Source organism: Xenopus tropicalis, chromosome 10 (genome assembly GCF_000004195.4).
Source record: "Xenopus tropicalis strain Nigerian chromosome 10, UCB_Xtro_10.0, whole genome shotgun sequence".
NCBI lineage: Eukaryota > Metazoa > Chordata > Amphibia > Anura > Pipidae > Xenopus > Xenopus tropicalis.
In genome coordinates, this window is record NC_030686.2 from 37,617,879 (window position 1) to 37,689,683 (window position 71,805).

General features: G+C 43.2%; 3 protein-coding genes and 1 gene segment (V, D, J or C); 2 read left to right on the forward strand and 2 right to left on the reverse strand.

Moving 5' to 3' along the window:
• Positions 1 to 14,784: 14,784 nt before the first annotated feature.
• slc2a10 (solute carrier family 2 (facilitated glucose transporter), member 10) lies at positions 14,785 to 37,913 on the reverse strand. 9 transcript variants are annotated; one of them, XM_031894183.1, is made up of 8 exons: positions 35,104 to 35,252; positions 33,366 to 33,521; positions 28,505 to 28,586; positions 27,358 to 27,418; positions 25,275 to 26,585; positions 24,152 to 24,274; positions 19,990 to 20,125; positions 15,535 to 15,861 (listed from the first exon to the last, which is right to left on the reverse strand). In XM_031894183.1, exons 4-8 carry the CDS (start codon positions 27,359 to 27,361, stop codon positions 15,768 to 15,770), a joined length of 1,668 nt encoding a protein of 555 aa, XP_031750043.1. In that variant the 5' UTR covers positions 27,362 to 27,418; positions 28,505 to 28,586; positions 33,366 to 33,521; positions 35,104 to 35,252; the 3' UTR covers positions 15,535 to 15,767. The 9 variants fall into 9 exon arrangements, with proteins under 9 accessions (XP_012808042.1, NP_001072926.1, XP_031750043.1 ...); XM_012952588.3 differs by lacking the exons at positions 33,366 to 33,521; positions 35,104 to 35,252 and adding an exon at positions 31,555 to 31,916 and having other exon boundaries at positions 14,785 to 15,861; NM_001079458.1 differs by lacking the exons at positions 33,366 to 33,521; positions 35,104 to 35,252 and adding an exon at positions 31,555 to 31,622 and having other exon boundaries at positions 15,024 to 15,861; positions 28,457 to 28,586.
• Positions 37,914 to 38,214: 301 nt separating this feature from the next.
• Positions 38,215 to 39,937, forward strand: tp53rk (TP53 regulating kinase). Its single transcript, XM_002933159.5, has 2 exons — positions 38,215 to 38,617; positions 39,368 to 39,937. Exons 1-2 carry the CDS (start codon positions 38,383 to 38,385, stop codon positions 39,844 to 39,846), a joined length of 714 nt encoding a protein of 237 aa, XP_002933205.2. The 5' UTR covers positions 38,215 to 38,382; the 3' UTR covers positions 39,847 to 39,937.
• A 2,645-nt stretch (positions 39,938 to 42,582) lies between these two features.
• LOC100491209 lies at positions 42,583 to 50,603 on the forward strand. The segment is given in 7 exon segments: positions 42,583 to 43,716; positions 44,227 to 44,568; positions 47,480 to 47,803; positions 47,901 to 48,020; positions 48,688 to 49,038; positions 49,126 to 49,434; positions 50,168 to 50,603. Coding segments are annotated over 7 exon segments (1,815 nt in total).
• Positions 50,604 to 65,776: 15,173 nt separating this feature from the next.
• LOC116407943 lies at positions 65,777 to 69,327 on the reverse strand. The gene is made up of 5 exons (XM_031894282.1): positions 69,140 to 69,327; positions 68,047 to 68,130; positions 66,919 to 67,068; positions 66,747 to 66,830; positions 65,777 to 65,956 (listed from the first exon to the last, which is right to left on the reverse strand). The coding sequence occupies exons 1-5, from the start codon at positions 69,272 to 69,274 to the stop codon at positions 65,840 to 65,842; spliced, it is 570 nt and encodes a 189-aa protein (XP_031750142.1). The 5' UTR covers positions 69,275 to 69,327; the 3' UTR covers positions 65,777 to 65,839.
• Positions 69,328 to 71,805: the final 2,478 nt, after the last annotated feature.

Here is a 71,805-nt window from a genome sequence, read left to right on the forward strand (position 1 = left end):
TGCCTGAGGTTGGTCAGACTGGAGAGTCAGGATGAAGGATGATGAAGAGGATGTTTATCATGTCACCAATTACAGTCTTTAAACTCCCAGACAAGACAAGCTGGAAGGGCGTTCCCGCATAAGATTTCACGTCTCAGACAATAGATCATTCATGTTAGATAACCCGTCCCTGCTCAAACCGGTTAAGTATAAGGGTCACTGTCATCACATTACAGGGAATAAATACCATTTAGACTTTATTTTCTGTGACATTTCCCTTAAATGGCCTGTCAAATATTAAGATCTTACTTGTAGCAGAGACAGGGGTTCATTTTGGAAGCGACCATATTGTTTGGTTCTTTTAGGGGTTTATGGGATTTTGGTGTTATAAAAGTAAACTAAATATAATGCCTGTTAATAAACAGTCATAACAGGAGAGGCCCATCCATTTATGTTGAATGTTCCCCTTTATAATGTTTCATGGGAAAAGAAGGACTAAAATCTGTAGATTCCTGTAGAGTGTAAGCTCTTTTGGGCAGGGCTCTCTTCACCTCTTGTATCGGTTATTGGTTGCTTTATATGTTACTCTGTATGTCCAATGTTGGCGCTTTATAAATAAATGTTAATAATAATAAATAATAATTAGCTTTTTATGCTTTTTTGAGGATGTTCCTGGCTGAGCTTGCAGTTTTAGTCTTGTAGAAAATTATCATTGTATACTGGTTGTCAGGCCATGACTTTTCTTTTCTATTCTCACTACCCTCCTATTGTGTTATAAGCAGCATATAGGGAAGTAGTTTTGGGTGTAGGCGAGTGTGATGTGCCAAAAACAATCTACAATTGGCCAATACATTAGCATGAACAACACCCTAGGCTTGCTCCCCTTTTTTTGCAGGGAGATACCACAAAAGTCAAAGTAGATATTTGATGTACTAAGCACATTCTGCAGGAAACACTACTAAAGTTGTGTATAGTCTGTACAGAGAGATAAAACATAAAACTACATAAAACTATGGCAGCATAGGGATTCCCCCGTACTAAGCACAATTCAGCAGGAACAGCCCCCTAAGTTTGCTCATAGCCTGTACAGAGAGATACCATAAAACTATGGCAGCATAGGTATCCCCCTGTACTAAGCACAATTCAGCAGGAACAGCCCCCTAAGTTTGCTCATAGCCTGTACAGAGAGATACCATAAAACTATGGGAGCATAGGGATTCCCCTGTACTAAGCACAATTCAGCAGGAACAGCACCCTAAGTTTGCTCATAGCCTGTACAGAGAGATACCATAAAACTATGGCAGCATAGGGATTCCCCTGTACTAAGCTCAATTCAGCAGGAACAGCCCCCTAAATTTGCTCATAGTCTGTACAGAGAGATACCATAAAACTATGGCAGCATAGGGAGCACAGTTCAGCAGGAACAGCCCCATAAGTGTGCATGTACACAGGGATACTATTTAACCAGATCAGCATAAGAATTATCTTATTCCATTATCCATTTTGGAAGTACATTCCAAAATGGATAATGGAATAAGTTTAAGGCTGATGCTAGTAGTTTCCAAATGATTTGTTCCTGCCAGACATCATATGTTTTGGAGAGGATTGTGGGTATACCAGTGATTCTAGATTCACCATTTTAGTAAAAAAGCTTTCCAAGCCATAGCCTAATTACAAGCACTGCTAACATGGGCAGCTAACACGTACGTATCAATACCAGACTATCTCCCAAACAGTAACTACAAACTGCATGAGAATATTCATCCCTACACACAGTAGTTTGAATGAAAAGATTCTAAAGTGCCTGTCAGTCATAACACAGCCAGGTGCTAATGTCTCCAAGCCCCGAGCAGAATGCCGTTACTATGACTGTGTGCAACACTCAAACGGATGCACCATTTATAACATTCATATTTTTCTCATATTTTTGGTGGGAATCTGTGCCTGGGAAAGGATATGAGCTTCCCTCAAGCACAACAGGAGATGAAGGGATTTCAAAATTGCCTGCAAAGGGTCTCAGACATTAGAGAATGCACAAAAGTCCAGGAGTCACGCAGGTTGGATGAGGAAGAGACAATGGTTCTCATTAGTATTATGAAACATTGTGAGGGGTTTGTCAGTCACAACCAACCTGATTTGACTGAAGGACTTGCAACCAATCACACACAAGCTTTCAAGGGACCAATTCAGTCCCCTGTCAGGATCACACAAGCTCCTTCTCAATTGCACCAAATCCAGTATTTGCTTTGGCCAATATTCAGAACTTATCGGAGAATTCAATTTTGGTCTAACTGTATCCAAAACATGACCGTTATGCTCCCCAAACATGTCAATTTTTATTGAATATTGATGTATTTTTTGCCCTCAACATCCTGTATTTTCTCACATTTGAATTCTGGATTAAGATTTAGTTCTAGAATCTTCCAGATCTTTCACCCAGAGTTTGGTGTTTGGCTAAATTCTAAAATGATGGACTTGGTGCTCCCCCAGTATAAATACTATACTTCTTTGTGTTATTATGGTTAGATATTATCATGATATATAGGTGCAGCCTTCCAGCTACTAAATTCAATGGTTGGAACTAGACCATCCCTCTCAGATGTGGGGTCTTGCATTGCTGCCCCCCCCCCCCCGCTACTGCCAGATTGAGATACCAATGGCCCCAAGAAAACCTTACCCTTAAGCCCACTCTCTAAACCAGGGGTCCCCGGGCGCAGTGAATGTGCGGTGTACATGAAGCATCGTGCTTATAAGCACACTAATAAATGCGCCGCTCGTATAACGGTACGGATAAATGTGCCGCGCGTTTGAAGGTGCGGATCAACCCGCCGCTCATATAAAGGCACAGATGAAAAATTTTCCTGCTTCAAACTGGAAAAAAGGTTGGGGACCACTGCTCTAAACTATTAAACTATTTGTACTCCTCATTCTTCACTCTCACTCCTCTTGATTCTTCTACTTTCCTTTCATTACTCCAGTGATCCCCAACCAGTGGCTCAGGGCAACATGTTGATCCCCAACCCCTTGGATGTTGCTCTCAGTGCCCCCAAACCAGGTAGTTATTTTTGAATGCCTGTCTTGGGGGCAAGTTTTGGTTGAATAAAAACAGGATTTCCTACCAAATAAAGCCCCTGTAAGCTGAGAGTGTGCATAGAGGCCCCTAATAGCCAATCACAGCCCTTATTTGGCTCCTCCATGAACTTTTTTGGTGCTTGTGTTGCTCTCCAAGTCTTTTTATATTTGACTGTGATTCACGAGTAAGAAAGGTTGGGGACCCCTGCACTACATACTATAATGTATCTTTTCATCTAGGCCAAATGGTTAGGAGCAGGAGGGCCTACTGTCAACTGGGCTCACTGGGAGTTTTCCTGTTATCCTGATCGGCCAGTCTAACACTGGGGCCCCCTTTTTATAGGGCAGGAAACCCACTCCTATTTGTTGCTATAACAAGAATGTCATAACAGGTATAATATGCCCAGGTCTAATACCCTGTATCAACTACTCAGCAGTTAGCATATACCCTTGCACATGGGTGGATGTTATGACTTCACCCCAAAAGTTTACTCTTTGAACATTAGACAAACCCTTGATCCATCCCTCTATATATTTCCAAGGCAATTGCTATAAGTAGTTAATTAGCGTTCCAGCCTGCAGCATTACTTTACTTCTAATTATGTACAAATGATTTTCCATATGTTAAATTCAATTAGAAAAGGGAATGCAAAGTCCCATTTGTGTTTATCCTCGTGTAACCACAATACGCAATAAGCATTTTTTGTATCATCTGTAAGAAACTGCCAGTTAAACTTAGTTAAATGGGTTTTGGCCGGACCTGCTTGATATTCCCAATTTGCTCCCAGAGGCGCATTATGACTCTGGGAAGAACGGAGAGGATGATATCAGCAAGCGTGCAATTCCGCTCGCGCAATTACATGAGTAACCAACGGCCAATCACTGACTTTCTTGGCAAATTCGATTATAAAACCTGGATCTTGTCTTGTCCTTCAAACTCTGAGCTGGGGGTTTTTTTTCTGGCAGTCGTTTCCTGTTGTGACCCCTTCTTCAGGGAGATATTTCCTAAAATCTTATCTTCCATACATGATGTAAGCTTTTTATACTATTATTTTCTTTAGAATACTGTTCGGACATCTTTGCAGATGAGTGATGAAATCCCAAGTATTCCCAGTAGGTGCAACACCGTGACATAACCAAACACTGGCGCTGATGGATATTAAAAAGGGAAATGTCAAGAACAGAATTTCATATTAAGGAACAGATTTTATTAACTGGAGGAGTAACAGGAAGATGGACTGCTTCCTATGAACACTGCTATTGGTGGGCACTGGTAACATCATCAACTTGAGCACAATAGGTCGGGCATCACTTATATCACCATTTGCATCTTGTCATACAGTCTCCATCGTTCCCATTGTCCTTCCAACTACATCCTGATCTGCTGTCACCATCTTGTACTACTTTTATCATTTTATCCTACTGTCACCATCTTGTCCTACTGTCATCATGTTGTCTCCATCTTATCCTATGGTATGCCCACCGTTTCATTTTTGCTTGTTGATTTGTGAGAACCCTGTAGCTCAGATTATCAACAGCAGTCCAGAGCACACTGAGCATGTGCAGTGTCAGTGACACTCCTAACAATATCCAAGATAGTGAGCTCCTGTGCACAACTTTGAAGTCCTGGATCATTACTATTATAGAGTTTAGTTCTCCTTAAGGTGCCATCAGATCAGCATCAGCTCCTTTCACCCATATTGATAGTGTTTCTCCAGAACATCCTGTCTTCTGTTTGGGTCATCAGGCTTACTACTCAATGGCATATTCATAATGGTTGTGATTGAATATATCCATCTTGTCATGTAAACTCAATAGAATTCTATAAAATAATCTGGAATTGGATTGGAAGATGAGTTATTCAGTTTTGTCCTATGGTTGCTATCTAGCCTACTGTCTCCATCTTGCCGTAATTCCGCCATCTTGCCCTGCTGTTACCATTTTACTCTACTGTGTCATCTTGCTCCGCTGTCCCCATCCTGCTCTGCTGTCACCAGTCTTGTTGCAGGCCATCTGCTTTATCATTTCCCTTCAACTTTTCCAGGTATAATTGTCCTAGTGTTTCCACCATCTTGCCCTAGTGTTGCCATTTAACCTTACTGATGCCATCTTATCCTACTGTCACCATTTGGCCCTAGTGTTGCCATTTTACCCTACTAATGCCATCTTATCCTACTGTCACCATCTTGCCCTAGTGTTGCCATTTAACCTTACTGATGCCATCTTATCCTACTGTCACCATTTGGCCCTAGTGTTGCCATTTTACCCTACTGATGCCATCTTGTCCTACTGTCACCATCTTGCCCTAGTGTTGCCATTTTGCCCTACTGATGCCATCTTGTCCTACTGTCACCATCTTGCCCTAGTGTTGCCATTTTGCCCTACTGATGCCATCTTATCCTACTGTCACCATTTGGCCCTAGTGTTGCCATTTTACCCTACTGATGCCATCTTATCCTACTGTCACCATTTGGCCCTAGTGTTGCCATTTTACCCTACTGATGCCATCTTGTCCTACTGTCACCATCTTGCCCTAGTGTTGCCATTTTGCCCTACTGATGCCATCTTGTCCTACTGTCACCATCTTGCCCTAGTGTTGCCATTTTGCCCTACTGATGCCATCTTGTCCTACTGTCACCATCTTGCCCTAGTGTTGCCATTTTGCCCTACTGATGCCATCTTATCCTACTGTCACCATTTGGCCCTAGTGTTGCCATTTTACCCTACTGATGCCATCTTATCCTACTGTCACCATTTGGCCCTAGTGTTGCCATTTTACCCTACTGATGCCATCTTGTCCTACTGTCACCATCTTGCCCTAGTGTTGCCATTTTGCCCTACTGATGCCATCTTATCCTACTGTCACCATCTTGCCCTAGTGTTGCCATTTTGCCCTACTGATGCCATCTTATCCTACTGTCACCATCTTGCCCTAGTGTTGCCATTTTGCCCTACTGATGCCATCTTATCCTACTGTCACCATCTTGCCCTAGTGTTGCCATTTTGCCCTACTGATGCCATCTTATCCTACTGTCACCATCTTGCCCTAGTGTTGCCATTTTGCCCTACTGATGCCATCTTATCCTACTGTCACCATCTTGCCCTAGTGTTGCCATTTTGCCCTACTGATGCCATCTTATCCTACTGTCACCATCTTGCCCTAGTGTTGCCATTTTACCCTACTGATGCCATCTTATCCTACTGTCACCATCTTGCCTATCATCAACCCTATCAACCATAAGGCTGTTTCCAAGCCCGGTAGGAGAGCTACAAGCTTCAAAGATCTCCAAATTTAAAAATCAGTGGCAAATAGTCTTAATTGTCTCCATATTATCAAACAAATCACTTTAGAGCAAACTTCGCCTTACAAATGATACATAAATTGAGCTAAACTTTATTCCTTCCGCTCGGAGAGATAGAAGAGCAGAAGCCATCACTGTTTCCTCTCCTGGAGAGTATGAGAGGGGTAGGAGTGAGTTGACAGTCGGAGTGATTAATTACACGGCACTTGTTATTAGGCTTTGTGGCTTCCCAATCTCAGCTTCTGGGCTCAGGAGTCATCTCCTCATATTAACAGCACAGACAGCCATTTCCGTTACAAGCTGGAAACGCTCTATGATTATCTTTCTGCTTCAGCGGCCGCTTCGCTCTCCTGCAATGGGATAACGCTATCTGTCATGGGCTGCAACTGCCGGCTGAACCAGAGAGCGGGCACTTTGCTGGCTTTCTTGCAGCCAACCGGCTCCCCACGTCACTTGTACCGATCTGATACGGTCAGGATTAATGATGGTGTCATGTCTGCAAGGCGTGCAAGCTTCACCTATCTTATTTTACCTAAAAATAAAAATTTGCCTTGTAATATTCTAACCAGCTTCCCAATATACATTCATTCCACATTCTTATTGGTTAGAGAGTCATTGCTACTCAGAGCAAGTCTGCAATTCTCTGCCTTCCCTGACTACTCATAGCCATTACCACATTGTAGCGGTACTCAGCTCTCCTCCAGCCAAGACTCCATTTCCCACAATGCCTTGAATGTTCTGTGATTCTCCTTCTTTTATACAGAACATGCAATGCATTGTGGGAACTGGAGTCTTGGCTGGAGGATCCCAATATGAGTAAGGGGAGCAAAAATGACAGCTTGACCCTTTACTATTATGTTAGTATGTATCCCAGTTCATAAACTTCTTCCTGTTCATTTAACTCTACAAAAAGTTTCTTTATTCAGGGGCTGAAGAATCGCAGGAGAAACCGATTAAATTTTGTGTGAATGGCGCCACCAAGTGGCTGCACTGTAAAATACACTTGAGAACCAATCTTTAAAAAGGAGAATAGAAGCATTTCCCCTTATAAGCAAGGGACACAGATCCTCAAAGATCAGCATTACCAAGAACAGTGCCATAATGGAAAGATCTTTGCTTGATTTTTAAATATCCCTCTAAAGACACATCAATGCCCCCATGCTGATCTCACACTCCCAGACTGATATCTGACTGAACCCTCAATTAGATATTTGTCGTCTTTTCAACTATAAACAATGGTCAGCAATCTCCCAACTTGGTCACGCTGTCAACCCCTAAATAGCCAGATTACGTTTGCTCATATAACTACTATGAAACCAGCATAGGTATTCCCTTGTACGATTTTGCAGGAACAGCCCCCTAAGTTTGCTCATAGCCTGTACAGAGAGATACCATAAAACTATGGCAGCATAGGGATTCCCCTGTACTAAGCACAATTCAGCAGGAACAGCCCCTAAGTTTGCTCATAGCCTGTACAGAGAGATACCATAAAACTATGGCAGCATAGGGATTCCCCTGTACTAAGCACAATTCAGCAGGAACAGCCCCCTAAGTTTGCTCATAGCCTGTACAGAGAGATACCATAAAACTATGGCAGCATAGGGATTCCCCTGTACTAAGCACAATTCAGCAGGAACAGCCCCCTAAGTTTGCTCATAGCCTGTACAGAGAGATACCATAAAGCTATGGCAGCATAGGGATTCCAATGTACTAAGCACAATTCAGCAGGAACAGCCCCCTAAGTTTGCTCATAGCCTGTACAGAGAGATACCATAAAACTATGGCAGCATAGGGATCCCCCTGTACTAAGCACAATTCAGCAGGAACAGCCCCCTACGTTTGCTCATAGCCTGTACAGAGAGATACCATAAAACTATGGCAGCATAGGGATTCCCCTGTACTAAGCACAATTCAGCAGGAACAGCCCCTAAGTTTGCTCATAGCCTGTACAGAGAGATACCATAAAACTATGGCAGCATAGGGATTCCCCTGTACTAAGCACAATTCAGCAGGAACAGCCCCTAAGTTTGCTCATACCCTATACAGAGAGATACCATAAAACTATGGCAGCATAGGGATTCCCCTGTACTAAGCACAATTCAGCAGGAACAGCCCCTAAGTTTGCTCATAGCCTGTACAGAGAGATACCATAAAACTATGGCAGCATAGGGATTCCCCTGTACTAAGCACAATTTAGTGGGTAGATATAAATGTTTTAAGTTATACAGTTATAACCCCTTTCCTTCAAATACAACCTGCGCCCACTTTTCTATGGATGCTCTATATGAATCTGAGTGTTATACAGACGGAATGTTCTTCAGTTCCAGTGTAAATGAGTCAGACTAGTTGAGAATATTTAGCAGCATTTATGGAGCTTCTCTAAGCTGCAGATTTAACTTCGAAAAAAGTTGCTGTGAAACTAATTAGTTGGGGTGATGGTGGCCGTTCCAGAGAAACCACAATCCCCAACCCCTGGCAGCTCCGCGCTCACACTCGTTCCAAAGAAATGACCTCAGTGCCTATTAGTTCATCAGAATCCTCGTCCGGTATCTTTTTGCTGTTAAACAGAGACAATTCCAGCAATGACTAACCCAATCCTCACACTCTCTGCACCCGCAATAAACACCTCCCACCATTAAGCTAATGATCCCCTCCTAATTTCCTCTTGGTTTAGGGTTTTGTTTGACCTTCGGAGTCAGGCACCTGCCACTCCTTCTCTGCAAAATCTGCCCCATAATGATCTCATTTCATCCAGAATTATAAAAAATACATTTTAAAGGGAAACTGTCACATAATTACTTTATTTTACTATTTCATTCCTTTATTTTCCTCCTGTTGTATTCAGAGCAGCACATACAAACTTACCCCAAATCTCCCCCTAACTCCCTGCTATAGTTCCAGGGGTACCCAGGGCACAAATAAGCACTCACCCCAAATCCCCCCCTAACTGGCCTTCAGGCTGGGCCCCCTTAGCTCATAACAAGGTTACAGATATATAGAAACATTGGGGTAACAGTTACCCTGCTATAGTTCCAGGGGTACCCAGGGCACAAATAAGCACTCACCCCAAATCCCCCCCTAACTGGCCTTCAGGCTGGGCCCCCTTAGCTCATAACAAGGTTACAGATATATAGAAACATTGGGGTAACAGTCACCCTGCTATAGTTCCAGGGGTACCCAGGGCACAAATAAGCACTCACCCCAAATCTCCCCCTAACTGGCCTTCAGGCTGGGCCCCCTTAGCTCATAACAAGGTTACAGATATATAGAAACATTGGGGTAACAGTCACCCTGCTATAGTTCCAGGGGTACCCAGGGCACAAATAAGCACTCACCCCAAATCTCCCCCTAACTGGCCTTCAGGCTGGGCCCCCTTAGCCCATAACAAGGTTACAGATATATAGAAACATTGGAGTAACAGTCACCCTGCTATAGTTCCAGGGGTACCCAGGGCACAAATAAGCACTCACCCCAAATCTCCCCCTAACTGGCCTTCAGGCTGGGCCCCCTTAGCTCATAACAAGGTTACAGATATATAGAAACATTGGAGTAACAGTCACCCTGCTATAGTTCCAGGGGTACCCAGGGCACAAATAAGCACTCACCCCAAATCTCCCCCTAACTGGCCTTCAGGCTGGGTCCCCTTAGCCCATAACAGATAAATCCAGGCCAGTACCTGCTGAGTAGGGCGCCGGGCCGCTCCCAGGCGGCTCAGTATTGTGCAAGCATGTCGCTGGCTCACCTTTCTCACCGGCTGGGATTATTCTACAAGGAAACCATGACAGGGAAACAAAGGGAAAGGTACAATTATGCAGTGACTTAGGCTGGAGAGTCGGATTGGGTTTGTGGGACCTTTATTGACACTGAGAACGACCACTTTTAGCTCCCGATCATCCAAGTAATTATTGTTTTGATATAATATCAGTGACCTTGTATTCTCTGACTTGCTGAATAGGTGTCCGACCCTTTCTACTATATCAGCCAGTCCCACTGCTTTTACCCCCAGGGGCAACTGATCACAGCCCCATAATAAGCACCTAAGTGCAGTTACCATAAGGTTCCCATAGTCCCCAAGTTGCTATTTTTTATTATGCAGGGATACTGGGCAGGTCCAGGGCCACCATATGCAATCAGAGGGGCCCCATGCTGGGGGCCACAATTATTAGCCCACCGGTCACTTGGGCCCCTGCCAACAAGTTAAATGTTGCCCCAAATTCAAACAATGTCCCTGCGACACACAGATTCTGCCCCAGCCACCCCACAATTATGCTAAAACAGCACCCACTACCATTATCCATTATGGCTGCTGGAAGAAGGCAAATAATTCAAAAACTATAACAAATAAATAATGAAGACCAATTGAAAAGTTGCTTAGGTAATTCTATAATATAATAAAAGTTAGCTTAAAAGTGAACCACCCCTTTACCTGCAGTAAACCCTCCCCTGCTGGCAGCCCCGGGCAAGTAATAATTATGTGTTATCTGTGGCTCCATTGAATACAATGGTTCACATGGCGTAGAGATGGTGGAGCAGATACAGTGAAACCCCAATTTCCTAGGGGAAATAAAAGGGGTCAATTTTAGTAAAATGTAAAATCCAGGTACATAAATTTGTGCTGTATATGATTGCAAACACACGGTGATAAAAAGAGGACTTTTGCTCCAAGAAATCATATTTCCATGTATAGAATAGGAATAAATGCCATTTCCCCTTTAATATATCATTTTCATGTTTGAAGGTGCCCAATAAAGGCTGCTAACTGCCCCCCTTAATGGCCTGTGTATGGGGATCATGAGCTTTCTTGAGACTCCAGGCCTTGCCAGGCTGCAGTGCTGTAAAAATACTTAATGCAAAGGAATTGGAATCCTTTACAGCTGCAACTCCCAGCATCCTCAGCAAGTGGCAATCATGTCTCTGGAGATCTGAATGCAGGAAGTGGCCGGGGGCTCGGAGCCATGTATGCAATGTAGGCACGATGCTTATTCAGCGGCCAGTGCTCGGAATATATTAGCGGCTTCTCTGGAAACAAGCGCGTCTATTCCTTTCATCCGCGGCCAAAGGCTATGGTGTAAAGGCAAAGCAAACACTGATGTCAGTCACACATTAAGGGTACCAGGGAGGAATTAGTATGGCAGTACAGCTCCGCCATCGGGACACAGTCCAGCTGCAACTCCCTCTGCGGCAGAACTCAAAGGGTAGATAATCATTCAGGTCAGAGTAAGCTGCTACATGCCTGAAACTGAAACAAGGGCAAGTAAAATAACCAATGGGGTTTAAATGTATAAAACTGATTTCCCCTAATGAATATATTCAGGTATGGGACCTGTTTTCTAGAATGCTCGGGACCTGGAGTTTTCCGGATAAGGGGTCTTTCCGGAATCTGTATCTCCAAGTCTACAACAAAATCACTGAAACATGAAATAAACCCAATAGGACTGTTCTGCCCCCAATAAGGGGTAATTATATCTTAGTTGGGATCAAGTACAGGTACTGTTTTATTATTACAGAGAAAAGGGAATCATTTAACCATTAAATAAACCCAATAGGGCTGTTCTGTCCCCAATAAGGATTAATTATATCTTAGTTGGGATCAAGTACAGGTACTGTTTTATTATTACAGAGAAAAGGGAATCATTTAACCATTAAATAAACCCAATAGGGCTGTTCTGCCCCCAATAAGGGGTAATTATATCTTAGTTGGGATCAAGTACAGGTACTGTTTTATTATTACAGAGAAAAAGGAATCATTTAACCATTAAATAAACCCAATAGGGCTGTTCTGCCCCCAATAAGGGGTAATTATATCTTAGTTGGGATCAAGTACAGGTACTGTTTTATTATTACAGAGAAAAGGGAATCATTTAACCATTAAATAAACCCAATAGGGCTGTTCTGTCCCCAATAAGGATTAATTATATCTTAGTTGGGATCAAGTACAGGTACTGTTTTATTATTACAGAGAAAAGGGAATCATTTAACCATGAAATAAACCCAATAGGGCTGTTCTGCCCCCAATAAGGGGTAATTATATCTTAGTTGGGATCAAGTACAGGTACTGTTTTATTATTACAGAGAAAAGGGAATCATTTAACCATTAAATAAACCCAATAGGGCTGTTCTGCCCCCAATAAGGGGTAATTATATCTTAGTTGGGATCAAGTACAGGTACTGTTTTATTATTACAGAGAAAAGGGAATCATTTAACCATTAAATAAACCCAATAGGGCTGTTCTGCCCCCAATAAGGGGTAATTATATCTTAGTTGGGATCAAGTACAAGGTTCTGTTTTATTATTACAGAGAAAAGGGAATCATTTAACCATTAAATAAACCCAATAGAGCTGTTCTGCCCCAATAAGGGGTAATTATATCTTAGTTGGGATCAAATACAGGTACTGTTTTATTAGTACAGAGAAAAAGGAAATCATTTTGAAATATTGAATTATTTGCCTATAATGGAGTCAGTCGGAGATGGCCTTCCCATAATTCTGAGCTTTCTGGATAACGAGTTTCCAGGTAACAGATCCCATACCTGTATTGCCTTTTCAGAAATCACCATATTTAAAACTTTAGTGGTGTTGCTTCCTCGTGCTCAGCCTTCTTATTCCTATATCATTTTGTAGCTGGGCGCCAGGTTATCACCCCCCAGACAAGCTACCCAGGTGTGCCTGACCCCCCTCGCCATTCCTGCATGGCACAGGACGTACCATAGAAGTGCTACGCGGGGGAGCGTGGGTAACCCCATGGTGCCAAGAAAGGGTTACATTGCATTCAGGTTTGGAGCAGCCCCCCAACAGCTGCTCTCCCCAGCTGGCAATATAACTCAGTGATTATCTTGGCTCTGCTTGTACCACATGTGCCCGTGTGGTTTCTCATTCTCAAGGGGAGAATCATTCTGGTACAGGAGGGGAAAAAAAAGAAAGAAAACGAAAATTGTTTACACCCCTGGGAAGGAAATGCAATAACCTCAAAGCGCAATGTTTGTACCCGCACACCAAGAGATTTCACATAAGGGCCGTGACTGCCATCTACTGGCAAAGCTGAGCCTTTCCCTGCTCATTATGCAGCACCGCTCTGACTCTGTCTCTGTCTCCTACAAATTGGGTGTAGTCGCAGCAATGTCCCTTGTAGCTGCTCTACAGGCAAACTCAGGAGGAAAGATTTGGGGCTATCATTTGTACCCCCTACTACACTCATGATATACTTAAAGTATGCTATGCCTGCCCAGGTACAGGTGTCTCTGCAGGGAGCACAGAGGGTCCATGGGATAAACTGGAAAGAGAGCTACTGGGCAAAGTGATGGCTCAGGTCTGTCAGAGAGATAAAAAATATTTTTAGTCTGTTTCCTACCTTTGAGCCTGGTAATATGCCCTTAGCCCCCCTCTTCTATCCTCATTTAGCTGTCTTGTCCATCAGCCCCTAACCTTCTACTCAGTCCATCCTTAGCTCTTCTCAATCTGCCACAGCTCTCTCCTTCATCATTATAGAGCCCTCCCTGATCTGCCCTCACCCCCCTTTCTCCATCCTTCCGTCCTCAGTCCTCCATTATATCAGCCCAGATCTATCCTCCCTTTATCCAGCAAGATCTGCCCCAGCTCTCTTCTTCATCCTTCTACAGCCCTCACTGATCTGACCTCATGTGCCTCCTCCATCAGAGCACAGTAATGACATCAGAGCACAGTAATGACATCAGAGTGGTAATGACATCCAAGACAATACAACTTGGCCTGGCACCCTGCATGCCTCTCCCCAGCCGCTTACTCAGGACACATGCCTTGCCTGCCTACCTCTATCCTTTCTTAGCCCTTCATGATTCTTCCCATCCTCCCTCAGACCCCCATGATCTGCCTAGTCATCTCCTCTACCCTCAGTCCTCCACATGGTCCCCTTCTTCATGGTCCATCAGCCATACGCAATCTGCCCACAGTCCCGGTCATTTCTTAGACCTCAGCCTTCTCTCTCTCTCCACAACCAACCCTTAGCCCTTTCCTCCATCCCCCCTTAGCTCTCAGCTCTATTTTGTATCCTTTGCCACCCTCAACTGCCTCCTCCGCTCTTCTCCAGTCATCCATGGCCCACTCTACCTCAGCCCATCAAAGTCTTCCCTCGGCCCCCATTCGACAGCGGATTATGAGGAGTTAATGAAGAATGGCCAAAGTGAAGGAGGTGGGAGTAGAAGGGATAGTGAAAGAAGAAGGGCTCGGGCAGATCATGGAGGGATGGGGACAGACCAAAACCGAGAGATTTTAGTCCTGACTAAATGAATTATAGGCGGAGACTCCTTTATGCCGCTGTGGTCCACTATGCATTTAATACTGCTGGTTCCATAGCACAAATACAGCCTAAGCATTCAGAGCCAGAAAGCCAAATAATGACACGCGAGACATACACAGACGAGAGTCAGGAAAAAATAGAAGCAATACTAGGGGGGGGGGGGTTTAATTCATTTTTAATTAAAATAAAAAAGCTAAATTGTTGGTGCAAACATTATGGCACTTAAATAAAAGCAATTCAATGAGGAATCCTCTATTTGGCATAATATATTAAATTAAATAAACAATGACAGCAATAATTAGTGTTGGGTAGAAAAAACGCCCATGTACAAAGTTTTATATAAAAGTTGCGCAACTTGAAAAAAAAAGCCGCTACAAAAAACGCTCATTGATTTCAATGTGTTTCCTGATTTAATTGATGCCGTTTTGGGAATATTTTGGTAAAGCAAAATGGGACCCATCACCATGTAGCAGGTAGCATTTGCTCATTCAATGTTTAAAAAGCTAGAACATTATTGGTTGCTATGGGTTACTAGACCGAGCGTAAACATTAATTATTACATTGCTCCCCATGTCCCTTATAGTTCCTGCCAATCAAACCAATCCACAACTGGATCACTGATATTTCTGATTCTCACTGTGACATGTGAAAATTTTGTAAACATTCGCTTTTAAAGGGCAAGTTAAACCCCATGTTAAACTTGAGTTTCTTTTAACGATAAGAGGACTAATGTGCCACTTTCCATAGCTCCTTTGTCTTTTAATGTACAGCCCCCATTCAGCATAGCCTTACGTCTCCCCGGGACAGGGCTGTGAGAAGTACCAATAAGAGAAACTCATGTTTAATTTGGACTTTTACCTCTGTTCTCTAAAGCCTATTATAAATAAAGTCCCTTTATTTCCCCTTTATTGCTTATTTCCAAGGCTTTAGGTGACTGGACCATCACAGCAATTGAGACAGACCCACAGGGAGACCTAAAGACGTCTGTCTATTCATGAAAAGAACATTATAAACCATGAAGCCAAGGAAGTCTTTGGATGAACAACTGACCAGAGTTCCTTTGGTCTCCTACACTGTCCATTCTTTAACAGACCAATCATTTCATCTGACCTATAGTCGTATCCAAATCCACTGGAATGTATTATGAAGGGCTTGCTTTTCCTATTCTTTGGTATGGAGGCCCACTGGATGGTCTCTTTCCAACTCCTTTAGATGTTTCTCTCTTCTGTAATATCCTTTAAAGATAAATACAATAAGTCATGTTATATTGAGAACTCCAAGTCCTTGTCAAGGCCAAATAAAGCATCACTTCTGACTTGGCAGTTAGGGCTACAGGTACCTGCAAACATTACTGATATATAGTATAATAGGAGGTGGGTGCTTGTGATTTGACCCAGGGATGAGTTGCTGTTACTGCCATATATAATAAAAGGGAGTGCATGTCTCTTGTGCTTTTCATAGACACCACTAACAGGAGGATGATTGGCCAGAGTGCATAAGATGCAGTAAAGCCTCATTAAGTCCAAGCCCTAAGCTAACCAACCCTTCATGAATGTTTAACTGATAAGCCTGGTTACTGGAGGGCACTTTTCATTAGAACATGTGGATGAGGTTCTCTTGCCAGACCAATCATGACCATTGTCCCAAACCAACCTGCCTATGCCAACTTAAACCCAGCCACGCTTTATCTGCCATAAACACCACTTTTTTTTGGGCAAGCCCCAGTGTCTTTTTAAATCAATCAATTAGGATTGTATTGCTTTAATAAAGAGACTGGGGAGGTATGGATACGGTATATATATTACAGAAAGGAAACGATTTTGCAACTTATCACCCACAACCCAGTGCCCGTAGATTAGGCTGAATGATGGCAAGAGAACTTCATAAGGGGTCGGATCAAATAACGAAAAAAGTCTCAGCCTTAGGGTGAAGACACACTGGGCTACTAGTAGCAGCTACTTGTCATGGCTACTAAATGCCAGAAAACCCCCTGCCATAGACAATACTGAGAATTGCCTCTGCTAAAACACACATAGAAACAATTATCAGTAAATGATCAGCATTGTCTATTTTAGTAGCCACAACAAGTAACTGCTACTAGTAGCTCTGTGTGTCTTCACTCTTAGAGTGAAGACACACTGAGCTACTAGTAGGAGCTCCTTTTCATGGCTACTAAACACCATAGACAATACTGAGAATTGCCTCTGCTAAAACACACGTAGAGACAATTATCAGTAAATGATCAGCATTGTCTTTTTTAGTAGCCGTGACAAGTAGCTGTTACTAGTAGCTCTGTGTGTCTTCAGCCTTAAGGGCTGTGGCACACGGGGAGATTAGTCGCCCGCGACAAATCTCCCTTGTCGCGGTTGACTAATCTCCCCAAAATGCCATCCCACTGGCTAGAATGTAAATCGCCGGTGGGATGGCATACGCGGGGCCTTGAGAAGAAACTTCCACGATTTCAGGGAAATCACGGCGCCGCATATGCCATCCCACCGGCGATTTACATTCTAGCCAGTTGGATGGCATTTTGGGGAGATTAATCACCTGCAACAAGGGAGATTTGTTGCGGGCAACTAATCTCTCCGTGTGCCACAGCTCTAAGACACACGGAGCTACTTAGTAGCAGCTACTTTTTCATGGCTACTAAACTCCAGAAAATCCCCTGCCATAGAGAATACTGAGAATTGCCTCTGCTAAAACACACGTAGAGACAATTATCAGCATATCATCAGCATTGTCTGTTTTAGTAGCCACAACAAGTAGCTGCTACTAGTAGCTCTGTGGGTCTTTACCTTAAAAGGCCTAAGGGCTCTGGCACACGGGGGAGATTAGTCGCCCGCGATAAAACTCCCTGTTCACGGGCGACTAATCTCCCCGAGTTGCCTACCCCTGCCATCCCACCGGCGAACATGTAAGTCGCCGGCGGGATGGCAGACGCGGCGGCGCGATTTCGCGCAAATCGCCGAAAAAGACTCGCGAGTCTTTTTCGGCGATTCCCTGAAATTGCCCCGCCGCGTCTGCCATCCCGCCGGCGACTTACATGTTCGCCGGTGGGATGGCAGGGGTAGGCAACTCGGGGAGATTAGTCGCCCGCGAACAGGGAGTTTTATCGCGGGCGACTAATCTCCCCCGTGTGCCAGAGTCCTAAAGGTCCCCATACACGGCCAATAGAAGCTGCCGATATCGGTCCCTTGGACTGACTCGGCAGCTTATCGGCCCGTGTAGGGGCAGAAACGAAGGACCTGGCCGACCGATATCTGGCCTGAAATTGGCCAGATATCGATCGGCCAGGTTAGAAAATCCAGTCAGATCGGGGACTGCATCGGCTCGTTGATGCGTTCCCCGAACAGACTGCCCATGGCCGCAAATGTAATCCGATCGTTTGGCACCAGAGCCAAACGATCAGATTATTTTTTTTTTAAGCTACTTGCTACCCGATATTGCACACCCGTAGGTGGGGATATCGGGTGAAGATTCGCTCGCTTGGCGACATCGCCAAGCGAGCGGATCATATAGTGTATGGGCACCTTTATTCTTCTTCCAAGATGCGAGAGGATTTCTCAACACATGGAATTATCCTGTGACCAGCAATGCAGGTTGTCGGAGTGTGGACCACATCCACAAGCCGATACAGGCCTCACCCTGATGGGATTTTTAAATCTGCCCAATTTTTGACTATATATCTGTCTAGCAGGTCTGTCGGAGGGCCCCAAACATGGGCAGATAAGCTGCCGACTTGGTCTGAGGGGCCAGCTCTACTCATACTTGACGTATCAAAGCAGTTTGTTGATTATCTGTTATGATTTAGATGCAAATAAACACCAGCGCTGATGAGTCCCACTGCAGCCAATCACCCTGATATAAAACACAGAGTAGGTGGAATAGACTTCTGCTGACAATGGGAGAGAAGAAAACATAAGAAAAACAAATAAATGCCTATTGCAAAACAAAGTCACCCACAATAATAAAAGCCAGGCCTCGGAGGCAAGATACAAAGGCTTTGTGTGGATTGTACAAAATGTCTGCCAAACCATGTAGGATTGTCTCTACCACAGATATTTTCCATGGGGTAATATTAAACCAATCAGCTGCAAGCTTATGTGGTCGGCACATAGCTACACCGCCACCACCACAGATCAAAAACAATGGAAAATGGGTGACGACTGTAAATAAAATGTGGTGAGCACCCACAGCAGTTCTATCCATTCAAAAAGGGAAACCTAAGTAGTAAATATGGTGTCAAACTGTCCCGTACCTTTGTTATATGTTATTGCGTGTGCTGTTTTCCTGAGGCCTGGGGGAAACGCTTCTCCATTGCGCCACTCACTTCCTGGTTAGCTGGCTTTTGGGGACTACAGTAAAAAACAGCAGGAAGTCATGAGTGGAAGAAACATGGATTCCCCCCAGCCTTATTAAAACAGCAAAGACATGCAAAAAATTCTGCCTAATGTTAACATTATTTAACATTACATACTATATTCAGACTAGAACTCTGATGGAAGCTTACAGGGAACCCATAACTTGTGCACTGGGCGAGGCTAGTAGATAGGATTATACAAGGGAGGGGGAAGAAGTAATTTAAGCAGCGGACTAGACTGAAAGATTGCAATTGTTTCATAAACCCTTTGTGATTAAAGCTAAACATCTGCCTGGGACTTATTCTCTGGACCCACACCCAGACTGCATATTTGCTCACTTTAAAAATACACAACATCTCTGGTCAACTAGATTGCAGGAGAAGAATGATCTGCCTGATCCAGTCCATCTGACTACCTATAATATTCACTCATAACCTGGACAGCGTGTCTCCTGTATGTAGCTGAACCTCTAGAACCTGAATTCAAATTCAGCAGCTAATCTAATACTCAGTAGGTTCAGTGGAGCAACAAGACCTTGGATGGTCCAACTGGAAGAGAATGACTTCAGCCAACCCTTCCTGCTCAATCCATCATAATAAAGACACTCTAAACTTCATGGGCTCTATAAAGCTTCAGGTCACTACTACCCAAAATGTGCCTAGTGCTGTCCCTTATTAGAAGAGATTAAGATACCGGATCATATATGATGTCATTTGTGCCGGAGAGGAGCAGCAATACCTACCAGCAGGTAGGCGAGCAGCAGCATACATGCCTTAGGGTTGGTGGCTAGTCTCAAGGGATTGACTACATCCCTCTAACCTCAAGTAATGACCCACTGCCTGACACATAGACTGAAGTCTCCAGGGTTAAAACCAGTAATATTATAAAATATAATAATAATTATTATTATTATTATTATTAGAGAAAAAAGAAAGGTTACAGAAGGACATGATGATGGGTTAGTATTAACAGCAGGTAAGTACCAGGAAGTAACATCTATACCTCTTTGTTGAAAACTGTTTATCGATTTCTTCCAGGGACTGTCCTTTGGTTTCAGGAATGAAGAAGTAAATGAAGGCAATGGCCAGCAGGCCCACCACTCCGTACAGCAGGAAAGTCCAGCTCAGACCTATAGAAGCTGTATGGAAACAAAGAGAAATCAGACAAGCACAGAACGTGGTAGGCCATGCTGCCTTGTTGTATTTAAGTGCTTCCCAGTGTTCTTGATGGGTACCCAATGCCTTCTCCTCCCAATACTAAAACTAGTCTCGACCAAGTAAATAGCCAGTCTGCATACAGTAACAGAACCCAGAGGGTAAATACAGGATACCCAATATTTGCTAAGCAGGGTTACTGGGTGTTTAATGCTCCTTGCAGCTATATCTGCTCAGCTCTTCCCACATGTCCTGAGAGAAGAAATATTTGGATTTGGCAGTTTACACAGTGAAGCAATTCCTTACTCGTGAGCATCAGTAAACAAGTACCAGGCGCCATCTCCGTGCATTGTGCCTGAGTCTGAGCTTTCAGCCAGCGCTACACATTAGAACTGCTTTCAGCTAACCTATTGTTTCTCCTACTCCCATGTAACTGGAGGAGTCCCAAGCCAGACTTGGATTTCTTACTACTGAATGCTATTCTGATACCTACTGGGAGCTGCTATCTTGCTCCCTTCCCATTGTTCTGCTGATCGGCTGCTGGGGAGGTGGGGGGGGGGGGGGGGGGATATCTCTCCAACTTGCAGCGCAGCAGTAAAGTGTGCCTGAGTCTGAGCTTTCAGAAGGAGCCAGCGCTACACATTAGAACTGCTTTCAGCTAATGTATTGTTTCTCCTACTCCCATGTAACTGGAGGAGTCCCAAGCCGGACTTGGATTTCTTACTATTGAGTGCTATTCTGATACCTACTCGGAGCTGCTATCTTGCTCCCTCCCCATTGTTCTGCTGGGAGGGGGGGATATCACTCCAACTTGCAGCGTAGCAATAAAGTGTAACTGAAGTTTATCAGAGCACAGGTCATATGGCTGTGGCATCCTGGGAAATGAAGAACATGGCTATCCCTATGCCCTATGTGAAATTTCAAAAAAAAAATTTCAATGCAGGATTCTGCTGGAGAAGCTCTATTAACTGATGCATTTTGGAAAAAAAAATGTTTACCCATGACAGTATTCCTTTAAGACAAGGAAGGATGTCCTGTAAGTCACAATCTACATCACTCAGTGCCCCACCTGGGTGTCTATTGACATTACACAAAACTGGCTAATATTCTTTGGGTATTTATATATACACACACACACACACACACACATACACACAGATATGGGATCTGTTATCCGTAAACTCATTTTCCAGAGAGCTCTGAAAAATTTTCTTTTTCTCTGTAATAATAAAACAGTACCTGTACTTGATCCCAACTAAGATATAATTACCCCTTATTGGGGCAGAACAGCCCTATTGGGTTTATTTAATGGTTAAATGATTCCCTTTTCTCTGTAATAATAAAACAGTACCTGTACTTGATCCCAACTAAGATATAATTACCCCTTATTGGGGGCAGAACAGCCCTATTGGGTTTATTTCATGGTTAAATGATTCCCTTTTCTCTGTAATAATAAAACAGTACCTTGTACTTGATCCCAACTAAGATATAATTACCCCTTATTGGGGGCAGAACAGCCCTATTGGGTTTATTTAATGGTTAAATGATTCCCTTTTCTCTGTAATAATAAAACAGTACCTGTACTTGATCCCAACTAAGATATAATTACCCCTTATTGGGGGCAGAACAGCCCTATTGGGTTTATTTAATGGTTAAATGATTCCCTTTTCTCTGTAATAATAAAACAGTACCTGTACTTGATCCCAACTAAGATATAATTACCCCTTATTGGGGCAGAACAGCTCTATTGGGTTTATTTAATGGTTAAAAGATTCCCTTTTCTCTGTAATAATAAAACAGTACCTGTACTTGATCCCAACTAAGATATAATTACCCCTTATTGGAGACAAAACAATCCTGTTGGGTTTATTTAATGTTTTAATTATTTTTTAGAAGACAAAGTATGAAGATACAAATTATGGAAAGACCCGTTATCTGGAAAACCCCAGGTCACAAGCATTTTGGATAGTAGGTCCCATACCCGTATATATATATTTTGTGGTCACAGCCTCATTGCACCCTAATGGTTTAAAATTTAGTCGTGAGTACAACTTTCCCTTTCTTGCTATAGTTTATACAGGAGCAGTACCCAGCTCTATGTTGTAGCTCCTATCATTCCCAACTACAGTCAGGTGATCCCAGTGGAGCCAAAAAAAGGGCAACAGTTTGGGGGTAAGCTGTGGGTAAAACCCAGTCCCTTTATTACATGTATATTATATCGGTGGAATTCTTAGTGAATCATCATCATCATCATCATTTATTTATATAGCACCAGCAAATTACGCAGCGATTCACAATAAATTTTAACAAACAGGGATATTAAAAAGTTTAACAAATAAGGGTATACAGACTAACAATAGGATCAGAGGGCTCTGCTCGCAAGAGCTTATAATCTACAGTGAATCAGATAAAAGTGAGTGTAGGACTGGCCAGACCAGGGATGACTTTAAGTTGGTAGCTTAATGCACAGAATGTCTTACTGTCCTATATATTTAAGTGCTGTACTTTGTGGGACTATTACATTATTTGTTACTAGCACCCAGGCACTATATAGAAAATTATATATATATATATTTTCTTTGTATGTCACCACGGATTTCCCTTGAAACCTAGAGTCTCATTAGTATGTCTTTAGGTGGCCATACATGGGCAGATTAAAGATGCCAATTCAAGTCCTTTAGACCGATTCGACAGCTTATCTGCCCTTGTAAGGGGCTCAGCGATGGGCCTCCCCTATTGATATCTGGTTGAAAATTGTCCAGGTGTCGATCAGCGAGTTTGATTTTCCCATTTGATAGGTGACCACCTGGGTTCATTGATGTGGTCCTCTGTCCAACGGTTCCTATGCCCGACATGTAATTCGATCGTTTGGCCCTAGGTGGGCATTTCGGGAGAAGTTTCGCTAGTTTGGTGACCTCGCCAAATGAGCAGATCTTAGCCTGTATGGCCAGCTTAACTCTACTGAGCCACCCTATTCTAGATCAGAAAGCTTCTTAAAAGGAGAAGGAAAGGCTAAGTCACTTGGAGGTGCCAAAATGTTAGGTACCCCCAAGTGACTTAAATCGCCTACCTTTTACCCCGGGCTGGTGCCCCTGTTAGGAGAAAACATCACCAGCCCGGGGCACCTGCAGCGCAGCGCTTCCTCCTTCCTGTTCGCTATAAAGTCGGCTTTTCACTCTACAGCGCATGCGATTGTCCCAGGAATTTGCCGCAGAACGAAGCAGAAAGGAGGAACATGACTTAGCCTTTCCTTGTCCTTTAAGGCCCCCATACACGGGCAGATCCGCTCGCTTGGCCATGTCGCCAAGCGAGCGGATCTTCTCCCGATATCCCCACCTACGGGTGGGCGATATCGGGAGAATCCAGGATAATTCGATCATTTGGCCCTGGGGCCAAACAATCGAATTATAACAACGGGCATAGGAAAAGTAGGTCCGGGGACCGCATCAGCTCGTTGATGCGGTCCCCGATCCCACTAGATTTTCTAACCTGCCCGATCAAGATCTGGCTGATTTCAGGCTAGATATCGATTGGGCAGGCCTGTCGGTAGTGCCCCTACACGAGCCGATTAGCTGCCGAATCAGTCTAAGGGAGCGATATCGGCAGCTAGAATCGGCCTGTGTATGGGGACCTTAACTCTGCCCGGCTCCTTTATTACAGGTATTTCCAGTCAGCTGCTGATTCACTTCAACTCTCATCATTTCTTAAACACCCAAAGGGATGATGGAAGTTGCAGGACCGTGTAGGTTGGACTCTCCTGTTGGCCCCCCATGCCCTGCAGGTGGTATTGCCCTTTATACATACCCTTGTTATTCCCCTTTGCTTGAATTCCAAAGTGATGACCTCAGCAAGATTCTACCCAACATTCCAGAAAGGGAATGTCAAGTGTCTTAGCATTCCATCTGCAGCAAACTACTCTACTACACAAACTACTACTCAATGCTGCTAAATGAAGACGCTGCGCTTCACAGCTTGGCTTTTATTAATGAGTTGGTGGGGAACGTACTCACCGATCACATCCAGGAAGGTGAGGGTAATCAGCAAGTTGGCAGCCCAGTTGAAGCTGTTGCAGAAAGCAAATGCTCTCCCCCTGATATCCGCTGGGTAGATTTCACTCAGCACTATCCAGGTCACTGGGCAGAAAAAAAAAGAAAAGTTACTTTAATTCATGTACAAGACCGGGCAATGAATGCTGCATCTACTCAAAAGAAGTACTAATCAAACCTGTGGGAAGTATATTTACATATTTATAATAATACAATAATTGGTGGTATATTGGTGGGTGGTACCCATTGGTGGTACAGCCTGCCCTGTTCTCCAATCAAGTGTATGCTCAGGCAAAGTCTGCAGAAAACCCCTTAACAGCTGAGAGAGCAAATATGTAGAATTATTTTGCGCCACAGGGAAATTTTAAGATCAGACCCAGTAGGTAATAAATTGTTCTGTGAAGGTCCCAGACAGGGTAGAACTGTGCACAATACACTGCTCAGGGAAGAAACAATTCTACATGGGCAGTACATTCACCCAGATGAGCAGATGTCTAATATAATGGCCAGAACACTACTTTCTCCTTTACAGCTCTCTAAGCTGTTAGTAGTCAGTAACCAATTAGTGACTTGGGTGGGGGGGGGGGGGCATATGGGACATAACTGTTCAGTTAGTTTGCTTTTGAATCTGACCTGTGTGCTCACAAACTAACTGAACAGTTATGTCCATGTGGCCCCCCCCCTAAAGTCACCGACTACCTAAGTGGTTAGAGAGCTGAAAGCCGGATGTAGTTTTCTGGCCATTATGTTAGACATCTGTCCACTTCAGCCTTTATAGACATTTTTGCCTGACTAACTATAGTGCAAATATTTTTTATTTTGCACAGTCTATCGATTTTACCCAAAATGACATTCACTAAAGTCCTCAACATCACCCTGAAGGTTTTAATTTTCTTTTTTAACTTTAGGAGGTCAATCAGGTCCCTGCGTCCTGGTGAGGCCAAAAACTATACATCACCAAGAAATAAATAAAAAATATTAAAAAATGTTTACACCCTCCCAGATAGAATGCACAATTACAGCCAATCACTGAGCTTTCTTTAGCAATCATTATGATGTCCCACTAACTAATGTGCTTTATACTTACTTGGTCCAAATCCAATGGAGAAAGCACTAACAAACGCCATCATGCTCAATAAAGTTATCCAGTTCAAAATTGTGTAATTTGAAGGCAGCTCGGGGCTAGCAGGAAGCACTGTGGAATTCTGGGATATTAAATCTTTGTGATTGCTACTGGCACTGTTTGCTAAGGATGGGGAACGAATCGCCATGGCCAGCTGGTGGACGGAATTATCCAGTGTATTTATGGTCGAGGTCTCAGCATGAACTATCCCAAGCAGCTGAGAAACATTGGATTCCCCAGAGGACATATTTCTGCCGGTTACAGATCCACAGTCCCTGTGGGAGTCCATTTTAACAGTGAAGCTTACAATGCCAATTCCAGTAATGGCGATGGTCATCACGATACAGCCGGCCAAAAGTAAAATTCTCCTTCCAGCTTTGTCTGCAAAACATATAGCAATTAGTGTTGAGGCAACTTTGACCACGCCGAGCCCAACAGATGCCAGGACAGCTGACGAGTTGCTTTGGAAACCCACTGATTGGAATATGGTTGATGCGTAGTAAAGTACATTGGGTTGGCCTGTGAACTGTTGGAAGAGCACAAGCCCTAAACCCAACAGTGTCCTTGTTCTCATATTGTCCTTAGAGCGAAAGAGGTCAAGAAATGTGTACTGTCTGTCATACGTGTCCGGTTTGAACTCCCCTGCTTCTCCAGTTTCCTCAAGTTCAATGAAACCATCATCAGTATCTTGCTCCCAAAAGTTTAATTTATGAGGTTTGGAAGGAAGGAAGAGAATGCTGATGAACTGGAAAGCTGCTGGGACAATAGCCAACCCAAACATATATTTCCAGCTCTCGTTAACACCAGACAGGAAGTAGTTCATGGCATATGAAATCAAGATGCCAACGGTAATGCCCGTTTCATAGAGAGACACAAGCATACCGCGCTGGTGGGGGCGGACTATTTCAGAGACGTAAATGCAACATGCCATGGAGGAGATAGATATGGCGAATCCAATGGTGACCCGTCCAACTATCAACCACCAAAAAGTTGAGGTTGCTATGAGAATGATGCTTCCAGCCAACACCACGAGGTTGCTGGCCAGTATAGCAGTCCGACGCCCCCACCGGTCAATGATGATTCCACCAATAAGAGAGGCCAGCAGAGCCCCAAACAAGACAGCACTAACAAGTGCTTCCTGCTCAAAGCAAGTCAGTTGGTACACAGTCTTCAGCACAAGCAAGGCACCAGAAATGATACCCAGCTCATATCCAAATACAATCCCACCCAGCAAGGACACAGTTGCTGCTAAAATGAGGGTGGGCGAACTGAGACCTGAAAAAGAAGAAACCTGCATAAGTTACTGATGCCACAGGCACATCCACCATCTTGTCTTGAAAGTAATCTAAATGATATTTAGTGTCTTTAGATTTTTGTCTATCTCATCTGTGAGATTTGTGTCTATCTCTTCTGTGTACCACTTTAATGAAAACAAAATAGAAAGTGTGTCCCTCGTCCCTCCAGTTGTTGTTCAAGGGAAAGTTTACTACAATTACATTTCATAATATTCTAGGAAAACAGGTTCAAAATGATTTTCTGCTGGATCCATATCTAATAGTGGCCAGGAACTGAGCATGCTGAAAAATTCCACGAATCCCCAATGCATGTATGTAGGGGCTAAAGTGGTCTGCAGACCTAAAGCCTACAGACCTGGCCTTGTTATCGGATCATTGGCCTGAGGGCCAAACAGTTGATTGGATGAAGGTCAAATAAGGAAACCATTCAACTCACAGGCCCCCTGGACAAACAAGTCCAACTGAATGCATTCATGTCATGCAGGTTATATTTTCCCTTTAATCAGATAATAGACAAGGCACTGTGGGAACCGGAGCTTCAGCAAGAGGAGAGTCAGAAGAGTAAGAACCAGAAAGGAAGAGAACAGAAAGAAAACAATACTAATATCTATATATAGTATATACAAGTACCTTGAAAATAAAGAAAATGTTAAAGACATGTTGGGAAGCTGCTTAGAATGACACTTTCTTTAATAATGAAAAAAAAAATCATTTGGGTGAAGTTTCCCTTGAACCTGAAAAAGCAAACATACCCATTTTGGTTTGTCAAAGTAAATCACTGGGAACCTTACTTCATCTCGTCAAGGGATTTATCTGAAAATAAAATCACAGGGGAGATGGTTTAGTTATTGGAAAGAGAATTGACTGTAATAATCTGAATGATGTGATTTTCTCCTGAAATGCCAAAAGGGTTTAATGTGATCTTAGAAGAACTGGTTAGTGCAGAGAGGCACCCCTCTAACTCTAATTCTTTATTAAGTCCTGCGCCACCGAATCTCCTCGCTCGTCCCGTTATGGGGAGATTCTGTGTGTGGATCATGGGTACTGGGGGTTGGGGCTCAGCCGAGCATAGTTGTTGATTAGAAAATATCTAATACTTCTGGTATATTCGCCAGGTACAGGAATAAGGGACTTTTAGCATCTGAACAGGGTATCAGAACCTGTCTCTACTATGGAGACGTCTATTTACTGCCCTGTTTACTTACCCAAGCTCACAATGTCCCACCACCACATCCCCTAAGTCAGGGATCCCCAACCTTTCTTACTCGTGAGCCACAGTCAAATGTAAAAAGACTTGGAGAGCAACACAAGCACCATAAAAGTTCATGGAGGAGCCAAATAAGGGCTAAGATTGGCTATTAGGGAGCCTCTATGCACCCTATCAGCTTACAGGGGCTTTATTTGGTAGGAAATCTTGTTTTTATTCAACCAAAACTTGCCCCCAAGTCAGGAATTCAAAAATAACTCCCTGGTTTGGGGGCACTGAGAGCAACACCCAAGGGGTTGGGGAGCAACATGTTGCCCCTGAGCCACTGGTTGGGGATCACTGCCCTAAGTGGTAATGCCATATTTTCTGCTCACTTTTTTTAAGGCTGATGCCACAGAATCAGCCCGCACCTGAAAGCATTGTGTCCACCTGGGTGCAGGTACATGTGCCGGGTGTGCCAGAACCAGGGTGGGGACAATGCTTGTGGGTGCAGGCAAGGGGGAGACTGATGCCAGCTCAGGGGCTGTTACTCGTCCTGCGTTGTTTTTCCGTGGCATCATTCTAAGGGAATTTTAGTTTAATACAGAAATCAAAGCCTGAAAAACAATGGTAGCATATACTCTGCTATCAGCAACAATGCTGACCTGAGAGAAGGTACACTGTATGTCTTACAACAGACTGATGGCTCTCACCAATCAGAATCCTCTGTCCTCTTGATGACATCATTCACAGTGAGTTTGTTGGTATCTCCTGGTTTGTAATTGGTGTTCCAGTCTGAAAACAGAATTAGCAAATGGTTAATTAGGCAAACAGTAGATTAAGAAAATCCACCAACTATTCATGATAATCAATAATCTATTAATTGAAGGAACTCAGTTTCACATTTCTCCAGCTGAGGACTGAGGATTTACCAGAACAGTTTGTCATAGTAGAATTCAGGTGGGAAATATATGTGTACTACTGGCAGGGAACACAGAAAGTCTTGTGACAGTGACAAATGCCTCAGCGTGTAAACAAGGTAATCTTTGGTGCAGCATTCAGATTTGAAATGAAACTGGCTCCATAATGGGCTGATTGGGTGTATGTGTAGTGTGAAAAGTGTGAGATATTGCCTATAGTAGCAGTGGGGTAATAGCCTCTGGGAAGGGACTGGGGCTGTGGGATAGCAGGTATAGTAGGGAGAGATGGTGCCTATAGTAGCAGTGGGGGGATAATAGCCTCTGGGAAGGGACTGGGGCTGTGGGATAGCAGGTATAGTAGGGAGAGATGGTGCCTATAGTAGCAGTGGGGGGATAATAGCCTCTGGGAAGGGACTGGGGCTGTGGGATAGCAGGTATAGTAGGGAGAGATGGTGCCTATAGTAGCAGTGGGGGGATAATAGCCTCTGGGAAGGGACTGGGGCTGTGGGATAGCAGGTATAGTAGGGAGAGATGGTGCCTATAGTAGCAGTGGGGGGATAATAGCCTCTGGGAAGGGACTGGGGCTGTGGGATAGCAGGTATAGTAGGGAGAGATGGTGCCTATAGTAGCAGTGGGGGGATAATAGCCTCTGGGAAGGGACTGGGGCTGTGGGATAGCAGGTATAGTAGGGAGAGATGGTGCCTATAGTAGCAGTGGGATAAAAGCCTCTGGCAAGTTATAAGCAAACTCAGGACTCTTCCTGCTGAATTGTGCTTAGTACAGGGGAATACCTCTATCTGTACCAAGAAAGCCTATACAGAAGGATTCCATAAAACTATGGCAGCATAGGGATTCCCCTGTACTAAGCACAATTCAGCAGGAACAGCCCCCCAAGTTTGCTCATAGGCTGTACAGAAACATAGCAGAAATCTATGCCAGCAGGTATGACCTCATATGTAATCTGAATGTTTTAGCACCATTCTTTGCACATTTTTATTATGAATGACTTATAGTTTTAATTTGTTTATTGAAACATTTAAAAAGTTTATTTTTTTAATTCCCAATTCCCTTTGGGTATATTGCCTCATTTATTTAATTATTTTTTGCTTCTCCACCTATTTTAAATTACTTTGCGGAGCAAATTCTAATCCACCTTTCTAGCAGAACCAGCAGTACAACATACAGGAGACTAAAAAGGAATGGAATATTCCAAGGCACAAAGCAAAGATATCAGCACCTCCCTTTGTACGAAGCAATTACTGGGTGTTGGTATTTACAACTGAGTGTCTTGGTTGACACCCACTTGCAGCATTCACTCTCAGACATTACAGAGACCTTATTAAGGGCTAAAGGCACACAGAGCTACTTGTAGCCAGCTATTTGTTATGGCTACTTAATGCCAAAAAATCCCCTGCCACAGACAATACTGAGAATTGCCTCTGCTAAAACACATACAGTTATCAGTAAATTATCAGCATTGTCTGTTTTAGTAGCTATAATAAGTAGCTGCTACTAGTAGCTCTGTGTGTCTTCACCCTAAAGGATTTAAGTGCAAAATTATCTTCTACGAATAGTACAAATGTCAGAGTGCATCTATTTTGGATGGATAGAAGGAGCTTATCTGTGCTTTATGGCTGAGATTCTAGCTATCTGTATAACAGAGCATTCTGTCACAGTGGCACAGATCCTATCTGATACCCATTGTAAGCAGCAGTCCTGCCCTGCTTTATGGCTGAGATTCTAGCTATCTGTATAACAGAGCATTCTGTCACAGTGGCACAGATCCTATCTGATACCCATTGTAAGCAGCAGTCCTGCCCTGCTTTATGGCTGAGATTCTAGCTATCTGTATAACAGAGCATTCTGTCACAGTGGCACAGATCCTATCTGATACCCATTGTAAGCAGCAGTCCTGTCCTGCTTTATGGCTGAGATTCTAGCTATCTGTATAACAGAGCATTCTGTCACAGTGGCACAGATCCTATCTGATACCCATTGTAAGCAGCAGTCCTGCCCTGCTTTATGGCTGAGATTCTAGCTATCTGTATAACAGAGCATTCTGTCACAGTGGCACAGATCCTATCTGATACCCATTGTAAGCAGCAGTCCTGCCCTGCTTTATGGCTAAGATTCTAGCTATCTGTATAACAGAGCATTCTGTCACAGTGGCACAGATCCTATCTGATCCCCCCCCATTGTAAGCAGCAGTCCTGCCCTGCTTTATGGCTGAGATTCTAGCTATCTGTATAACAGAGCATTCTGTCACAGTGGCACAGATCCTATCTGATCCCCATTGTAAGCAGCAGTCCTGCCCTGCTTTATGGCTGAGATTCTAGCTCTCCGTATAAAAAGTATTCAGCCATAGAAGTAGAAAGTAGTCCAATCTGAAACCCCCAAATCAGTTAGCTCAATAATTGAGATACAACCTTCAGCAAAGCAATGAAAACCAGGTTAAACAAACTAGAAAAGTTTTAAAAAATATTTTGGTGGAGAAAATGGGTGCTTTTACTAAATTGTGAAAAATGGGGATTAAGGCACTATGGAAACACATGTATAAATGAATACATGCGGGCACACACCCAAAATCACCCTGTTTATCATTGCCTAAAAGCAGGAGACATTAATTAGCAATTCATTTTAATGCACATTACATGGCAGTATGCACGCATGTTGCTAATTAGACAAGCAGATTTGATTTGAGCTTAACAGGGTTGTAGTGTGTATAGAACTGCATTCCATTCACTTGTAGCAGAATCACTGCTTCTCTGAACCAAAATAACTAATTCCCACTGTGCGTAAACACAGACACACAACACAATGTACACTCTGTAGGGGACACTCACCCTGCCATGCCAACGCCACCCTCAGCCACCATGCCAAAGGGGCATCGGGCATTCCTGTAGTGCCTTAGGAACTTTAGCTCCAGGATTAGCCAGCAGTCATCTCAGTTCCCATGCAGGGCAGTCACAGCTAACTGCCTGCTAGTGGGAGGGATCGACTCCTCAGGAAGTTAGGAGGACGTGGCAGGGGGAAAAAGAAAAAAGAAAAATTCTTGTGCCCCCCTCCTTCCCTTCCTGAGGGTGTTGGGGACTAACAAATGTCCTTGGGACTTACAGGCAGAGAGAGGTGGCAAAGGGCTGGAATGTGGGTCTTCAATAAGTCACCTAAGAAAAGAAAGGATAGGGTGCAGCTTGGCTGAGAAAGAGTTAAATTGCAAAGAGGGTGGGGCTGAGAGATCATTACTAACTTTATAGTTGTAACAGGGAAAGTGCAACTGTTTCAATTGCATTAAACATAATAAGGGGCAAAATATAAAGGATTTTAGTGGTTTTTCTCATTTTTAAGCTTAAAGGGGTAAACCCCAAAATAAATGTTTGCCTAAAGAAAGGAAATGTCATTCTAAGCCACTATTATACATTTTCCCTGGTTATTTATAAATGGAATTGCCATTGACAGCAGTATCTCTCTGTCACTTCCTGCACTGCTGGTTCTGGCTCTTGTCGCTACGACTTCCCGAAGTCACCCGAAGTTGCCTTGGGAGGAAACTTCGGGCGACTTTGGGAAATCATAGTGAAGGAGCAATGAAGATTTGTCACGGGGCGACTAATCTCCCCGTCTGGAACTGCCCTTAAGAGGCAAATTAAATAATGGTTTCTACCTTCCTCCTGATCAACTAGGTTTTCATTATTAATTAATTATGATACTAAGTCAGCCGTCTCCTCAAAGGTCTTCTGGTTTTTGTTCCAAAAAGGCAGAGCCAGAAAAGCAGGGAATATAAACAGCCAGACAGAAACTGCTTTCAATAGCAATCATGGTTACAAAAACCAGTGAAAATGTGTAATGGATGTATATTGGAAACTTGCTCTGAACGACATTCTCGTTCTTTGAGCAAAATGTTATTTGGGGGTTGCTTCCCCTTGAAGGTAGTTTAGTTTACATGCATAGCCAGTAATGTTCCTACCTCACTTGTTTAGAACTGGAAATATATCAAATCTTCATCCCACAAGACTGATTAACAATAAAAGCTCATGCATACTATGTTGATGCATAGAAACCAGTTTAGTCTGCAGCGTGAACCACAAAGGAATTGCTAATTAGCCATCTGGGAGGTAAATATGATGTGCCTGGTAAAGAGGCTGAGGTGGCATCTCGTTATTAATGCAGAAACTGGCACATTTCAGCATGAAAGATATATATATTTCTCCAATATATTGTTCCTATATCTGGGATGCAATGAGGCACCACTGTACATACCCTAAGGAGAGAAAATGGGTGCTGTACAGGGGCGGCCCCCTACCCCTACCTACCTTATGAATATGAACACAAGTGCAGTGTGCAAAGTGCAATTTCTGACACAACTTGCAATGTATTTAATTCAGAATGTAGAGTTGTGCCCCATAATACTGAAGTAATTCCAGCTCAAATCAAACTGTTGTGCATTTAGATAAATTGGACGCAACTGCGTGGAAATGTTTTCAAATTTGAACATATGATTCTTTAGGCCCTAGTGCTGCGAGTATAGATGCAGCCTGCTGCAGGAACCCTGCTTTAATAAGTGCGGTTGCATGCCATTCGGAACAGGAGGTGGGACTGACAGACCAATGACGGCACAACTATACGGAAGTTCAAGGAAAATGGCTTTGGTCACAAGTACCTCCATTTCAACAAAGACTGTATCAGTTTTCATATGGCCACAACTGTTGCGGTGCTTTTAAATGAGCCCTGTAGTGTTTCACACCAAAACACCCTGGTATCAGTTTCCGAATGTGATTCAGTGGAGGAACTTGTCAGAAGATGTTCCGACGTTTTTCTGTTTAGGAAAGATGTGAGAAAACTTATGTGAGGTTACTATTGTTTTTCTCAACAGAGGAACATCAGAACAGCCCTATTTATTCCTGACAAGTTCCTCCACTGGATTATGTTCAGAAAGTGACCAGCTGGTGGCGCTGATGTAACAGAATGTATTCATATTAACAGTGCATATTTCCCTTAATATCTTAAAGAATGAATGTAAATTTCAAAGGTGCCTATAAAAGCACTCTCATCAATTTTACATCAACTTATTTTTAAGGTTTACTTATGCTTTAAGTGTACAAACCACTGTATGCTATCCACCCATTTTGTATGTATGTATGAGTGCTTTTATTCACTGCAGTGCTGTTCAGCAGATTGTAAGTCTTACAATGTAGGGTCTTCCTATATCTCTTACCACATGGCACTTTATCTTTGTATGTTTATATTTATAGCAGTGTCTCATCTGCCAGTTTTGCACTTTACTGCGCTGTGTATGCTAGTATGGGAATAAATTTGAGATTCTCTCTCTCTCTCTCTCTCTCTCTCTCAGACAGAGAGAGAAAAAAACATGTACCCCCTTTTATACAGGTCATGGAACTCTAAGGCGACTTGTAATATCCTCCTATTTTACAATAGGGGGTACATTATTGGTGTCAGAAAATCATACGACAGAACTTACATCACTAAGCACCAATTATAACATCACTAAGCACTGTTTATAAGGATATAATTTACAAGATAATCATGGCTGTATTAGATATAGATATACAGGTATGGGATCCCTTATCCAGAAAGCTCTGAATTACAGAAAGCCCGTCTCCCATAGACTCTATTTTAATCAAATAATTCAGAATTTTAAAACCGATTTCCTTTTTCTCTGTAGTAATAAAACAGTAATTTATCCCAACTAAGATATAAATAATCCTTATTGGATGTAAAACAATCCTATTGGGTTTAATTCATGTTTTGATTTTTTAGCAGACTTAAGGTATGAAGATCCAAATTACTGAAAGATTCCTTATCCGGAATACCCTTGGTCCCGAGCATTCTGGATAACGGGTCCTATACCTGTATATATATATATCAATCCAAATGGTGTCCGCACTCCAAGGCTCAATATTCTGCAGGGTGCTAGCCAAAATTATGTATATATAGAAAATAATCATCTGTGGCCAGCACACCCTTCAATGTTTCATCAAAAAAAATTTTATTGTAGATATATTGTTAAAACCAACGTTTCGGTCCTTATTAAGACCTTTCTCAAGGATAAAGGATGTTATAATGTATACACACATCCTTACTGAGCTTATTTGGATACAACTACCAGGTCAATGCCAACTGATTTTGTGTAGAATTGTCCTCAAGTTCCACAACTCTGTGACTTTTTGCCTTTGCAATATATAACTAAATCATGACATAACCATAGCAGAACTGCAGATTTTTGTTAGGAAAAAAAGCTGAACACTCCCCCATGCCAGAAAAAAACCATGGTTTTCACTTATCCAAAATTGTATTAATTATTATTGTCTTTAAAGGCTGCTCTACTGAAGTAAACAGAATTAAGCTTACTTTATGTTCATGATGCAGAGTTGGCTCACCTGGATAGTTTCAGAATAATACAAACTTCAATATGGACCTTTAAAACCTGAAAAAACTTGATTGTAAAACGGCCATCTCGAGCGGGACGGATTGCAGCCGGGGACCACTTCTCAGGTTGGAAATAACAACTCATGATAATGGCAATAGAAAGAACAGTAGGGGGTAAACAGCTTATTTGAGAGGATTTCAAGGGCATTGCAACTATGGCAACAGCTGCTCATATGTTAATTAGCGAGGGCTTAAAAGGCTGGGTGATCAGGTAAACCTCTCTTAATAAAACTACAGATAATAGTGACAAACAGCCCATGAGATCAGAAGCAATTTGCTACAAATTCTAAGACTGTGATGAAAAAATACTTTGGAGAATAGAATAATGCAGCAGAAAAAAATGATGCGCTTATATTGCCTTTAAATATATTAGCAACAAGTGTTTTCTATTCCCAAAAATGGCTGAGAAATTACTTACTGGAAAAAAGTAAACTGTCAAAGGGGACTCCATACCATAATGCTTAATGAAAAATATGTAATTCTAAAGAGTTTGCATCATACATTCATTATTTGTAAGTGGAACGACAACTGAAAGAAGTATTTGTTTTTGTTTCAGGGGTCAGAAACAGTGGTGCCGAGAATATAAATAGTGCTATAGGTAGTGCTTTCAGCAGGATTAGTAATGTTTCAGTAGTAGTGTGAGCCTGTACCAAGCAGAAAGGAGAGGTTACGTGGTAATCTTCCTATGTCTGCCTGGATTCCCTGAACATACAAATAAAATTAAAAGTTTTTTAGTGAAAGGTCTCATTTACAATGCACCATGCAGTTTGCAAAAAAGGCCACAATTGGCCATTTTTTGCACTTTGTACACTGTGTGCTGCATTGTATACCTTTTCAAAAGTGCAAAGACCTAATAATGAGCTGACTGTGTTAATCAGTGCTGTATTGGTGAAAGGTGGGGGAGAGACACCTAGGTGATCCCCCTCCGGCCCCCTACCCTGTAACCAGGATAAGGGCTCTTAGGCTAATGCCACACGGGACTGATTCTTGGCCTATATTTATCCACCTCTACACTGGCATCAGTCTTTCCCTGTTCCTGCACCCAGAGCCATTGCTGACCCAATGGCTCCGGGTGTGCAAGCACAGGGAAAGGCTAATGCCTGTGTAGGGGTTGATTCTTGGACTGTTTTTATCTGCAGGCTGAGAATCTGCCCTTTGTGGCGTTAGTCTTACACACAATTGTAAGCACAGGATGACATTAATGCAGCCCTGTATTTCCTATCTAATCATATTCAATGGCACAGGCAAGTGCTGAATGCAGGGGAACATACCTTGATACAGTGAGTGCAAATTAATAGGAAATATAGGGCTGCAGTGAAATGCATGAAAGATCTACACTGGGTCCAGGTTGGCGGTTTTCCCGCCAAATTGGGCAACTAATTTAAAGCCGATGGTAGGTTTCCAAAGTACAAACCAGCCATGGTACAGTTTTGGGCTATTTTTTTGGAGCCTTGGCGGGTTTGTAGTTTGGAAACTAGCCAAAGATTTTTTCGCCTAGTGTGACTGTTCCACTGCATGCTGGGTAATGTAGTTTGTATCTAACAATTAGCCTACAGCTAGGATTAATGTAAAACTACAATACCCAGCATGCAATTGGACAGTATAGACAGAGGCTCCGTTTTGTATTCCTCTTTGCTCTTTCAGGTTCAACCTGTCTGCCCTACAACCAGCTCCCTGCTCTATAGGGTATGTGATTGTACTATTACTTTCTAATGTGATGTGGGGGCAGTTCTGCAGTTGATCCTTAAGCTATAACTCTCAGGATATCTTGGGGCTGCTGAGAGTTGTAGGTCAACGCAGCCATATGTATATCAAGTTTGTGGCTAATGCAACATTCAGAATCTGTAGTGTCTACCCAGCTGGACTGGGCACATAGGGCAGGAAATTATCAGCCATCCCAGTAACTGGGCATGGGAAGTGATTATACTCCTTAAAAAGGCATGTTTTCCCATATATACTTTTATTTTTTTAGATTTTTTTTCATTGCACATATTAGGCTATTTTTGTGCTACGTTCAAAGTGGCTTTTGGCTGGTTTTAGAACTGACTTTGGCTAGTTTGGAAAAATAAATCTGGCAACCCTGGATCTATCACAGGAAGACATGCTAGTGTGTAAGAGCCCCTCATGTTAACTGTGCACATATTACATGTAAGTTGGAGTAATATATTTTGTTGGGAGTTTGGAGACTATCAGATTCACAAAAGCCTTACCCAAATTAATGTACAAGGCGGTTTTGTACACTTTGGAGTTAGATTGTCATACCAGAACACAACTTGAATTTGGGGGTACCACAATTCTCCATACAAATCAGTACTTTTGCCAGTATGAAGCTTTTTGGAGTTATTAACTTGATTTTGCTGGGCATGATAATGTCAGATTCAGAAAGATGGAGTCAAACTTTTTGATATAAAAACAACCATTTTTCTGTAAAGTGAAAAAACAATGTTTGTTTCAATGGTAAGAATTGTGAATTTACCATTTAATGATGTTCTGGTGTAAACAAATGTTACTCAAATTTAATTCGACTCTGGTAAATCCCTCGCTCATCATAATTATATAGGCCCAGTCGGTAAAAATAATGATACTGTTATTAATAGAGAAGAAATTTAACACATACACAAAGGCAACATGGAGTTAATAGATCTTGTACTCAGCTATGGGGGCAGCAGAACCAGTACCCCACAGAAAGTCACTTACTGGAATGGCGAGGGGCTGTTTGGCACTATGTGGAATCCCAGTTCAGACCTGATCTTGCCCATTAGCTGCCTCATTCTACCATAAACTAAACAACTTTGTTAAATTAATCAACCATAATGTTTATATTAGGAGTCTCCACACGAACACACATTCACGCCGTTCAATAATAGGTTAATGAAACATTGTCTCAACTGAGTGCTGCCATGCCGCCCATTTAAAAGAAGAAAGCCAAAAAAAAAACCAAAACAGTTTGGCACCAGCAAAAATAAAAGCGAAAATGCGTAAAGGAGGGACTGAGGTAATCAAATAGTTTCTTTAATAAAGTAATAAAAAAGAGATAACATCATAAACAAAACCCCGGGACCTTCGAATCAGTGTTTCCGTCCGGAACATATTCTCTGAACACAAAGTGCGCGATGTACGACGTTCTCTTTGCTATTCTCTAAACCAGTTGCTCCAACTTGTGAACGTATTCCCTGTTTAGGAGAGGGTGCTTTACGTATTTGACGTAGTTGCGCTTTTACCTTGCAATTATGGAAGGAGATGCGGAGAGCAGGAGCAGGTTGCGGACTCGGGCTTTCCTTGACGGCTTGTCGCTTATGAAGCAAGGTGCCGAGGCCAGGGTGTACCGGGGGCGGTTTCTAGGGAAGGCTGCGGTGGTGAAGGAAAGGTTCCCTAAGGCCTACAGGCACCCGGCTCTGGATGGAAAGCTGACCCACAGGCGGACCGCTCAGGAGGTGCGCTCCATAGTGAGATGTAGGAAAGCAGGTGAGCCTGGCAGGTCCTGGGAAAGGGCAAATTACTCCTTACCGTCTGTGGTACATCGGCCTAATTAAACTAAAATTACCAGCATTCTCTCACATAGTAATATTAATCGTCTGTTATGACCCTAAAGTAGCCTAGGTATTCCCCTGTACAAAGCACAATTCAGCAGGAACAGCCCGCTAAGTTTGCTCATAGCCTGTACAGAGAGATACCATAAAACTATGGCACATAGGGATTCCCCCGTACTAAGCACAATTCAGCAGGAACAGCCCCCTAAGTTTGCTCATAGTCTGTACAGAGAGATACCATAAAACTATGGCACATAGGGATTCCCCCGTACTAAGCACAATTCAGCAGGAACAGCCCCCTAAGTTTGCTCATAGTCTGTACAGAGAGATACCATAAAACTATGGCAGCATAGGGATTCCCCTGTACTAAGCACAATTCAGCAGGAACAGCCCCCTAAGTTTGCTCATAGCCTGTACAGAGAGATACCATAAAACTATGGGAGCATAGGGATTCCCCTGTACTAAGCACAATTCAGCAGGAACAGCCCCCTAAGTTTGCCCATAGCCTGTACAGAGAGATACCATAAAACTATGGCAGCATAGGGATTCCCCTGTACTAAGCACAATTCAGCAGGAACAGCCCCCTAAGTTTGCCCATAGCCTGTACAGAGAGATACCATAAAACTATGGCAGTTCAGTAAACAGAAGTAGATTCATATTTAGATTATTCATTTTCTTTACTTAGGGATTTCGGCGCCGGTGGTTTATTTTGTTGACTATGTTACCAACTGCATTTACCTTGAAGACATTGAGGAATCCACTACAGTGCGAGACCATATAATATCAATGCAGCAGTGTGGCAAGGAGGCTAGTAACCTGTGTGCGTTGGCAGATAAGATCGGGCAGGTGTTGGCACGAATGCACGATGAGGACGTTATCCACGGAGACCTCACCACCTCCAACATGCTCCTGCGCCCCCCGTGTGATGATCATAACCTGGTTCTCATTGATTTTGGCCTCAGTTTCATCTCTGCTCTTCCAGAAGATAAGGGGGTGGATCTGTACGTGCTGGAGAAGGCCTTCCTCAGCACCCACCCCAACACCGAGGAGATCTTCAGGGCCCTGTTACAGAGCTACTCCTCTAACTCCAAAAAGTCAGGCCCTGTAATAAAGAAACTGGACGAGGTGCGCCTGCGAGGAAGGAAACGCTCAATGGTTGGATAGAGCATTATATACATGGGCCTGTGTAATATATCAGCTGTAACATATGGAAAACATATATTTTCTTTTATAATAAAACAGTGGGAACCCCGAGTATTCTTGCCAAGGTCTTTCCTTTCTTTAAATTGATATGAAGCTGTGTCGCTGTATCTTGGAGATGTTTGTCTATATTAGGAGTATGTCCTATTTCTAGCAATTTTGCAATTGGTCTTCAATATTTTTTATTTATAGTTTTTGAGTTATTTCCAACTTTTAAATGGGGGTCACTGACCCCGGCAGCCAACAAACTAATGCTCTGTGAGGCTACAATTTTGTGTTATTTTTACTTTCTATTATTTATCTACCTATTCAGTCCCTCTATTGTAGTTATTATTCATGTCTCTTCTTCAAACCACTCCCTGGTTGCTTGGGAAAATAAGACCCTAGCAACCTGATATCTGCTGAAATACAAAATTGCTAAACCGAAAGCTAAATAACTGAAAAAAACAAAAATGGAGACCAATTGCAAACTGTCTCAGAATATTATTGTCTGCATCAAACTAAAAGTAAATTTAAAGGTAAACATACTGGTGTGTTTGAAGGAGAACCAAAACCCAAATTGGGCCTTGGCTTTCCAAGTACACAGAGACCCAAACAGCCCCCCCCCCCCCCCAGCCCAATAAATAGTGACTGTCTATGGCATCTTACAGCCCCTCCTCTGGCATTTGCCTGAACCCACAGATTGCCAGTCTGGGCCTGGGTCCTGGCATTCCAAGTACCCAGAGGCACAAACAGCCCCCCCAGCCCAATAAATAGTGACTGTCTATGGCACCTTACAGCCCCTCTGGCATTTGCCTGAACCCACAGATTGCAAGTCTGGGCCTGGGTCCTGGCATTCCAAGTACCCAGAGACCCAAACAGCCCCCCCAGCCCAATAAATAGTGACTGTCTATGGCATCTTACAGCAGCCCCTCTGGCATTTGCCTGAACCCACAGATTGCCAGTCTGGGCCTGGGTCCTGGCATTCCAAGTACCCAGAGGCCCAAACAGCCCCCCCAGCCCAATAAATAGTGACTGTCTATGGCACCTTACAGCCCCTCTGGCATTTGCCTGAACCCACAGATTGCAAGTCTGGGCCTGGGTCCTGGCATTCCAAGTACCCAGAGACCCAAACAGCCCCCCCAGCCCAATAAATAGTGACTGTCTATGGCATCTTACAGCAGCCCCTCTGGCATTTGCCTGAACCCACAGATTGCCAGTCTGGGCCTGGGTCCTGGCATTCCAAGTACCCAGAGGCCCAAACAGCCCCCCCAGCCCAATAAATAGTGACTGTCTATGGCACCTTACAGCAGCCCCTCTGGCATTTGGCAGAGCCCACAGATTGCCAGTCTGGGCCTGGGTCCTGGCATTCCAAGTACCCAGAGGCCCAAACAGCCCCCCCCAGCCCAATAAATAGTGACTGTCTATGGCACCTTACAGCATTTGGCAGAACCCACAGATTGCCAGGCCAGACCTAGTTGGTTAAAGGGTGGATGTATGTTTTTGTCTCAAGGGTCAGTAACCTCAATAAGATCAACTCAGACTTAAATAATTAAGCCCAATTGTTACACAAGCTTTGACCAAACAGACCTCTATGGGGGGACCCCCTGTAAAAAGGGTCACTTGCTCAAATGTAGATAATGAGTTCTGTCTAAACAAACCCATTCCTTCCCACAGCTGGAGTCTCTTTTAGGCTTGAGAGGAGGAGGGCATTATATCTGTGGTCTGATTGTTTCCTGCTCAAACCGTGAGTAGACAGGAAGTGAGAGTGCGGGTGGTCTAATTTTCCTGCTCAGTGCAAGAATTAGCAATAAGAGTGCAATTCCTATTCATTGCACTCATGTTGAACAAGGGAGGATGCTGCTCCTTTAATATGTTCAGGAAGAATGTGAATGGGTACATGCTGGGGGGGGGGGGTGATCCAGTTCCGTGATCCAGTTCCGTGATCCATTGGTGCTGTGGTTCTTAGGAATCTGTTGGTAATTCAACTCATGGGTCGTGTGAGTTGTTAGTGTGCTCAGAGGCCAGGCTTTGTATTTCTCTTTTCAAGCCCTCAATTTCAGATGCTTTCAGACCTGGTTGCTACAGTAAGTAACACGTAGCAACTATATAACCATTTCAGTTCCAAGCCTTATAGCTGGGAATGCTTACACTAGCCAAGCATTTACTGTAACCAACTGATTGGTGGGGGATGGATACAGCGAGACGGTCAATACCCAGGGGCCATTGTTCTGAATGCTCCAAACTGCATAAAGTGAACAAGAGTTCTGGCTCCTATCTAGCAATCCAACAGGGTCAGTGACCCCCCCCCCCCCCCCCATCCCCTTCAGCCCACTAAATAGTGACTGTGTCTGTGGCATCTTACAGAAGCCCCTTTGGGGCCCTAATAAAAATAAAGCTTTGCCCCTGATCCACCCCTGACATCCTAAATTATGGCAACATCTGCCCACAATCCACCTAGCAATGAAATAAAGCCTGCTACATTGTTTGAGTAGTCAGAACCAAGGAACTGAGGCAGGTATATGCTGCTTTCAATAGCAATGTTTATAATGATATTAATGTATAGGGACATTACTTAGAATTACAGTGTATTTCATTATGGGAAAAAAAACCACTTAATGGGTGGAGTTCCCCTTTAAAGTGTTCTTTCCTTTTTCCTATTGAGGCAGTGTGGGTAGCTCTTATGGAATGTGAGGGAAGTGGGAGGGGCTTTATACAGCTGGTGGCTGTGTGGTTAGAGCAGCTGCCTTGTATTTGTGCGTGTGGGGTTCAATTCCTGAGCAAGACGTCCTAGCACTGCAGCCCGCTGATGCCTGTAGTGTATTTACACGCTTGCTAGAGCAAACGCCTTGGATCAAGTGCCCAATTCCGCCCGTGGGATTGTGGTTCCACCGGTCCACTCACATTTTAATTGTCGTTTTTGTGTTTTATTTTACTTAAAGGGGAAGTTAACACTTAAGCAGCTGCAAAGGATCTTATGACTGTCAAGTACCTGACTGCCAGCATGACAGATTTTAGTTTCTGGGTTTCTTTTTAATCTATGTCACTTTGCCTGCCAGGAGAACTTATATCCACCCTCTCCTGTTCTTATTGGTAAATGCATGGTTGTTAGGGTTAGGGAGCCTAGCAACCAAAGCAAACTCAATGCCAGAGTTTAATATGTGCCTTTGGGGCAAGATACATTATTTTTAGTAATTATATCAGGGAAGTGATGGGCTGGTCAGGAAATTCTACCCCCAAAACTAAACTGCAATCAATTCAGCCCTGGTAGCTGAATTTTCAAATGATCTGGTCACCCCACCCCAGCAACTACCCATGCCTGATGTATGCACTTGCTATATACACCAATACCTTCCCCAGGCTGACTATAGGCATGGACATCACCAGTAATCGGGGATATTCAAACTGCAGCTGTATAGCTATTAATGGGGTGCAGCTCTCAGCTGGCTGCCAGGAGGATTCTGGGAGTTGTAGTCCAACAACAGCTGGAGGGCTGTAGTTTGGGCATCTGTAACAAATTCCAGCCCTGGACTGGAGTGCTGCAAACAGAAAATGTCAAAAAAAAAAGGAGACCAACTGCAAATTATTTTGAGTTAATTTAAAGGCAAAGGTAATCTTCTCCAGTAATATGGGCCCCTGGGTGCAATACGTGAGAAGTGAAGGAGATGCCGAAGGTTCCTGGGCAGAGGGAAGGTGCGGCTCTTTGCTATCAGTAATAACAAGGATTAATCAAAGTCCAATGCTGTGACTGCTGTTAACCCTGAGCGTCGGGCTTATGCGCCAGATGCCTCTCCTACAGATACCTCACAGCTATGCGCTGTTGGGCCTTTCTATGGATCCTTCTCCCTATTGCAGGTAGGTAACACTATCCATTATAACCTTTATCATGCAACCTTCTGCATTTTGCACCCACTTTAGCGTTGCTGCTGTTAGAGACACATTTAGTCCATGTTCTGTAACGCTGATTCATTTAGACTCATGCAGCATGGCGCTACAGAAACTGGTGCAGGCTGCAGAATGCATAGGCCATATACTGTATATATAGTAACCTCCTCAACCCTTTTGCAAACAGATTCAAATTAAATCCATAAGTTGTCCTATTACTGTAATAATATGCATGCTCACCAGAAATCAGTACAGTCTGCAGCAAGCATCTACAGTATGTACAGTTTTTATAATGTTGCCGGAGAGTCCACCCTAAACTGGACCCTCATAGTGCAGGAGAGGAAGCCAATGGACAAGGACCTAAAATGAAATCGGGGCATAGGGCCACACTGACACTTTCCCATAATCAATGCATTTAGTTCCCCTTTAAAAACACCTAAAGCTCTTCTCTCATTATATGTCCTTTTTATATTGGAGAAGGGACAATAGAAGTACGGACGGATCCGCTGCAAGTAAGAGGCTTTGTGACGAAAAGCACGTTGCTGAGCTGCCGTTTCATGGCCCCCCGAGACACAAAGCTGGAAGATATTGCAGTGAGATGGACTGTGCAGTCCAGGGGCGCCATGAGGCCTGTGTACTCGTTTGATGGAAACAGAACTGAGCTTGATAGGAGACAGACCTTCCTGGACCTCTCCCTTCTGGGGAATGGCAATGCGTCCCTCTACCTGAAAGAGATAACTGTGGAGGATGAAGGAGAATATACCTGCACTGTATTAATAACCCCCCATGTGGGGCATTCCACCATTGCACTAAAAGTGACAGGTAAAGCAATGCCCACTAGTGCTACCAACCCCTTCCAACACTTTCCCCTGTCTCTGCCCCTATATATTAGGTACCTATCTAGTGCTACCAACCCCTATTTCTGTAGGGAAATGAGAGCAGAGCAGGCAGTAACCCTTCCAACACTTTCCCCTGTCTCTGCCCCTATATATTAGGTACCTACCTAGTGCTACCAACCCCTATTTCTGTAGGGAAATGAGAGCAGAGCAGGCAGTAACCCTTCCAACACTTTCCCCTGTCTCTGTCCCTATATATTAGGTACCTATCTAGTGCTACCAACCCCTATTTCTGTAGGGAAATGAGAGCAGAGCAGGCAGTAACCCTTCCAACACTTTCCCCTGTCTCTGCCCCTATATATTAGGTACCTATCTAGTGCTACCAACCCCTATTTCTGTAGGGAAATGAGAGCAGAGCAGGCAGTAACCCTTCCAACACTTTCCCCTGTCTCTGTCCCTATATATTAGGTACCTATCTAGTGCTACCAACCCCTATTTCTGTAGGGAAATGAGAGCAGAGCAGGCAGTAACCCTTCCAACACTTTCCCCTGTCTCTGTCCCTATATATTAGGTACCTATCTAGTGCTACCAACCCCTATTTCTGTAGGGAAATGAGAGCAGAGCAGGCAGTAACCCTTCCAACACTTTCCCCTGTCTCTGTCCCTATATATTAGGTACCTATCTAGTGCTACCAACCATGGGCGTCCGCAGAAAATTTTCCAAGGGGGGGCAAGTAAGCTAGCATCATCCTGCAACAGATAAATATATATATATATATAAATATATATATATTTTTTTTGCAGGATGATACTAGGGGAGGCTAAATATGGCCCATACACAGACTGACCTACAGCTAATGTGACACTTAGTGGATTCACTGCTGACGTAAAAAGTTAACCTCCCAACTACCTCTTGCCGTTCCCACTGACTCCCAGGGATACTGTACAAAAGTGCGGGTGGGGGTGCTTTTTTTTTTACCCTAAAATGTTTAGTATTAGTAGTAAAAGTATTCATACGCGCACTTCTGTTAGGGGATCTGCAAACATTTGTGTTTGTGATCAGTTAGCTTAAAGGGGTAGTTCGCATTCGAATTCACTTTTATTTTTAATGGTTTTTCAGTTATTTAGCTTTTTGTTCAGCAGCTCTCCATTTGGTGTTTCAGCAGCTATCTGGTTGCTAGGGTCTTATTTACCCTAGCAACCAGGTAGTGATTTAAACAAGAGATGGGAATATGAATAGTTAAGGGGCCTACTTGGAAAAATAAGTAATACAAAATTATAATAATAATAAAATTGTAGCCTCACAGAGCAATATTTTTTGGCCCCCATTTGAAATCTGTATAGAGGCAGAAGAGAAAGGCAAATTATTCAAAAAAATTAATTAGGAAGACCAATTGCAAAGTTGCTAGGAATAGGCCATTTTATAACATACTAAAGGTTAACTTAAAAGTGAACCACCCCTTTAGATGTGTTTATGTTAGTTTTATAGCAAGAAAGGCAGTGGATACTGACTCCCCATTATATACAGTGAGATGCAGTCCGTATTTACAAACCCAGCACATTATATGCCATGAGGAGCAGTGGGTACAGATGGCAGATATTCAGGCCCTGGCACTATAACACTGGCACGGATACACAACATTGGCCCCACTGTAACTTACTATAAATGAACAAAACAATGACAAAAAAAAAAAAAAAAATAGTAAGTGCAAAAAACAACAACACATATATAAACACACAATGAGCTTTTTCAGAGGGAAAGAGTTAACTTACCCTCCATGTGTTAGGGTAGGGGATAGATTATAAATTATTATAGATGTCAGGCAAAAAACAATTTAATGTCAGCTAGTGATTCTTTAGAACTGTATAGTACCTGTGGGATGAAAACTGCAGCAAAAGTTGAGAGTTGGTTCTTAGGTAAAGTTACAGGGGCAGATTCTTCTTTTCAGTCTTTATTTCTGTTTCCAGTTTGCAAAATCTCCCGATCCCTGTGTGCATCTCTGCTCTGATTGGTCAATTTTACTGTCTGTCAAGGAAGCTGTGCTCTGATTGGAGAATCCACAAGAAGAAAGATCCAATCGGAGCACAGCAAAAACGGGCTTGAGGGCACAGTGCAGAAACGGAGTAAGGTTTTTGTTTTTTTTGCTACTTTTCCAGGGGGGGGCAAGTGCCCCCTCTTGCCCCCTTCTGTGGACGCCCATGCTACCAACCCCTATTTCTGTAGGGAAATGAGAGCAGAGCAGGCAGTAACCCTTCCAACACTTTCCCCTGTCTCTGCCTCTATATATTAGGTACCTATCTAGTGCTACCAACCCCTATTTCTGTAGGGAAATGAGAGCAGAGCAGGCAGTAACCCTTCCAACACTTTCCCCTGTCTCTGCCCCTATATATTAGGTACCTATCTAGTGCTACCAACCCCTATTTCTGTAGGGAAATGAGAGCAGAGCAGGCAGTAACCCTTCCAACACTTTCCCCTGTCTCTGCCCCTATATATTAGGTACCTATCTAGTGCTACCAACCCCTATTTCTGTAGGGAAATGAGAGCAGAGCAGGCAGTAACCCTTCCAACACTTTCCCCTGTCTCTGCCCCTATATATTAGGTACCTATCTAGTGCTACCAACCCCTATTTCTGTAGGGAAATGAGAGCAGAGCAGGCAGTAACCCTTCCAACACTTTCCCCTGTCTCTGCCCCTATATATTAGGTACCTATCTAGTGCTACCAACCCCTATTTCTGTAGGGAAATGAGAGCAGAGCAGGCAGTAACCCTTCCAACACTTTCCCCTGTCTCTGCCCCTATATATTAGGTACCTATCTAGTGCTGCCAAGCACCAAAGTTAGGGAACAGAGTGATCAGAGAGTGGGCTGAGGATGATAACATTTGTGCATTCATTTACAGCACAACCCCATATGAGCTTAGAGCCCCACAACCCAACCTATATTCACGGGGAGATCAAGACTTTCTTCTGTATCGTCCAGAATTATTATCCACAAAAGATTGAATTGAACTGGCTGGTGAGTGAGCTGGACAAAGAGCAGGTTCTGCCAAAGACCTACTGTACCAGTGACCCAGCTCTCAATAATGACGGCACCTACTCAGTAAAGAGCCAGATCGCCTTAGTCCTTAATGAAAGTGATTCCGGTGCAACAATGTACATCTGTGAAGTCAGACACGAGTCACTGGAGCAGCCGGCGAGGGCAAGGACCTCTGTATTTCTGGCATGTGAGTCTTTGTACAGCCCTCTGTCCCTGTATGTAACCTAACTTCAAGCATTTACTGTACTATAGTGCTAAGTGCATAGACCTGTTTCCATTTGCAGCTTCTCAGGCCATTCTTACAGACACCGGATTCATTGTAGGAGTTGCTGTGGGCTGTGTACTGGTGACCGGAATAATCAGCGTCTTATTCAGCATTTTATATCAGAAGCGACTAGCAGCAGGTATTGCAACGCTCAGCTATGGACAAAATGTAATGTGGGCTTATTCCCTACTGTACCCTGCTATGGTGTAAAAAAAAAAAAAAAAACAACAAAAGCAACAAAAGTTCACAGCTGCAAGTGTGGTGCGACTATAATAGGCACCTATTGGCACTGTGGAACCCTGGGGCTACTGCCACCCTCAACATGGTGGTAAGTCCTGGGTTCTAACAGGGGGTTGCACAGCAGATTTGCACCAAAAGATAATATCATTATAGCACTGCAGTCCCAACTTGTTAGCCGCAACTTGCATCTAATTTGCTACAATGTGCACGCGCAATAGCCCTTGTCTTGATCCACTAAGAGTAACTGCCTGTATCCCCACAATTACACTGGAATTATTGGGAAACACACTGCATTATGAGTAAAACATGCTGAATTGCATCTGAAATGGCACTTTGCACACTGAAAATGTACCCTAGAAACACAAAATGCTTCCAGACGGCATAGTGAAAACTCACACTAAATCCCTAAAGCATAGCAGCACCTAAGGTGGTTTCTTGCCAGGAAGGAAGTATAGGCAGTCACCTGTGGCCAAATATATATATTCCCTCATGGAAGCACTAAATACGTCTTCCTCCCCTCCCACCCCCAAGCCACCCTACTTGTATTTCTTTTTTATATATTGCAGCTGCTCCTTTGGTGTCACCAATTATTCCGCCGGCACTGGTGATCGCCAATGAAAAAATGACTTTTACGTGCAATATTAATGGCTTCCGGCCAAAGCCAATCATCATCCAGTGGTACATTGACAGACCAAAGCAAAGTCAGAGTCTTTCCATTGATAAGCCTCTACTCTGCGGTGAGGACGTCACACACCAAGCCCAACAACAAGTCACCAAACACGGGAGTGTATTCAGCGCAACTTCCCAGCTATTTTACACTCCGACTGTTCAAGACGACGGAGCCATTTTGGTCTGCGAGGTGGAGCACAAAGCCTTACATGCAACAGTACGACAGAAGGAAAAGATAAATATAACCGGTTAGTTTTCCTGCTGCTTTCTCCAATTTGACTTTTTAATTGAACTTTTTATAGCTATAAGTGTAATTAATTCTTATACATTCGCAGCTCGCCCTAAAAAATGTTATATCACAAGCTGGCCACTGGTCCCTCAGTTGGGAGAAAGACTCGTCTTGAGTTGCATCGCAGAAAAGTTTTATCCAATGGAAATATCTCTGACGTGGCTGAAGAACGGACAGTTGGTCACAGATGTAACGTCGTTCGGACCCTTCCTCTGTGAGGATGACTATTACAGTATGTGGAGTCAGACAGAGCTCCTACTGACCGAGGAGGATGATGGACTTATTTATACTTGTCAGATCAACCATATGAGTTTTGGGAAGATAGAGGAACTGACCTATGAAATTAACTTAAAAGGTGAGATTCTGAACTATGTCTTGTTCTAGATATAATCCCATTGCCCTGCACTCAACTGCCCTTTCTGGGATGTCACAAAGCTGGGGAAGATTGGGCTTCAAATCTTGGCCTACCCTGGGTTTACTGAGCTAGGAAATAGTAGGAGTGAATGGTAGATGTAGTATACAAGAGCTTCCAATCAAAGCAGATGCTCTAATATTGGTGTTGACATAAAGGCAGGGGGCACTTTGTAACTGCCCCCACATCTAGCTCACAACACTCACACATTCTTCTTCTTTTGTATCAGTCTCCACACACTCATTGGGCTCATATATAAAACACAGGGCAGGAACAAAGGGCAAAAATTGGGCACTTGTTTTTTTCAACTTTGCACCAAATCCCACAGGTTGCACCAGAAGGCACAGCTCTTTGCATTCCTACACTGGTGCCTACAGACAGGGCTGTATCCATAGGGGCTGGGGGCACCTGGACACCCCCTAGCATTTGCACCATCCAGATTCACAAGCTAGAAAGCACCATAGGGTGGGGGAGAGCCCTGTACCTACCTTTTGTCTGGACAAAGAGAATAGAGTGTGTTCATACCTATTATTTATAAGCTACAAAAGTAATTTGAGAGCATTTTCCATATCTGCTTCACCCGTACCCTGAAGGGATGTTATGTACTGATAGAAAGTTAGCCTGAATGCTTGTTAGGTAGACTCTATATGTGTTATTAACATTATTCTCTGACCAGGGACACCTCCTGAGGTGCAGTGGATAATAGCTGAACCCCAAAGTCCTACCCAAGGGGAAGAAGCCAGGCTTAGGTGCAAGATCAGTAACTTTTCTCCTCCGGACGTAACAGTGAACTGGTTCAGAAATGGAGTCCAGCTTGGCACGGGGGTCTGTAACTCTCTGTGTGTGGCCAGTGCTAGGGGCTTGCACTCAATGTGGAGTTTGCTGAGGTTCCCATGCAAAGCTGAAGATCATGGAAGTACATTTATGTGCCAAGTGCATCACATTGCATTAAAGAACTGCGAGGAAAGATCCTACACACTGAGCCTCTCTGGAAAGAGCTAAACATGGAATCTGCATCTATAAGGGAATCTGCCATAGGTACTGTACATACTGTATATCAGTGATCCCCAACCAGTGGCTCAGGGCAACATGTTGCTCCCCAACCCCTTGGGTGTTGCTCTCAGTGGCCTCAAACCAGGGAGTTATTTTTGAATTCCTGACTTGGGGGCAAGTTTTGGTTGAATAAAAACAAGATTTCCTACCAAATAAAGCCCCTGTAAGCTGATAGGTTGGGGATCCCTGCTGTATATAGATCCAACAATGTCTGTTTCACAAATACTCATTTATTTTTTTCTGATTCTTTTTTTTTTTAGATATTTATTCTTTTAATGTGCAACCCTCAATCTGTATATACATATAGTTACATAGTAAAGTTGCGTTAAAAAAAAAGTACATCAATACAGTAACATGTAACAGTATCTATACACTGACATGTATAAACTATATATACCAATATCTATACTGTGTAAATATCACAATAGCCTTGGATATTCTGCTTGTTCAAGAACTCATCCAGGCCCCTCTTATAGGCATTAACAGAATCTGCCATTACCCCATCACTAGGAAGGGCATTCCCCAACCTCACTGCCCTCACCGTGAGGAACCCCCTACGCTGCTTCAAATGGAAGCTCTGTTCCTCTAATCTAAAGGGGTGACCTCTGGTGCGCTGATTGTTTTTATGGGAAAAAAATCCCCCCATCTGCCTATAATCCCCTCTAATGTACTTGTACAGAGTAATCATGTCCCCTCCCAAGCGCCTCTTTTCCAGAGAAAACAACCCCAACCCTGACAGTCTAACCTCATAGTTTAACCCTTCCATCCCCTTTACCAGTTTAGTTGCAGTCTCTGCACTCTCTCCAGCTCATTAATATCCTTCTTAAGGACTGGAGCCCAAAACTGCCCCCCATACTCAAGGTGAGGCCTTACCAGGGACCTATAAAGAGGCAAATATATGTTCTCATCCCTTGAGTCAATGCCCTTTTTTATACAAGACAGCACTTTATTTGCTTTAGTAGCCACAGAATGACACTGCCTGGAATTACACAGCTTGTTATCTACAAATATCCCCAGATCCTTCTCCATTAAGGAAACCCCCAACACACTACCATTTAGTGTATAACTCACATCTATATTATTTCTACCAAAGTGCATAACTTGGCACTTGTCCACACGGAACCTCATTTTCCAGTTTGCTGCCCAGTTTTCCAATTTTGTCAAATCGCTCTGCAAAGCAGCAGCATCCTGCATGGAACTTATAGTTTTGCACAATTTAGTGTCCTCAGCAAAAATAGAAACAGTACTGTCTATGCCCACCTCCAGGTCATTAATAAACAAGTTAAAAAGCAAAGGACCAAGGACTGACCCCTGCGGTACCCACTAACCACACTGGTCCAATTAGAAAATGTTCCATTTACCCCCACTCTGTGTAATCTATCCTTCAGCCAGTTCTCTATCCAATTACAGATACTATGTTCTAGGCCAATATTCCTCAATTTTATCATTAACTTTCTGTGCGGTACTGTATCAAACGCTTTAGCAAAGTCCAAGTAGATCCCATCCACTGCCATCCAAGAGTTGAGGTTCCTGCTCACCTCCTCAAGGCAAAATAAGATTTGTGCACATAAAACCATGCTGGCACAAACTCAGAATATTGTGATTGCCAATGTATTCAATGAATTCAAGTAAAGTTTTAATAGATTGTATTTGTTTATTGAATAAAAGTATACATGAAAGTCCTGTGATTGCCCCGAGCTGCTGGGGTTAATGTTAGGTTGCTGTCAGCTTCATCCTAGTGAATCTTCACTCATCCACCCTTTCCTTGGTTGCAGTTTAGGGAGTCGGGGGCCTTCCAGGTATGACCTTTGGCTTTTAAGAAACATCTTTGCAAGCAAGATTTACTTTTACATTCTGTAATCTGCCCCTTTGCTGAGCCCAAATATTACTCATGGCACTTACAATTTAATACTGAAATAATAAGGTTCAAGTAATACAAGCAACAACCTTGTTTCATTATGCCACAGTTATTGCCCTTCTACAGATATTTACTGTATGTTTGTTTCTGCTGTGATTAAGGAACCCAAGGAAGAGGCAGGGATAATATTGATGACACGCACTGTGCACTGAAAATGTTTTGTTGATTCTCCCCAAGGCGTAAAGGGTGGGAAATTCAAGGTGTCTACATTCAGACATGGTAGAAAATGGCTGCCTTTGGGCAGCTTATGTGGTAGGGAGGGTCCTGCTGTGCCGTGACAGGCAGCCAGGCTGGGTGGGGGACTGTAGTATCTGGGTTTATGTTTTGGTGAAACGGGTGTGGGCAAAAAGTTGGTGTAGTTAAAAATAAAAATATTGCCTTAAAAAGGCCCTGCAGCTTGCTTTCATTGTGGGACTTGTTGTCCCTTAACCTGCCCAGGAGCCAGTGTACCATAATATGCAGCCCAACCCCCAGACTCTCATTCAAACTACTGCCTGGTTGCTAGGGTAAATAAGACCCTAGCAACTGGATTGCTGTTAAAAACCAAACTGTAGGAATGCAAAGCAGAAACCTAAATAAATGAAAAAATAAATGAAGACCAACTGCAGGTTGTCTCAGCTGAAGACCAATTGCAAGTTGTCTCAGATGATGACCAATTGCAAGTTATCTCAGATGAAGACCAACTGCAAGTTGTCTCAGATGACTACCAATTGCAAGTTATCTCAGATAAAGACCAACTGCAAGTTGTCTCAGATGACGACCAATTGCAAGTTGTCTCAGATGATGACCAACTGCAAGTTGTCTAAGATGATGACCAATTGCAAGTTGTCTCAGATGATGACCAACTGCAAGTTGTCTAAGATGATGACCAATTGCAAGTTGTCTCAGATGATGACCAACTGCAAGTTGTCTCAGATGACGACCAACTGCAAGGTGTCTCAGATGACTACCAATTGCAAGTTGTCTGCTGATAAGGTGATAAAATGATGATGTCACAATGGGGTAAGCTGATAAGCTGATGATGTCGCAATGAGATAAGCTGATAAGCTGATGATGTCACAATGGGGTAAGCTGATAAGCTGATGATGTCACAATGAGATCAGCTGATAAGCTGATGATGTCACAATGGGGTAAGCTGATGATGTCACAATGAGATCAGCTGATAAGGTGATGATGTCATAATGGTCTGTGGGTGTATATATAGAGCACACAAACCAGTCCAGAGTCAGATCAAATCAGGAGGAGAAGGAGAAAGGTTTACTGATAAATTTGTAAACAGAAAACACAATAGGATTTTTTTTCCTATAATATATTTAAGAACATGTTTCGCAGGATATTTATTTATTGCTTCAATGCAAAGTTAGAAACAACAAACATCAGTTTCCAAATTGCAAATGAAAGCACAAAAGACTGCGACAAAATCCAAAATCTGGAAAACACAGGCAGCAATGACAGCAATGTCAGATATGCTGAGAACCTGTGTACCTCCATAGAAACCCCCCAGGGGGATAACATGGAGAAGGAAACCAGTGAGAAAGCTGGGGATCAGATAACATCACAAAGCACCAGGAATGGTGATAATAAAGAAAACTCAATGGAAAAGAGTTCAAAAAACCCACAAGCTATAAAGAACAGCGAGAATGTGGGAAATACAGAATTCTGTGAAAAAAACATAGAAGAAAATAGAGAAAAGACAGAGAAAGAAAAGCAGACTAAAGAGAATGAAAAACAGGGGAGATTGGCAGAAAATCTGCCCAGGCAGAAAAATGTGGTGCTGGAAACATTGAGAAGATTCATGAGGCGTATCTGCGGCAGAAACGGAAGCGAGGAAAGTAAGGATGGAGCAAACTCACAGAAAAAAATGCAAAAGGCATTAGAAGACACAGAGGTCAGAGAGAAAGTAAAACCATTTAAAAAGATAATTATGCCAGAAATATCTTTAGAAAATCCAAGTACCCACACTATTGAGATCGAGATCAAGGTGAAACTAAGGAAGAACTCACCTACAGAGGAGCAAAGTAACAAGGCAGAAAATGTAAAAATCAAAAAGAAGAATAAAGTCCCTAAAAAGAAAAGGCAGCAAGACACATCTGCAGAACCGAAAAAAAATAAAAAGCGAGTAAGATTTTCTAAGAACCTTTGCACCTACTTTGAGATCCCATGTAGAGACGAGCAAAGTAACCAGGGAAAGAGCAAAAAGAAGAATAAAGTCCATAAAAAGAAAAGGCAGCGAGACAGATCTGCAGAGAAAAGGAAAAAGAAACATACAAACAAGCAAAGTAACAAGGGAAAAAGCAAAAAGAATAGAATACATAAAAAGAAAAGGCGGTGAGACAGATCTGCAGGCCATAAAAACAATGGAAAGCGAGTAAGATTTTGTAAGATTTACCTTTGCACCTACTATACCATCCCAAGTAGAGACGAGCAAAGTAAAAAAAAAGCACAGAGAGGACGAGAAAATCAAGGAACTAGAAGATATAGAAAGTAGTGAGAAGCCTATGAGATGTAAGAATATTATGGATGAGAGCAGGGTCGGACGGGGGGGTGAAGGGCCCACCGGGGCTCCCGTCCCAGGGGCCCTACAGGAGCCCCCAGCCGAGCGAGTCCCCTAACCCCCCCTTGCAGGGCCCCCCTTCCGATGTCCTCCCCGAGCGCGCAAATTTTACGCGTCAGCGAAGGAGCGGTCGGGAGGGGGAGTGCTGGTAAGGGTCAGGTCTGGGCCGCTGGGGCCGACTAGAACCGGGGCCCACCGGGATTTTTCCCGGTGTCCTGGCGGCCCAGTCCGACCCTGAATGAGAGAAAAGTCAGGATAAAGAGAACTCACTAAGCAGTGACAAAAGTGATATAGTCTAAATTATAATACAAAGTTTCCATATTAACTCAGTACAAAGTTTATCCAGGGACAGGTCCGGCTACATTTTTGGAGTCAGGAAGGAAATAAAAGCTTACAAAAAAAAGTTAGTATAAAAGAAAAAAGTGAAAAGGCAGGAAAGTAGAAAGCTTTACAGAGACAGCAGGAAAACATTATGAAAACCTGGAAGAAGATGAGAAAGTTTAGGAGAGAATGAAAACAACGTGTGTGAGAGCAGAGCCTGCAACTGCAGGAGGCTGATTGGATGGGAAGGGGCCCAGTAAGCACAGACAGGGAGGCTGATTGGATGGGAAGGGGCCCAGTAAGCACAGACAGGGAGGCTGATTGGATGGGAAGGGGCCCAGTAAGCACAGACAGGGAGGCTGATTGGATGGGAAGGGGCCCAGTAAGCACAGACAGGGAGGCTGATTGGATGGGAAGGGGCCCAGTAAGCACAGACAGGGAGGCTGATTGGATGGGAAGGGGCCCAGTAAGCACAGACAGGGAGGCTGATTGGATGGGAAAGGGCCCAGTAAGCACAGACAGGGAGGCTGATTGGATGGGAAGGGGCCCAGTAAGCACAGACAGGGAGGCTGATTGGATGGGAAGGGGCCCAGTAAGCACAGGGAGGGAGGTGGCTGAGTGAGATTGGTCACATCCCCAAGCACAGATAAGGGGGAGAAGGGGCTCTTGCTGAAGGGCCTGGGGCCAGGAAGTTATGCTCGAGAACTATGGATTAGTGATGGGCGAAATGTTTCGCCAGGTGGAAATATTCGCCGCACGTCCAAAAATTGTCGCCGGCGTCAAAAAAGAATAGTCGCGGGCATCAAAAGAATAGCCGTGCGACAAAAGAATAGCCGTGCGACAAAATAATAGCCGCGGGCGACAAATGAATAGCCGTGCGACAAAATAATAGCCGCGGGCAACAAAATAATAGCCATGCAACAAAATAATAGCCGCAGGCAACAAAAGAATAGTCCCGGGTGACAATTTTTTTTGCCGCATGACATTTTCGCCGTTTCACGGAATTTTTCGGCGAAACGGAACAGATTCGCTCATCACTACTATGGACTAAGTTTTGTAGTAAAAATTAAAACAGAGAAGGGAGGGAAGGAGGAGGCCTCAGGGCAATGACTGGGACTAATGGATCTGTGTCAGAGGAGGAGAGGGAGATGAGAGGAGCAGAAGAAAAGGGGAGAGGAGGAATGCCCAAGTAAGCAAAAAGAAAGCTGAGAAAAGACAATAAAATAGAAGAAAATGATAAACTAAAAGATGAAAAAAGGAGCAAGAGAAAAGAGGCAATGGGTAAAGCTGGTTAGTCCCCTAAGCACAAATAAGGGGGAGAAGGGTCTGAAGGGCCTGGGGCCAGGAAGTTATGCCGAGATCTATGGACTATGTTTTGAAGTACAAAGTAAAACAGAGGGAGGGGGGGCCTCGGGGCAATGGCTGGGACTAATGGGTCTGTGTCAGAGAAGGAGAGGGACATGAGAGAAGCAGAAGAAAAGGGGAGAGGAGGAGGGCAGAATGCCCAAGTAAGCAATGGGGACTAATGAGTCTGCATCAGAAAAGGGGCTCTTGCTGGAGATCCTTGTGGCCAGAAAGTTATGCCCGAGTTACAATACTGGCTTACAAAAAATAATTACCGGGACAGGCCTGGCTCTACGTATAACGTTGGTTCAGCTTCAACTTGTTGCTTTTTTGCCATCTTCCAGATCAACTAAACCATATACCATAGGGGTTAAAAACGGAGATTTGCATCATTACATCAAGTCAAGTTGCTTTTCTGGCGTCATTAATTATTCTGTCGGCACTGGTGATTCACAACGAAAATATACATTTGAATTAACATTAATTGCTTCTGGCCTTAGCCAATTATCATCCAGTGGTCACTGACAAGACCACAGCAAGGTCAGAGAGGACTACGTTATACTTGTTTGATCAACCATATAGGTTAGATAGAAGCATTGACTATTATTAAAAATTATCTTAAATGTTGAGAGTTGAAACTATGTCTTGTTCCTATTATATTGGCATTCAGTATGGGGTTCTGCAAGCTGAACCAGAAACCCATGGCCACAAATGTTTTATGGATCGGTTCTAAAGGGCTAAATTTGAAACCTTGCAGCACTTGCACCATGTAAGCTCTTCTATCTCTTTTTAGCATGGAGATCACGGCTCTGTATAATAACCAATTGGCCAGTTGGGTGAGTACCTATTATAAGATGCACGATCTGTAACTGAAGTAACAGTGAGTTGGTTGAGCTTGGTACGGGGGTCTGTAACTGTCTGTTTTTGGCCACAGACACATTGAAACTGTAGAATTCTTAGGGGCAGCCAATCAGCTGCTTTGCTTTGGTTTCCTAACAGTTGAAATCTAATTGCTGATTGGTTGCCCTGGGCACATCACCGGTAATGCTTCACTCCACTTTTTACACAGCCTGATAAATATACCCCTTAATAAATCAGATAAAAGTGAGTGTAGGACTGGCCAGACTGGGGATGACTTTGACGTAGTTGGCCAGCTTGAAGTATATTGCAATATATGGACAAACAATCCCTGTTTTGCTTAAAGGGGAGGGCATTTCATGGTAGTTTAATGCACAGAATGTCTTCATGTCCTATATACAGTATATTGATAATGGGCGAGTGCAGAGGATCCCTTGTCTCTGTCTATATGTATATCTGTATTCATTATAGTTTATACAGGAGCAGTGGCCAGCTCTATGTTGTAGCTCCCATCATTCCCAGCTACAGTCAGGTGATCGGCTAATAAAAAGGGCAACCATTTGGGAGTTTTAACCTTAGAAAGCAATTTGCAGGTAAAACTCCGGTAAAAAATGTATAATAAAGTAACAGAATCAAATAAAAGTGAGTGTAGGACTGGCCAGACCTGGGGATGACTTTGACGCAGTTGGCCAGCTTGAAGTATATTGCAATATACGGACAAACAATCCCTGTTTCACTTAGAACCTCTTGTTTTTGTGCGGAGAGAGATTCTACACACTGGGGGTCATTTATAAAGTTCACGCAGCGCATAATTTCTTCGTATAGAGTTGTTTTGTGCATGTTTTCCCCTAAACAGTTACATATTCACTGCTGTGTCAGTGTTTTATTATTTGGGGAAAACTGCCCACTTATGGGGTTTGTATGAGCACGGGCACTGTGCGCGTTTGTTACGCAGGAATATAGCCCCAACTTTCACTGTGAATATAAATTCGCAGTTTGCGAAATCCATTTTGCAAATGTTTTTTTTATGCCACCAAAGTTGTGGTGTAATTCGGATACAGCCCCACCCGCTTCTCCCAATTGTATTTGTTTATGGAATAAAAGTCCTGTGTGCTGAGCTGCTCTGGTTAATGTAAGGTTGGTGTCCCCTTCATCCTAATGAATCTACACTCATCCCTGGCTACTTTATACAGATATGCCCTTTGTCTTTTGAGAACTGGGCCTTTGAGGCAATAATTTGCTTTTGCATTCTGTATCCAGCCCATAGGCAGAAGGTGACTTTTCTGTTTGGGGAGGCTAAATATGGCCCATACACAGACTGACCTATAGCAAATGTGAGACTTAGTGGATTTGCTGCTGGTGTAAAAAATTAACCTCCCAACTACCTCTTGCCGTTCCCACTGACTCCCAGGGATACTGCGCAAAAGTGCAGGTGCTTTTTTTAACCCTAAAATGCTTAGGATGTAAAAGCATTCATACGCGCACTTCTGTTAGGGGTTCTCTATACATTTGTGTTTGTGATCAGTTAGCTTCAAGGGGTAGTTCTCCTTTAAATTAACTTTTAATATAAGGTAGACATTGATATTCTGAGACAATTTGCAATTGGTCCTCTTTTATTTTTAATGGTTTGTCGGTTATTTAGCTTATTGTTCAGCAGCTCTCCATTTGGTATTTCAGCAGCTATCTGGTTGCTAGGGTCTTATTTACCAGGTAGTGTAGCTTCACAGAGCAATACTTTTTGGTCAGTGACCCTCATTTGAAAGCTGGAAAGAGGCAGAAGCGAAAGGCAAATTATTCAAAAACTTATATAAAACGCAGTCTTTATATACAAAACCAGCACAATACAGTGGTGTGAAAAACTATTTGCCCCCTTCCTGATTTCTTATTCTTTTGCATGTTTGTCACACAAAATGTTTCTGATCATCAAAAACCGTTAACTGTTAGTCAAAGATAACATAATTGAACACAAAATGCAGTTTTTAAATGAAGGTTTACGTTATTAAGGGAGAAAAAAAACTCCAAATCTACATGGCCCTGTGTGAAAAAGTGATTGCCCCCCTTGTTAAAAATAACTTAACTGTGGTTTATCAATTTCAATTTTCAATTTCAATATCAATTTCTGTAGTCACCCCCAGGCCTGATTACTGCCACACCTGTTTCAATCAAGAAATCACTTAAATAGGAGCTACCTGACACAGAGAAGTAGCCCAAAAGCACCTCAAAAGCTACACATCATGCCAAGATCCAAAGAAATTCAGGAACAAATGAGAACAAAAGTAATTGAGATCTATCAGTCTGGTAAAGGTTATAAAGCCATTTCTAAAGCTTTGGGACTCCAGCGAACCACAGTGAGAGCCATTATCCACAAATGGCAAAAACATGGAACAGTGGTGAACCTTCCCAGGAGTGGCCGGCCGACCAAAATTACCCCAAGAGCGCAGAGACAACTCATCCGAGAGGCCACAAAAGACCCCAGGACAACATCTAAAGAACTGCAGGCCTCACTTGCCTCAATTAAGGTCAGTGTTCACGACTCCACCATAAGAAAGAGACTGGGCAAAAACGGCCTGCATGGCAGATTTCCAAGGCGCAAACCACTTTTAAGCAAAAAGAACATTAAGGCTCGTCTCAATTTTGCTAAAAAACATCTCAATGATTGCCAAGACTTTTGGGAAAATATTTTGTGGACCGACGAGACAAAAGTTGAACTTTTTGGAAGGTGCGTGTCCCGTTACATCTGGCGTAAAAGTAACACAGCATTTCAGAAAAAGAACATCATACCAACAGTAAAATATGGTGGTGGTAGTGTGATGGTCTGGGGTTGTTTTGCTGCTTCAGGACCTGGAAGGCTTGCTGTGATAGAGGGAACCATGAATTCTACTGTCTACCAAAAAATCCTGAAGGAGAATGTCCGGCCATCTGTTCATCAACTCAAGCTGAAGCGATCTTGGGTGCTGCAGCAGGACAATGACCCAAAACACACCAGCAAATCCACCTCTGAATGGCTGAAGAAAAACAAAATGAAGACTTTGGAGTGGCCTAGTCAAAGTCCTGACCTGAATCCTATTGAGATGTTGTGGCATGACCTTAAAAAGGCGGTTCATGCTAGAAAACCCTCAAATAAAGCTGAATTACAACAATTCTGCAAAGATGAGTGGGCCAAAATTCCTCCAGAGCGCTGTAAAAGACTCGTTGCAAGTTATCGCAAACACTTGATTGCAGTTATTGCTGCTAAGGGTGGCCCAACCAGTTATTAGGTTCAGGGGGCAATTACTTTTTCACACAGGGCCATGTAGGTTTGGATTTTTTTTCTCCCTAAATAATAAAAACCCTCATTTAAAAACTGCATTTTGTGTTTACTTGTGTTATCTTTGACTAATAGTTAAATGTGTTTGATGATCAGAAACATTTTGTGTGACAAACATGCAAAAGAATAAGAAATCAGGAAGGGGGCAAATAGTTTTTCACACCACTGTATATGCCATGAGGAGCAGTGGGTACTGATGGCACTATAACACTGGCACAGATACACAGCATTGGCCCCACTGTAACAAAACAATGACAAAAGTAAAAGAAAAATAGAAAGTGCAAAAAACCATAACAAATATATAAAAGCACAATGAGCTTTGTCAGGGGGAAAAGTTAACTTACCCTCCATCTGTTAGGGTAGGGGATAGGGATATTATAGATGTTAGGTGACAAAAAACAATTTAATTTCAGCTAGTGGGTCAGTCTTTAGAACATATACAGTATAGTACTTGTGTATAGTACCTGTGTATAGTACCTGTGTATAGTACCTGCGTATAGTACCTGCGTATAGTACCTGCGTATAGTGCCTGCGTATAGTGCCTGGGTATAGTACCTGCGTATAGTACCTGGGTATAGTACCTGGGTATAGTACCTGCGTATAGTGCCTGCGTATAGTGCCTGGGTATAGTGCCTGCGTATAGTGCCTGGGTATAGTACCTGCGTATTGTACCTGCGTATTGTACCTGCGTATAGTGCCTGCGTATAGTGCCTGGGTATAGTACCTGCGTATAGTGCCTGGGTATAGTGCCTGGGTATAGTACCTGGGTATAGTACCTGCGTATAGTGCCTGCGTATAGTGCCTGCGTATAGTGCCTGGGTATAGTGCCTGCGTATAGTACCTGCGTATAGTGCCTGTGTATAGTACCTGTGTATAGTGCCTGCGTATAGTACCTGCGTATAGTGCCTGTGTATAGTGCCTGGGTATAGTGCCTGGGTATAGTACCTGGGTATAGTGCCTGGGTATAGTACCTGGGTATAGTGCCTGGGTATAGTACCTGGGTATAGTGCCTGGGTATAGTACCTGCGTATAGTACCTGTGTATAGTGCCTGGGTATAGTGCCTGGGTATAGTGCCTGGGTATAGTACCTGGGTATAGTACCTGCGTATAGTGCCTGCGTATAGTGCCTGGGTATAGTGCCTGCGTATAGTACCTGGGTATAGTACCTGCGTATAGTACCTGCGTATTGTACCTGCGTATAGTACCTGCGTATAGTACCTGCGTATTGTACCTGCGTATTGTACCTGCGTATAGTGCCTGGGTATAGTGCCTGCGTATAGTGCCTGCGTATAGTGCCTGGGTATAGTGCCTGGGTATAGTGCCTGGGTATAGTGCCTGGGTATAGTGCCTGGGTATAGTGCCTGGGTATAGTGCCTGGGTATAGTACCTGGGTATAGTACCTGTGTATAGTACCTGGGTATAGTGCCTGGGTATAGTACCTGGGTATAGTGCCTGGGTATAGTACCTGTGTATAGTGCCTGGGTATAGTACCTGTGTATAGTGCCTGGGTATAGTACCTGGGTATAGTGCCTGGGTATAGTGCCTGTGGGATTAAAACTTCAGCAAAAGTTCAAAGTTGGTTCTTGGGTAAAGTTTACAGCCTGCAGATTCTTCTTTTTTTAGTCTTCAATTCTGCACTGCCTCCAGTTTACAAAATCTCCCGATCCCTGTCTGCATCTGCGCCTTGATTGGTCAATTTTACTGCCTGTCAAGAAAGCTGTGCTCTGATTGGATAATACACAAGAAGAACGATCCAATCAGAGCATAGTTGATTTCTGCAGAACCCAGAGAAGATTTGCAGGGCAGTGCAGAAACAGAGCCAGGTTTTAGCCTCCCCAAGCCTTATTGAAAATCCGCTATGATCCAGCCCCTTCCAAACCCAAAATATTGGTCCTGGCATTTCCCATTGTATTCTGATTTCAACCATTTGGCCTGAAAATCCCAGAGGAGACAGGGTCGCTCTATATCAGATTGAAATGCACCAAATCCCAACTGAATCCAGAAATACGATCATCACTAAAAATGGAGCATATTGAGCGAAGCTTGTTAATTTTAAACCATTTCTGCAGTTCAATGTGCCCCAATTTAAGCCTCTTTAATTGTACTATTACTAGTGCCCTTAGTGGGGCCAGAGCAAAATATCCTGTATGGGCCCCAATTAGACACCATCTTGCCTTTGATACCCAATTTAAATCCCCTACCCCTAACCCTGTGCTTGAATATATCCTCTATCCTACAATATCCCCTGTCCCATTTTTACAGCCACAATCTTGTTTCATTATCCCACAGGTATTGCCCCTTCTACAGGCAGTGGTATAACTAAAGGCATTCGGGCACCTGGACAAAATTTGGTCCGCCTGCCCCCCCCTTTGCACTGGGCCCCACAATCTCCATAACCTCCTCTATTCTATCTACTCTTGAGAGCCCTTTGGGGACCTGGTGCAGACGCACCTTCTCTTCCTGCTGTTGTTACGCCACTAATTGTGGGCTGTTTATCTAGTAATTGCCCAGAATCCTGGACCAATTAATTATATTTTATATGTGGATGTGATGGAAATATGATTGGGGGTTCCTCCCGTAAAACAAATACCATGTAAGGGTTGCCCTGCTACTGCAACATGGAACAGTAATTCTTTTATTTTTATTTGTAAATACACAAAAATGAGCCACTATGTATCACAAGGTATGTGACTGGCCTAGTCAGTAAATCACCAGCAAGGGCAGGAATTACAGATTTACTGGCAATGTAATTGTCAGTAAAATGCTAGAAATCCCTCCCTTCCCTGACTCTCTCCCCAGACAGATTACCCCTTATTGGGCCAGATCTGCCATTTCCCCGCCCGCTCCTCCCATTTCCCCCGCCCACTCCTCCCATTTCCCCCGCCCACTCCTCCCATTTCCCCCGCCCAATGAGATACCCCACCTATTTCCCCATCCTGAAGGTCCATATAAACCTGAATAAAGGTCCAACTAGGAAGGGGTCAATTTTATTCCTCCAATACATGAAATCATGCACCTTCAACAATTCCCACTAGATGGCAGCACCAGTACGGGCTCATTAGCATTACCGCTAAGATTTTCTGATTGCTCCACGCTGCTCATTTTGTTACAATCAAAAGAACATTTTTGGGTGGGTTTCTTAGTTTCCAGTTGTCTAAAACTTACATTTTCCTTAAAAATTGTTATATTTGATTGTACTGGAACTGAGCTCAAGTCTGAATGGGGACAACAGTAGATAGCAATAGTAGATGTAGCCATGTAGATTCATGGTTTGTTTCTTACACAAATACTACTACTGGGTAAAAAATAGTGAGAGCTGTGATGTTGTGGAATTCTCTCCCTGAGCCAATCATACTGGCAGATACATTAGATAGATTCAAGAAGGGGTTGGATGGAGGAACTGAGGGGTGCAGGGTGCACTGAGGCTGCTATATTGAAGGGGGGAGGGTTATATGTTTAAAAAGTGAAATTCATAACACTTTTTAAAACTCTACTAATTTTGAGAAAGAAAGGGGGAGCCTGGTCAAGTTTACTTTTTGCAGTATTAGTTTCCAATTTGGTTCCTCATTGTTTCTGAGAGAACAGGATACAGTTCCACGTTACATCATTGGAAATACAGATTTCTTTCATTTTTTTTGGCAAAAGGCTACAAGAGTCAGCACTCTTTTGCATCTTATCTGCACAGTTTGTATGAATACTGTATGCACTTTGTATTTGTACATGGCTATATCTGTCACTAAATATCCACTTTTTATTATATTGCAAAACTCTTTTATCGCAATCACTCTTCAACATGGAGAGAACCAAAAGCTATTTTTTCTATGGCCCCCAACAAACATGGTCACAGATATATGAATACATTTTGTTGTGCCCATCATCCTTACTATGGTTCCTGAAATATATAGGAAAGCAAATAAGCACCCATTAGCCCATAACAAGGTTACAGATATATAGAAACATTGGGGTAACAGTCACCCTGCTATAGTTCCAGGGGTACCCAGGGCACAAATAAGCACTCACCCCAAATCTCCCCCTAACTGGCCTTCAGGCTGGGCCCCCTTAGCCCATAACAAGGTTACAGATATATAGAAACATTGGGGTAACAGTCACCCTGCTATAGTTCCAGGGGTACCCAGGGCACAAATAAGCACTCACCCCAAATCTCCCCCTAACTGGCCTTCAGGCTGGGCCCCCTTAGCCCATAACAAGGTTACAGATATATAGAAACATTGGGGTAACAGTCACCCTGCTATAGTTCCAGGGGTACCCAGGGCACAAATAAGCACTCACCCCAAATCTCCCCCTAACTGGCCTTCAGGCTGGGCCCCCTTAGCCCATAACAAGGTTACAGATATATAGAAACATTGGGGTAACAGTCACCCTGCTATAGTTCCAGGGGTACCCAGGGCACAAATAAGCACTCACCCCAAATCCCCCCCTAACTGGCCTTCAGGCTGGGCCCCCTTAGCTCATAACAAGGTTACAGGGACAATAACCTGTGTAATACTACTCTGTGTACCATAGGGGGCAGTGTTTTGTCCCATTACGCTGTGTAATACAGGGCCAATGTTTCTTTTTCTCAATACCAATAAGAACAATTCAAATGAACTCACATCTATTATGTCTAATTTTTATTTAAAAAATATAAATATATAAATACTGGATCCATGTGAGTTACATAAACAATAACAGGCATAGCAAAAATAGACATATGAACAGTTTTCATAGTACGCTAGGGGGTATAGTGAAATCTTCCCCTTGAATAGTCAAAAAAAACATAACTTTATGAGTTTGGTTTTCTACTGAATCCTCCGTAACAAGCATTGTCTTCTCATGGAAGGAACGCACACATTTTAGAAACAATAATACATATAAATATATAAATATTGAAATCATTGAGTTAAACAAACAACAAGAAACAACAAATAAATACAGTGATAGTTTTCATAGTATCCAAAGGTAAAAAGATGCTCAGCTCCATGGGGTTGGGGCCCTACTGAGGCCTCTGTAACAAGCGCTGCCTTCTCAAGCGAGAGGAGAGTTGCAGAACCTGCTGTAGGTTCCTTCTGGTTTCCGAATGGATAAAATCCCAAACACACGCTGAATTGTCCTGGAAATGATACAAGAAAGGGTTTGCTGAGTATAAGGGGAAGATAAGTAACTGGTTTATATTTTATTTGAATTGGATCATGAACAGGGTCGGACTGGGGGGTGCAGGGCACACCGGGGGTTCCCGCCCCTGCAGGTGCCTCCGCCGGCCGTGTCCCCTAACACCCCCCCAGGGGCCCCCCTAACCGCCCCCCTAACCCCCCCCCGCAGGGCCCCTGCCAGACTTCCTCCCCGAGCGCGAATAAAATTAATGCGTCGGGGGAGGAACAGTCGGGCAGGGGGAGCGCCGGAAAGGGTCGGACTGGGCCCTAGGGCTGGGGCCCATCGGGATTTTTCCCGGTGTCTCGGCGGCCCAGTCCGACCCTGATCATGAAGATGGACATTAGTGATGAACAAACTTTTTCCCCAGGCATGGATTTGCAGCGAATTTCCGCATTTCGCTAATTGGAGAATTGTTTCGCAAAACTTCTGCAAAAATTTGCTGTGAAAAAATCTGTCAAAAAGTTGTGTCAAATTGGACGCGGTTGTGGCAAAAAAAACTGAGCGTGACAATAAAAGACACAGGCGACATTAAAGTCACACAACAATGTGTTCTGCCGATTTTTTGCCATTTCATGGATTTTCATGTTGTTTTGCAAATTTTTCGACAATGTGAAACGGGACAGATTCACTCATCACTAATGGACATAAAGTGCAGACTGGTAAGTGCTTCTAACTAGTAAAAACTACAATTAAATAGTGAAGACTGGGGATACACCAAAGATATCTGTCCTTCCTAATAGTCTCCTCACCTTCCCCAGGACTATCTTCTCCAGCAAATTAAATTCTTCCGATATTGTTTCTTTTATCAGATGATTCTCTGATGCCTTTGGGATCTGAAAAAATGGGGTTTATTAATTTTTTGCTAATAACAACAATACAGTGTATATTCAGAACACAAGGGGAATGTACAGCCCTACTTACACAGGCCTCCAGCTGATGGATCTGATAGTAGAGAAGCTGCTGGAACCTTTCCCAGGCTTGCTGCTTGCACCCCATACTCTCATGGTGCTTCATGTAGAACCTCATGGTTTCATTCAGAACCTCTCTCACAATGAGAACCCCCGCTTCCACCTACAAAGTACATAGAGGCAATTATATCAAAGGTCAAATTCTATTTCCTGGTAAAACTAATATATTTGATTCACATTTTTTTCTGGACATACTGAAAGCATTTCCCATAACATTAAAAAAGATTTTATATAGTATAACCCATTTACCCAAGGGTTTCCCTCCTTCCCCCATTGGTATTTTCTCCTGAAAGTGATCTCCAACTTTGAGCAGTCGAAAACGAATTTATTCTATAGGAACAAACCTGCTTCAAAATCTGTTGACCAAAGGGAGAGTTTTTCACACTGTGGGAAATGTATTGCAATCAGTCTAGGGGAGCTTGCAAATTAAAGGGGAAACAAACCTTTTTTTTGACTGGCCATTCTATAATATACTAAAAAATAACTCAAAGGTGAACCACCCCTTTTAATAGAAAAGGAGCATAAGCACAATCTCCGCTTACATATATATATGTATGTTTATTTATAAATACATAACCACCAAAAGGATTCCATGATCGTTTATCTGTGCTGCACAGACCCCTTAGTCTCACACAGTGATCCAACCCCTCCCTCACTTTGTTCCATTAGGATGTGATGGATTCTGGGACCTGGTCCATTTGCTTTCCGGAGAACCTGTGCCCACTATAGAATGCAGGGGGACTTCCCGGACCCAGAATCCATCATATTCTATATACCATCACATCATAATGAAACAAAGTGAGGGAGGAGTTAAGTTACACTGTGAGCCTGAGGGGGTGGAGTTAGTAAATGGTTCTTTCGATCACCATGGTTTTCACTCAGTTATGCATGTGTAAAAATAAAACATTAGTATTTGTTTTGGGGAGTTCAGATAGAGATTTTGAACCTTTTCTACAAAACCCCCAACTAAATGAGCTCTTGTCACAAAGGGAGGTATATTTTCCCTTCAGTAAAAACCAATCCATATTTATGATATGGTCAGTATGGTGCCGGCAGGACCCAAACAAACATATTATTTTACCTGTGAGACATTGTAGAGACTCTCTGTATTAGAAAGATCACTGCGATGCTCTTGGCAGATCTCATCGGTTTCTCTTACAGTGAACTGAAACACAAATGTCTAGACATTAGACAGCCGAAATAATTACACACCAGTGTAAATCTATTTATATCATGTTAAAATTAAACTTTATTTTATCTTTTTTTTTTTTATAAAAAATGGAAAACGGGCAGTATCAAAGGTATACAGGACTGTGTTTAGTAGCACTAACCCCCCAAACGTTCTCATAGTCTGTAGAGATACCATAAAACTATACATAAGTATACCTTGTGTCAAGCACAATTCAGCAGGAACAGTCCTGTAGTTTGTTTAGAGATATCATAAATCTATGGCAGCATAGGGATTCCCCTGTACTAAGCACAATTCAGCAGGAACAGCCCCATATGTTTGCTCATAGCCTCTACAGAGAGATACCATAAAACTATGGCAGCATAGGTATTCCTCTGTACTAAGCACAATTCAGCAGGAACAGCCCCCTAAGTTTGCTCATAGCCTGTACAGAGAGATACCATAAAACTATGGCAGCATAGGGATTCCCCTGTACTAAGCACAATTCAGCAGGAACAGCCCCCTAAGTTTGCTCATAGCCTGTACAGAGAGATACCATAAAACTATGGCAGCATAGGGATTCCCCTGTACTAAGCACAATTCAGCAGGAACAGCCCCCTAAGTTTGCTCATAGCCTGTACAGAGAGATACCATAAAACTATGGCAGCATAGGGATTCCTCTGTACTAAGCACAATTCAGCAGGAACGGCCCCCTAAGTTTGCTCATAGCCTGTACAGAGAGATACCATAAAACTATGGCAGCATAGGGATTCCCCTGTAATAAGCACAATTCAGCAGGAACAGCCCCCTAAGTTTGCTCATAGCCTCTACAGAGAGATACCATAAAACTATGGCAGTATTAGGATTCCCCATTCTGCAGGAACAATCCATTTGGTTTGTTCATGGCAAACCATATAACAATCCCTGTATAGGTTTCCACTTAAACACAATTTAGCTAGCAAATGCAAAAACTAAATTAATTAGGAAAGAAGTCTCTATAACTCACAGTTTCATTGAAGGCCTTCAGGATCTGTGAGTTGAGATACTCTTGTTTGGGGTGAAGCCATTTGCAGCTTTGGGAATGGACAATAGATGTGAGACTGAGCAGGAGCAGCACTGACCACTGACCCATTTGCAGCATGTTCCCTAGGATGGAAAAAAAGAATATAATGCCAATATCTTATTAACAATGACGCCCCAAGGTAATTTATAAACTCTTATGTCTCCCCACTGTATTATGCATCGGGTATCAACTACAAATATCTGTATATGCCCTAATGTATATATTCTGAGCATTTCAGCAAAGCAGGAAAGTGCCACTTACCAAAGTGATGTAGATCTGCTTTCCCTGCTTTCCCCTCGGTCTGTAATTCCCTTCATCTTCCCAACCTGCTTCTTATACTGTGTCTTGAACTGGGACAGAGATGTGTAAAAAGTGAAAATCCTTTTGAAATGAAAAATTCTGTTAGCAAATGATCAGACAGGGGGAGTCGTCAGTGATTTCCACTGTAGTTTTACTTTCAGTTATGTTTTCTATTTCCCCTTCCCTGACTGGCTGTGAGGATCCCTTACACATTCATTCTGCTTTGTTCTACATCTGACATTGGTGTCTCTGTATCGTCTCATTTTCACAACAAAATATCATAACAAAAATGAGACTTTGCAGATTCAATTTGTTTCTCTTTGTAAAAATGAAAGTGTTCCCTTATATCTGCCTGGATTCGCGCTTATCTCATGTGCAAAGATTTACTTACATCTCTTATTTTTTTTTTTATATTTATTTTTGGCCACAGCTGCTTTAGAACTTCTCGAGTTTCAAAGCAACATTATCACCAAATATTATTCGCATTGGTGCCAATGTGTGAACTGTTACAGGTACATAGTAAGGGGAGGTGTGGGACTGGAAAAAGTATGAATCCAATGCAGGTACTTTAGAGCATAACAGAGCATTCTGTCACAGTGGCACAGATCCTATCTGATACCCATTGTAAGCAGCAGCCCTGCCCTGCTTTATGGCTGAGATTCTAGCTATCTGTATAACAGAGCATTCTGTCACAGTGGCACAGATCCTATCTGATCCCCCCCATTGTAAGCAGCAGTCCTGCCCTGCTTTATGGCTGAGATTCTAGCTATCTGTATAACAGAGCATTCTGTCACAGTGGCACAGATCCTATCTGATACCCATTGTAAGCAGCAGCCCTGCCCTGCTTTATGGCTGAGATTCTAGCTATCTGTATAACAGAGCATTCTGTCACAGTGGCACAGATCCTATCTGATACCCATTGTAAGCAGCAGTCCTGCCCTGCTTTATGGCTGAGATTCTAGCTATCTGTATAACAGAGCATTCTGTCACAGTGGCACAGATCCTATCTGATACCCATTGTAAGCAGCAGTCCTGCCCTGCTTTATGGCTGAGATTCTAGCTATCTGTATAACAGAGCATTCTGTCACAGTGGCATAGACCCTATCTGATACCCATTGTAAGCAGCAGTCCTGCCCTGCTTTATGGCTGAGATTCTAGCTATCTGTATAACAGAGCATTCTGTCACAGTGGCATTGACCCTATCTGATACCCATTGTAAGCAGCAGTCCTGCCCTGCTTTATGGCTGAGATTCTAGCTATCTGTATAACAGAGCATTCTGTCACAGTGGCACAGATCCTATCTGATCCCCATTGTAAGCAGCAGTCCTGCCCTGCTTTATGGCTGAGATTCTAGCTATCTGTATAACAGAGAATTCTGTCACAGTGGCACAGATCCTATCTGATATCCATTGTAAGCAGCAGTCCTGCCCTGCTTTATGGCTGAGATTCTAGCTATCTGTATAACAGAGAATTCTGTCACAGTGGCACAGATCCTATCTGATCCCCCCCATTTGTAAGCAGCAGTCCTGCCCTGCTTTATGGCTGAGATTCTAGCTATCTGTATAACAGAGCATTCTGCCACAGTGGCACAGATCCTATCTGATACCCATTGTAAGCAGCAGTCCTGCCCTGCTTTATGGCTGAGATTCTAGCTATCTGTATAACAGAGCATTCTGCCACAGTGGCACAGATCCTATCTGATCCTCATTGTAAGCAGCAGTCCTGCCCTGCTTTATGGCTGAGATTCTAGCTATCTGTATAAAAGAGCATTCTGTCACAGTGGCACCGATCCTATCTGATCCCCATTGTAAGCAGCAGTCCTGCCCTGCTTTATGGCTGAGATTCTAGCTATCTGTATAACAGAGCATTCTGTCACAGTGGCACCGATCCTATCTGATACCCATTGTAAGCAGCAGTCCTGCCCTGCTTTATGGCTGAGATTCTAGCTATCTGTATAACAGAGCATTCTGTCACAGTGGCACCGATCCTATCTGATCCCCATTGTAAGCAGCAGTCCTGCCCTGCTTTATGGCTGAGATTCTAGCTATCTGTATAACAGAGCATTCTGTCACAGTGGCACCGATCCTATCTGATACCCATTGTAAGCAGCAGTCCTGCCCTGCTTTATGGCTGAGATTCTAGCTATCTGTATAACAGAGCATTCTGTCACAGTGGCACAGATCCTATCTGATCCCCATTGTAAGCAGCAGTCCTGCCCTGCTTTATGGCTGAGATTCTAGCTATCTGTATAACAGAGCATTCTGTCACAGTGGCACCGATCCTATCTGATCCCCATTGTAAGCAGCAGT

Excerpts from the sequence above, each read along its gene's own strand:
- tp53rk (XM_002933159.5), top strand. The coding sequence starts at position 38,383 with ATGGAAGGAGATGCGGAGAGCAGGAGCAGGTTGCGGACTCGGGCTTTC. Across the intron at positions 38,618-39,367 it reads AGTGAGATGTAGGAAAGCAG|GGATTTCGGCGCCGGTGGTT; the intron begins GTGAGCCTGGCA and ends TTCTTTACTTAG.
- LOC116407943 (XM_031894282.1), bottom strand. The coding sequence starts at position 69,274 with ATGCTGCAAATGGGTCAGTGGTCAGTGCTGCTCCTGCTCAGTCTCACA. Across the intron at positions 68,131-69,139 it reads TGAAGGCCTTCAATGAAACT|TTCACTGTAAGAGAAACCGA; the intron begins GTGAGTTATAGA and ends TTTGTGTTTCAG. Across the intron at positions 67,069-68,046 it reads GTCTCTACAATGTCTCACAG|GTGGAAGCGGGGGTTCTCAT; the intron begins GTAAAATAATAT and ends TGTACTTTGTAG.
- slc2a10 (XM_012952588.3), bottom strand. Across the intron at positions 24,275-25,274 it reads CTCCATTGGATTTGGACCAA|TGACCTGGATAGTGCTGAGT; the intron begins GTAAGTATAAAG and ends TTTTCTGCCCAG. Across the intron at positions 20,126-24,151 it reads CACCTTCCTGGATGTGATCG|CTTCTATAGGTCTGAGCTGG; the intron begins GTGAGTACGTTC and ends GTTTCCATACAG.